The 72,089-nt window shown below is 40.3% G+C and overlaps 1 long non-coding RNA gene across 1 annotated transcript; it reads left to right on the top strand.

The window, feature by feature from the left end:
• The first annotated feature begins 26,889 nt into the window (after nt 1–26,889).
• Nucleotides 26,890–60,498, top strand: LOC133269806 (uncharacterized). Its single transcript, XR_009743551.1, has 2 exons — nt 26,890–27,070; nt 60,436–60,498. It is a non-coding gene; the product is annotated as an uncharacterized LOC133269806 (long non-coding RNA).
• Nucleotides 60,499–72,089: the final 11,591 nt, after the last annotated feature.

Genomic DNA, 72,089 nt, shown 5'->3' with positions numbered 1-72,089 from the left:
AAAAAGAAAGCAAGTTGTAGCGTAGGGAGCTCTTCCATAATGAAAAGAACAGAGCTAAGAGCAGACAAAGCAATTCCCAGTATGTGAGTTTTGCACAACTACTGTAATTCAGTGATATTTCTCTAATTTCTTCCAGTTCTTGGTCAAATGGGTCTCATACTGAACATAAAGTATAAGATGCCCTTAACTTATACTTTTAAAACCCTTGTTATCAAATATCAAAACTACTCTTTCATATCAATAGGGGTTAATGTTAATTGCTTGAATGAATATCAGTCTTTCATGCTCCAGGAAAAGTTTCCCCGGTGCTAAGCATTCACTTGCATGATTAAAGGTAGCCCAGGTACTGACCTTCTGATGTTAAAGATAAAACAGAAGGAGCTAAGTAAGTTGCACCAGGGAGTAAAAGGTAAGATGGAAGTAAAGGTATAGTGGGAATGACATCCTCAAAGAATTTACTGGAAAAAAAAGTGCTTACTGGGAAAAGCTGACCATCATTAGTAATCAACAAAGAATCTAACAGAGAAAACAGTACAAAGGTGGCTGCTAAAAAAGTAGCATTTAAAGATAGGGGACAATAATGTTGAAAGAACTGTACTAGGCACAAATTGTGTTCTGCTGGAGAGCACAGTCGGAGTCTCTGTCCTCCCTGATTAGCTACAGTCTACAGAGAAATTATGACAGGGCAAGGCATATTCATCCTAGAGGCGAGACTGCCTGTTTTTCACATCTCTCTGCATAGCACCTAAAGATAAATTGGGAAAAAAAAACCAAAACAAAACAGATAAGAGGAGGAATTCTCACGCTCAAAAATTGTTATTTTATTTCATTGAAGTCATATGTGTCCAAAGAATCCCAAGGCTGCTTAGTTCTGCTATAACAAGGCATAGAAGAAGGAGCAATCTGGTAGCAATACTGGAAATGTTCATAAATTATTTTGAACGCGCCCTGTCAAAATGTTGTTGGGTTGAGAGAGGACTGGTTTCTTAGCCCTGTGTAATGATGAGCCTGGCCTAGAGCAATATGAAAAGTAAGAAAGGAGAGGAGGGAGTCAGATGAATTATAAAACAGAATTCAAAGTGCACTGGTGAAGGAGACGGTTGGATTTTTTTAAGTGCTTGTCTTCTTCCTGCTGCTGGCAGTCCATGATGATATGGTAAAGCTACCATTACCAAGCAAAAATTGAAGCAAAAGAATATTAATAAGATGATGAATTCTTCCTCCTCCCTCTTTATTGTCAGTGAAAGACCTCTTTGTTTACACATCTAAGAATGACTAGCAGTTACTGTATTCCCTGTCCCCTGACCTACAGTTGTTCCTTAGCCATGCTCTGCATATTTTAGTTCATTTAATCCTTCCTTTGAAGTCATTCCCTCCAGCTCTTTGTCATTTGTCTTGCTTTGGTCTGATCTCCTTCCAATTCATCCTGGCATGAAAGTAGCCATATGGGAGTATTTGGGGTGTGCTTTCAGGAATATGCTATCAGGAAGGACCACCCAAACCTTCCCATCTTCCAGGTCACCTTGGTAAACTCACAGGAACACTGGCAAACATGGTGCCTCCCTGCTCCCTAACTATTTTACAGACGGCACACCGTGGAGCATCTAATGAAAGAGTTGCTAATTGTGCTGGCTGTTAGTTTTGTTCTATTTTTTGTTGTTACTGAATAACACAGTCCTAGTTCTGATCCTTCTTCCTGTGTTTACTCCTTAGATCTCTTTCAGAATTGCTCTTTCTGTTTTCTTTCTGCCACAGAACATCTATGCTGCAGTATGTGATCTATGAGATATGCTCTTCTTAATTTTTCTAATATTTGTCTCCCTCAGTGTTTCCAGGCAGTATCACCAGGGTCTTTAGTGCAATGCCTTAGGTATTTGTGTTTCTCCTTGGTGGGCTCCTCCTGGGAACTAAGAAATTTATTATTGTCTGGATTTTAGGATGCTAAGCCACATAATGATCCCCACATTACAAACAGCAGATTTTGGTTCAGTTTGACTGTTTTTTTTAATTTCCCAAGTCTGTCTCCAAAGCCTTAGTCAAAAAGACAGGCTGTGTGGTTTCTCAACAGGTTTCCCTGCTATGCTCCTCATTTGGAACTGAAGTTAATTAACAGTTCTTCCCAGCACTTGTTGACCTTCAGTGGTGCTTGAACAGTGGGTTCTGCAGCCTTGAAAGTGAGACTGTAAATAATGGAGATATTTCAGGTCAGTTTCTAAAAGAAGAGAAGAGATTACTGTCCCATCAGCATGACGGGACATGTAAAGCTAACACCCCCCCCCCCCCCCCCCATTATTTTCCCAAATGTGAAGACAGTGTCAAAGGGAAGGGTAATGGAAATAACACGTCGGGTGTCTCAGTGTGATATTGCAGGTAGATAAAGCATGGTACTCTGAGTATGTCTAAACCAATAAATGTAAGAATATTTAAAAATGTTTCAAATACCTTATTAAAATTCAAGTCTTGTATTTATATCCTGTTCTATCAACCATGTAGTTCATACTTCTGCCAAAAAAGCTATCAAGATGCTATGCATTATTTATTATTAACATTTCATAATTTATGCAATGTATTCATCTGGATGTTTGCTTGATTCTCTGCTGTGCAAGCTGCTGATTTCCTGTGCAGTAACACTTAGATAAACCTGTATTTTGTTCTGAAGATTATTGTTACTTTGAAGGTCTCCCTACTTACTACTTCTGTAGTTTCTTGTTTCACCATAGTTTTTGAAAAACAGCAGTTAAATGGTTCTCCAAATGCTAAGACAGCCAGAAGAGTGGTAAAGCTCAGTCTAGAAAATAATTTGCTATAAAGGTGTGAAAAGTTGAAAAAAGTCAGGTAGGTGAGAGGTAGAGAGTTTTCGGAGAAGAGATGGAGAGCCGCTTGTATGGATGTATAGCAAATCAATCTTTTGCAAATGCCTGTAGATCAATGTGTAGAAAGAAAGCATATGTGTGTGTGTGTATAAGTGTACAGAAACACACAAACACATATATATACCTATTTGTGTGTGTATGTCTGCACCTTTATTCCTGTAAATAGTAAAGGAGAATCCAGAAAAAAAATGAGTGTTATTGAATGACAAAGAGATGGACAATTTGGAGGTCAAATTAATCCTCTGAAAAGAACGCTGTATGTATCAGCACTGAACATGACCACATTCCTTGAAGAAGAAAGGTGATAATTCAGAATGACATGGATTCATGTGTGGGGATACACGGTGCACACGAAAAGAAAGGGAAATTAAGGCATGTTGAAGGAAACCTGGAATAGAAATGAAATCAGACTATATGAACAGAAGATCAAGACTGAAAATTCCACATGCATTCAGCCTTGATACCATAACACAGATTCCACCAAGATCTAGGATTCCGAAAGTTTTCCTTTCTGATTGCCAGGAATTGTTAATACTGGGTCAGAGCAGTGATTCATCTTGTCTCTGAAAGGGTCTAGCATAAGACATATTGGAGGAGTAGCTGAAATGCCACAATAGAAATCATCACATATCCTGCTCACCATAATGTTTTGTCCTGTCCTAGGAGTTAGGCAGCTTCATATATGGTCTTTTCCAGAGTATTAAAAAAAAAAAAAAGAAAAAGAAGAAAAAGAAATAAAGGGGGTAACCTTCTACATATACAAATAAACAAGAAAAATAATCCTGTGGTTTGGACAGCACCTTGTTGTGTGGGACCCACGTGTCTGCTTTGGGGAAGGGTTGGGAAGGCATCCTCAGGCACAGTTTAATTTCCTGACTGAAAAACAGAACTAAGCACTTTCAAACCTACCATGTATTTTGACAAAAAACTGTTCATGAAGGATGGCCTCACACTAAAGGATGATGTAGGAGTATTTCAGATAGACAATCCATGTAGGTTTGGGCAAATTTGTGTCATTGCATGCTACTAAAACTGAAGACGTTTCTGCTGATTTGAGGATCTAATGCTCTATCTCTCTGATTCTGCCTCTACTTTAGCAAATATTGCAGCTCAACAGGACTGGATCCATAGTGGGATCCATTTGGCGCTGAGGATCTGATGTACACATTTTACCTGATTCCAGATTAAATTTAGACTATCTCTACTCTGATCCTAGGAAATGAAGGTGTATTAGGAATTGGGGAGCAGGAGGTGCATTTCCAAAGATCACCTTCCAGTTCAGTTTCACCTAAAGGAAATCTAATCCATGTACCCTGAGATTGATCCCCAGTGCAAACCAAGGCATGGTAGTTGGGAAAAACTGGGAGATTATGCTTCAGAAATACATTCCTGATCTGATCTAAAACCTCGATGGAAACACTTGTGGAGAGCTCATTTATAAAACCAATGTACTCAGAAATATAAAAAAATGTGTGCAAAGATAGACTTCTTTGTTGTTTGTTTGGGTTTTTTTAATCAAGGAAAAAGTTCATGGATTTGATAAAGATCTGGTAAATTAGCTCATTTACATAACTGGAACTTCAGCTGACAGATACCATCTATCTTCCAGAGCATTATTTGAGCACAAAACCATGCTATGTATTCATGGAAACAGATACAGCAAATTATTTTGGATTAATAACTTCTACATTTGCTTTTCTGTTTGGTTTTCCTTTTTTTTTTTTTAACAAAAAATGTAAGGGGCTGTCAGAATATTACTGTATCATTTAAATGCTAATTTAATAATTTAATAAATAGATTTAGATAATTTAAAATTGTATTAAAGAGGAACAGTATCAAAAATTAGTTGGGGTTATCATGTGAAAACTGGTTAAAAGTTGGAGATAAAAAAATTAAATATAATACAAGCACTGCCTATGTACCCCATCTTTCATACCCAGGCCTCTCTCAGGGTTTAAGGGGATTAAGACACCTGAACTTCAGTGTCTATGTGTGAACAAGCACATGAAAGTCTAAGCTTTCCTTCCTGACAAAGGAGAGACGATGAACCCTACCTAAGGGCCAGGAAGTCTGCAAGGCCATTACGGACAGTCATGTTGCCCACAGATGGCTCTGAGGGCCCTCTGAGATGCCCAACAGTCCCCCACATGTCTGTTTAGGATTGGCCAGTGTCAGAGAAGGCCAGGATGCATTCTGCACTCCTTGGAGCGCAAGCCAGAGGCTAGGCTGGGGGCTGCACAGCACCCAAACAACATGATGCTAAACCTAAGCCTATGTTTAGGCATCTGAATGACAGGCAGGTGTTCATATGACCTCTTCCTAAGGAGATACTTAGCATCCATTATCTAAAAATAGAGTTTAGATATTTATATGACAATGCCTACAAGTAAATGTCTTCACACCAAACTGAAACCCTCATGCCAAACTGAATTCCCCCCTTGGTGTCAAATGTGTAACTGCATATGAATTATCAAGACAAGGCAGAAAAAGAAAGGGTCACATCCAAAGTCATTCTGTTTCATTTTGTACATTTTTCCTTGTTCAGACACCTGCAATTAATTGCCTCCAATTAATTAGCTTCATCATTGTTCCTTTCCAGACTTGGAGCAAGTTAACTGAGCAACTGCTTGGTATCATCTCTTGTTCTGCACCTGGCATTCTGTGCAATGCTTCATCACCAGTGAGCAGACCTTGCGATACATCTGTCATGTCGGGATGTGGCAGAGGCTGGTTTTCTGAGGAGCAGTGCACAAAGCTAAGGAGGATGGACAAATAAGGGAATAGCTCCATTGGTGTTAGAAAATCAGCTGTTTCTGTAGTCCCTGATCACACTCTGCTGGAGCCATATTCTACATGTCTGGAGCCATATCCTATATAACTATAGAGATAGGTTTTCTTAAAATAGGAATAATGAGACTGATTAATGTAATGCCAGTCAGAGACCAGTCTATTTCTGTAATGCTGAGACAGAGTCTTTTTAAGTATAATGAACTCCTGCTTCTGGCTAAATACTGCTAAGCCTCAAGAAATATGTAAGGTTTTATGAACTTCAGTGTCATGCATCCTTTCCCCTTTCTTCCTATTGCTTTTTCCCCATCTGCCCCTCAATTTTTCTGTGCCTGTCTGTCCTGTCCTTTCCTTCCCTATCTAGCCTGAAAACACTGTTGTCATTCATCTCTGACCTGACCTGACCTGCCACCATTATTTGTGTTGTAATGCCAGTGTCTTTGTCCTCTTTGGCCAGTCATCTCTTGCATACTGAAACATACCAAGATTTTAAAACAGCTGTCACCAGGTGTTAACTGGAGATTTGCTGGGGCCTGTGATCTTGAAAGGGCACTGCAGTAAGAAGGATTAATGAAAACCTGTTACATATGGAAAGTACTTTTCCTATCAGAAGAAAAATTCAATCAAAAGCAGAAGGTTAGTGCAAGGGGAATAAATCATCTAATCATAGCTTAAGAAACTAAGAAAGATAAAGATCTATGCTGGCTTTCCACACAGGAATAAATTGTGTCAGGGGAGGTCTCCTCAGGTGAGATCAAGGCTGATGGGACATGAGGCAGCCATGGCCAAGAGGCTGGATTACCAAGTTTACTTGGTGGCAAGCTGATGTACAGTCCTACCTACTGTGCAAGTGTGTGGCTTTTGGATAATATATGGCTGCTGTCAAGGCAGCTGAATGCAGGCAGATGGAGTTTGGCTTTCTCTGCATTTCTCAGACAGATGTACCACAATACCAGAGATACCAAAAAATCAATCAGTATATCCTGAATTTGTGACTTTCTCACTAGTTTTTCCTTTTTCATATCAAGTTTTCCAGAGCATCCTGAGCCGTTTAGCTGAATATTGAAATATTCTCTCTTTGACCACATTGAAAAATACTTGCAGCTTTTTAAAACACTGTCTTTTGCTTCAAAGTGGATTGATGCTGTCTCAAAAGCACCCTTCCTTCCCTTTTTGCATTTGCTTAAGACGGGAGATGTGAGATTAAGGACATGGACAACAGATCTACTAAGCAAAGAGGGAGCTTCAAAGGATATACTATTCTCTGAGATTTGTTGTTCCTTCCTGGTGGTGCTAGACAGTGCACTTAACATCTGACTCTGTGCAAATACTGTGGGAAGCTGTGTGCACCATGGTCACCCATTCTGTGTTAATTGTTGAGTATGCACCTGCAGCTCAAATGTGTATCTTGGTGGGTTTTTAGTGTTTATCCTGTCTTAACACCTAAAAGCCATGACCAGCTGGGTCCCACTGTGCTCAGTTGTACGTAAAACTACACAGTCAATGGACTCCTTGCCCAGGGCTCATGAAAGTGATGTGTGCATCAGAGCCCTGAGCCCGTCAGATGTTACTGAGGCCTTTTCCTCACTCTCTTGGTGTTTGGCTGCCTGTGTTGGAGGCTATCAAGCGCTAATGAAATGCTGCTGGGTAAGCAGGGGTCGGATGTGGTTGGCGAAGAACTCAGTTGTAAGAAGGAGCTGTGAGAAGCCTCCTGTGAAGACCACCCCTTAGCTCAGGAGCTGAACTGCATCTCTGGCCCTGGAGCTGGGTCCCTGCATAGTCACTGTAACCGTGCTCTCACCTGCACATCACCCTGCTCTTGGCTCCTTGTCTTGGCTCTGCAGCAGTCTCATCCCCATGGCCATGCCTGGCTGTCCCGTGGCTTTGGAATGCCCTGGTCACCCTTCCTGGCCATCTCTGGCTGCAGCAGGATGGGGTTGTGAGGGGAGGTCCCTGCTGCATCCTGCCCCACTGCCCCAACACTCCCTGCCCTCCCCCCACAGTGTGCTCTTGCTGCTGTCTGACAGACATGTCTGGTGCTGTGAGAGTATATTATTTGTGCAGATACAGTCCTTCCATAGTTCTCAGATAGGTATATGTGTTTAAAAGCATATATCCCTTGATCACTTGGAGCTTACCATGCAAGGATGCTAAATGAGACTGTCCTGTGAAGCTTTTTAACTGTAGGACAGAGGAAATTCCTCTGCAGAAGAGGTTGCTCAAAGGGAACTAAATAGCAGCTTGGCTATGAAAGAAGCCCTGAGGCGACTGTGAAACCACTGAAGGATCTAGCTATAATGCAAACGCAGGCACAGATGCCCCTGTTGGAATGATGTGCTTCAATTCCAGGCTTTTTGAATGACAGTTTAATTGCTGGGTCTCCGTATTTGCACTTCATCCACTACAAAGAAGAAAATAAGTGGGAATAGAAACATGGGAATAGACATGCTGGTAGTAACTAAGTTGTACTGAATTGCTATGTGCAAGGCAATGGTTTTATAATGGGCACATCTGCCCACCTCACAAAACCACTACAAAAATTGGCAGGATTTGCAGCATCTGCTGGGGAAGTTTTAGCTTCAGAATAGCAAAACGTGTTTAATGTTGGAATTCTGTATTTTAGCTGCACAGGTCTTGATATTCTTAGTTTCTTCTTGTGCTCTGTGAATGAGTCCTAAATCCTCTGCAGGCACATTTTCTCTTGCCTTTTTTCTGGACCTTCACTGAGGTGTCCGTTTTTTCCCCTACTACTGAAAGCTGGATTGGAGCCTGCTATGGTGTCTCTGCGTAAATCAGGCTCTCCTTACACTTTAACCACTTAGCAGAGCTGGCAAGTTTAACAGATATTTCCACAAACCTTTCAATATTTTTCTAGATGCTCTGGTGGTTTTGGCACTGCATCTCTTGAAAGATGTCAAATATTAACTGCAAAGCTTCTTTACACAGATTATATCATATTCTCATGTACTATAGTGCTAAAGTGGGCTAAGCTTTCCACTCCTGCTGTTGATAATGTACATCTTGGGACCTTCTATTACCTTGTGAACATTTTGCACTCTTTCAAAAAAGTTTAAGTTATTCCTCAGTATAGGAGTCTTCTCTGTAAGATGAGCATGACCAACTCTCCTTACAGCATATGGCCAGTCAGCTGCCCCACAGCTACTTATTTCAGCCTTAACTCCCAACCAGTCTTAGTGTTCTTTAGCAATTCTAGCTACCTCTCCTAAGCAACTTCTTCAGCTCCCTCCCTGTGCATTTCTAGACTGGAAATAACTTCTGCTTCACCACCAGCAGGGTCTTCCATTGGAAAACCAAAAGTGCAGTCATTGTCCCAGTCTGGAGTGAACTCTGTACCTGCCTTTCAGCAATAACACATTAGCTATGTTCCAAGTTCTATGAGAAGTTTCTCAATGGCATCACCGCTGCTGTATAAGCAGGTTTTTGATGGCTACAAAAATGTAGACATGCTGTTCATACACCTGGCTGGACCATCAGGCTCTGTTTAGTTCATTTTACAGAGTGCTGCTCTGTGGTTCTGTAGTACCACCCTGTCCTTTACCAATAAAAGGCTTTTCTATTCCAGTCATCTGCTCTCTGTCTTGTGAACAAGATTGCTGCTGAAAATTCTGTCTTTTTTTCTACACTCATTTATATTCTTCAAATAAAGAGAAAGCAAACAAAACAAATGTACACTGAATCTCCAAAGCATTGCATATTGGTCTTGTGTTGTCAGGGAGCAGCTATGATTTAAGTTAAGTGACAGACAGGCAGAAGTCTTGCTTCAGCTTTGCTGTTCTTAAGAACTCCTGGAGGACATTCAGTGTTCAGTCATACCATTAGCTTCTCACTTCCCTACAGCTTCCCAGAGTTAGTCCTGTGCTGCTGGGTGGTAAAAAATGCTTCTTCCACACAGATTCTTGAATTCCCAGCTTCCAAGGTCACACTTGCATTAAAATGGTGTGAACCTTGCTGCTTTACAGATACCCTGGTGGATTGCACTGCAATGGTGGGCTTTGTTAAAGCACTCCAGTGTCATCCTCTTAAAGCTTGCCATGCCAGTGGGAATGACATGACACAAATAAAAGGAAAATGAAGTATACATCTCCAATGTCAAAATTAAGTTGCACAGTCGCAGAGCCCTACAAAAATGTAGGCAATGGGAACACAGGAACGCAAGATTAGGTTTATCCTTATATCAAATCCAGGAGAACCTGCAGTACTCCTTCTGTTGGCAAGGTATAAAGTAGATCTCCTGTGTGGGGGCAAGGACTAAAATATGGCTTACACAGCATGTCCTCAAAGTCCTGGCTGCTAGAACCTTGCTGACCCTGATGTGCCAGGCTCTCTTTCTGTTTCCATTCAGAATCAAAGACTTTCCCATCTAGCTCATGGATTTCCTAATTCCTCCCAGCGCATCACTGGCTTCCACCCACTACTTTGGAAATTATGATGTTCCTTGGCAGAGACAAGTGCAATTATTGCCTGCTTAGATGATAAACAGAATCAGGTAATGGCTGCTTTAGTGTTTGATTAGGCATCCAAATTTAGTTTCTCTATACACAGGAAATCCTTTTCCACAAAGCTTGGTTGTAATATTTTTTCTGTTATGGATGGCACATTTCTTGCAAATGTCACTTGCTACTCAAGACTTACACAACTACGTAATTATGTATGCCCTACATACTACTGGCACTTGTCTGGGACTGCATCAACAGTTAAACTTCCCCGCGGGGGTATTGAATTAAGGGGTGACATTTACGCAGACTCTGTCCTTGAGAGCACTAATCAGTACCTGTCTGCATGAAAACTAGCTAGAACTACTGATATTTATCATCCACAAACAAAATAATGCTATAGGTATGTCTAAGGTCATAGAAGCACAGCTCATACTTGACTTAAAATATGCAGTTCAACTTTCATGGTTTGATTTAAAATTTAAAATTAAATATTTAAAGAACTCTAGATACTTGAAATTTAAGTAATGCCATTATGTGTTGTGGGAGGTTATGTATTACTGAGTCTGACTGTCCTTCTGAGGCACTTCAGCAACAGTGCATAACTTAATTAGAGATGCATCATTAGTGCATAACTTAACTAGAAATGAAAATCCCTGATTGCCAAATGTTTGGACCAGCACACTTAGCTTTCATGAAATAAATAAAGGGAGATGATGTTGCTGAATTGATTAGCTGTAGAAAGTGCAAATCATAAACAGGATAGGGATTTCATTCCTCTTGTATCACAATGATGCGATCCCTAAGCCAGTGACCTTATGGTCTAAAATAAAGACAAAAACTGGATATCTGCTTCTGGGGCTTTTCATGTAAGCCAGCAACTATGTTGGTACATAGGCAATGTTCTCTTAATGACACATTCCAACCTGATTTGAAATGTCATTGGTGTTTTTATAGGTTAACTTCAGGTTAATTACTATTTGGGAAAGATCAGGTTAAACCTCTCTGTGGTTTAGTAGTTGGATAATTTATGATCTCACTCATACACCAGAGAGTCAAATGCACTTGGCTGGAAAACCCGCAGTTCACTGTGGTTGTGTTTCCTTGTGAAGAGGGGAAGGGAACTTGTAGTGTTTACTGTAAGTCTCTGCACTCTGCACTCTGTTCCTACATGTGCAAGAAGTTCAGTGCCATAAGAAGAGTTTCCAGCTGGTGCTGAAGACCTGATGTTGGTCGTTTTTCCTCATTTGAGGTAAGCTTTTCTTCAAACTAGCTCTGGTATGGTCCAAAGGACGAAATGGTCATAGCATCTGGAGGGCCATACATGTGTTCCTCAATCTCATCTTCCAGTTCTATATAATTTGAAAGGAATCTGGTTAATTAGAAAAGAATCCTCTGAGACCTCTCCATCATATGGATCAAAGCATGCCAAATGGCATCAATTGCGAGATCTGCCTACAAAAGCATGTTCATGATCTGAAATAAAGCACAAAAGTAGGCACATTCTCTATGAAAATAAACACAGCTGCAGTAAAAGGGTTCATTTTATGTCAAAGTCCCATACACTGGAATTTGGTTATAAACTCCTTAGTAAGCCTGAAATGCTGCAACTTGCCCCATAACCACTTCAGTATAAATGCCTAGTTTAATTATTTCATTGTTTTTAATGTTTTGCAGATTGATGAAAAAGAAACTCAGAATACCCTGATCTAATTTACTAATTGGCTTAAAAATCACCTCTAATAAACTATGCAATTTTACAGGGAAATGGTGATTTCAGTCCAAGCATATTATTATGTGTGTGTACCTCCTTTTTCTGATGTTTCTGGTGTTCACATTCAGATTCTGCTGAGGTTTTATAGCATGCTGTTATGTTTACTAAACTGCCTGCTCACTAAACATTAAGAATATTTGTGTGTATGCAACATTTAAGGAAATACGAATTCATTTCTGCTGAATTTTGTCAAATAAGCAGATCTAATTCAGCTTGCTCTTGGATGACAGAGTGGCAGTTTAATATCCTTTTTGACTTAATGTAACTAGCTTGCTATAAAAAAGAAACAGTTTAAACCTAACAGATTTTTTTCCCTGATCTTTCATTGCAGTTTCTATAAATCAATGTAAAAGCAAGTGATAAACTTATCATTAGCTGAAAATTACCTTGGCTGAAATCTGAGGCATGTAGCTCAGCTAGAGGTGCTGGAACTAGAGCAGTCAAATGTAGTTCCAATGAAAAATTATAAATTAGAGCTGGAAGAGTGGGGGCCGTTTGCCCGGTGAACGATCTTACTTTCATATATGTATATAAAAAGGTCACTGAATTCCTGAACTCATGGAGATTAAATCAAATAGGCTCTGCCTCACAGGGTCTCAAGAGCAAAACAAGCACTTTGAAACTACTCTCCTTAGGATGTAATATGTGGCTGAATTTCCTATCACAGGAAAATTTACCCTCTTACTTGCAGATATAAGAAGGAAGGAATAGCTAACCACTAGGAAACTAATGGTCTCAGAAGGGTCAATTAGTTAAAAATGTTGGTCAGCATGCAGGAGATCAAGCTCCCCTTCTCCTCATACAGACCAGCTGAGATGTGACAGTTTTCTTCTGGGGTTATGCTCTTCTGGCTTGGGTCTTCCATGCCTGCTTGGTCCAGATCAGTCCAGGAAATAATTTAAATTCTCATTTTCAAAAGGGGATTTCTGTCTGGTCCCCAGACTCCCTTGAATCTTAGAAACCATCCCTAAAGCTGGTACATTTCTATGAAAGGCAGTGTTGATGGGACAATATATTCCCGTGAGAACCTTTTTTGCCACACTAGTTGCTCTTGAGCTTTTATCTTTCACATCTCAGATAAATTATTGCAATCTGTCCAATGAGCTGAGCAGACTTTCCCACATAAGGTGAGATTCCTCAGTAGCAACGGTTTCAGGGTCATTTTTCACTTAAATGAACATTCAGTTCCTGATATACTGATAGAAACCAGCTTTAATGAAAAAAATTGCCATTGTGCAGTCAATAACCAAGCTATCTGAGTACTTTATATCTGGAACATAAGGTTACCTGATGTTTTTATCAGAAGCGACATATGTGATGATGTGAGTCTTTCAAAGCAGTGGATTCTCTCAGTTTGAAGCTCTGTGTCAAAAAACACTGAAAAACCCCTCTATATGAAAGTTTTTTCTTTGTACCTTGCACTTCACCGTGACCCCATGAATATCTGGAGTTGTCTCAGTTTACATATGGCTTGTCTGCAACATCACTTGAATGTGTTACATTCTTAACACTGATGCACTGTAAATTTGTCAAAATACTGTGGCTAGACAAGCTTAAAATCAAAATAGGAAAGCAAAGAGAAAAGCCCTTGATTACAGGGATGGAGCTGCTGCTATGAAAGCATGAAATTAAGCATGGTAAACTTGTGTCAAAACCTAATCTGTTCCTCCAGCTGTAACTGAGCACTTTGTGGAAAGCTTCCTTGGTAGCTGTGCCTGAGGATTAGCTCCAAGGGCTCTCCCAAGGTGGTGTCTCTGGGAGCGGCTGCCCCTGCTCTGCATCATCTCATTCCCATGATACCTGTGCAGTCTAAGCATGCACCTGCATGAGAATGAATCTTCAAAGCTTTGCTAGGAAGGTCTGCTTTCCCCTCCTTCTGGCTAATCAATTTAGAGAAGCTTATTGTAGCGCACTTTGCTGTTTGTGCAAATGCAAATGAAGCTTTTGTGGAGCTTGTCTGTGACTGGGATAGACAAAGCCCCTTTTGATGTGTTGATTTTCCATACCCTGCTCATCCTCCTTTTTCAGATGCTGTTTGAATTGCAATCTTTCTGGCTCCTCCCTGCCTGGACACAGAGCTTGTGCTCTGAATCTTTTCATGGTGCCATAGCAATTTACAAAGGATTATGTATAGGAAGTTCCTGGTAGTCTTACTGCATGTGATAGATTGATGACTTTACACAGCACTTGCATGAGGCGCATCAAGAATACTCCTATCAGTGTGGTGTTTTTCTTGCTGCCCACAGTTGCAGCCTTTTTGAACTCCTTCCAATCAGCATGCAGTCTTCTGTCCACCCTTCCAAGCAATGTCTGCATGTAAGAACAATTATATATCTGTCTCACTCTCCTTATAACCAACATATCCATGTACATCTGTATATAGAGGTTCAAATAAGGTACTAAGTGGGAAAAGCAGAGACTCATGGATGAGCTGGCCAAGTAAGTTCCTTCAATTAGGCATGACATTTTGACATAGGATCTGCTCAGTGGGGAATGTACAATGGGAGCCTTTCCCCTAAATATTAGGAAGAATATTTAGACCCTGTTAAATAAAGGTTTTGAAAGGTGAGTGGGCATAATAATGAAAAATACATATTGCCCATAACTAGAAAGTTGTGTAATGGTGGTAGCTGTGTAGAATTGGATGGGTTTTTTTTGATAAGTAGGTAGATAAATAAATAAATAGATAGATAGATAGGTAATAGATAGATAATAAATAGATGATAGATACAAAGACAGACACACAGACACATAGCTAGATAGTGGTGAATGGAAGCTAAAGCAAATTTTCAGGCATCTTAAGTCTCTGCTGCTATTTAACAGCACAATCAATAGTTCTGAAAAGGGAAAGGCATTTGCAATGCTAATAACAATTCACAAGTGGGGGTGTACTGAGTGGGTGGAAGAGTTAGTTGTTTGCTTGCCGAGGGGCGTTTCAGAGCTGCTGAAGTTCTGATACTCGTAATTCTTTTTATAAAACAATTATCTGCTGAACCCTTGGTTGACTAGAATACAGGAATAAATTCTAAATCAAAGAAATCAAGGAGGGTGGTACTTCCTCAGGTAGTGATTTTCTGGCAGGTCTTGCTTGGTTTTTCAGTGCTCCCACTGAGAGGAGAGATACGATGGAGAGATGCTAACCATGGAGCTTGTGGTACTCACACACTTTGCTAGCCTTTAGAGGTCTACAAGGGCCATCTTTTTACCTAAGGTTTTGTCAAATATGTCCTACCTTTGCCTATTTTCTGGTATCTGCTTTTTTGGTTTCTGAATAATAATGGTTATTTTAACCTGTGGCATGACCTAAATCTGCCAAACTTATTTAAATTATTATGAAAATATAATAAAATAAATGCAATAATTTATCTAAAACTATTTTAATAATCTCCAGCTTTGCCCTGAAAAATATTATCACCTCTTGAGTCGCAGTAAAATGTATTTATTACCTGCAGCAGTATGTGAACATGATAACTATTTGAAGCACAGGAGATGCCTATTACTATGATCTCATAACTGTGTTGCCTTGCGCCGACATGCTGCATAGAGCTGGGTCCTTTTCTGTGCCTTTCTGAGTAAAGCTGGAGTAACTTGAGAGATTGCAGTGGGATTAGAATATATCCAGTACAACCCAGCCATAGACCAATATCAGAAAACCTGTTGGTTGATTATGCAACAAGGAACAAGGATTTAGGATTACTGCGTGATAGTACATAGAGGTGCAAAGGTATGAACAGAGTCTTCCTTTGCTTACCTATCAGAGGATTTCAAGAGTCTTGCTGTTAATATTATTTATCTGTATTGCAGTTTTGTTCATTATCTCCCAGGAGACCTAGTTGTTCTGACCATGAAATGAGGGTGTCGGGAAGAGGGACCAGGCAAATGGGAACCACGAGGACAATCTATCACAGGGACAATTCAATACCTGTTCTCCAAAGATCCACCTACCCTGCAGGCTCCAGGTGGAATGGCTAGGTTGTGCTTGTGGTTTAAAAAAAAAAAAGTCTTTCTCTTGAATACTAACATGGAACTGAGGAGTTTTGGAAACACTGGTTGTGCATACAGATCCACAGCTGATAAATCTCTGGTTATGAGCTCTTGTGAAACAGTTGGAGATTTCCTAGTTTGGTTTGTAACAAGATAAATGAACTCCTAGCACTTAATAAGCTATTAGTGGGTCATTATATCCTGTGTAAATATTGAAAAAACAAATAAATACAATGGATGCCACCTTTAAAAAAATAAACATTGATAAATTGCAACAGGTACTGAAGCAGCAGCAAGATTTCTCTTTGAGGAAATCCTCCAAATGGGGTCTAATAATGTGTGTCTTACTATCTGCAATCCATGGCAATGTGGTACTCCTTTAAAAGACTCATCAGTGGGGGCTCATCTGTTTTCTCAAGGCAGATCCAACTGAGGCAGAGGCAACTCCAGGTGGAGGCAGCACGCCCAGGTTGGGAAAAGCAGTCTGTGCCATGTGGGTCTGAGCAGGCTTGCTCAGATCACAGGGCCAGGTAGCTGTGTTCATGTGATATAGAGGTCAAGTTAATGAGCTGATGCGGCTGGTAGCTTGGAAATAGTGCAGGTACGGTATTCCTGCTCCTGTACATGAACTGTCTGGAGTGGAGTGCTTTAATGCCAGAGGAACTTTCTGAATGGAACTCCCCAGGTACAAAATGGTATTTTCCAATGTAATTTATTTCCTCTGAAAACTTCCAACCGAGTATTCCAATATCCTGTTAGTTCAAGCATGTGAAAGTGTTTCTATGAGTAGCCAGCCACCTCAGCTTGAGGCTTGGCATGCTTTCCTTATTTGCACTTAATCATAGCTTCATTATTTCTAACAGATTCTTTAGAAGATATTGTTCATATAAATTGAAAGATCTGTGGAACTCATTACAAGATTACAAGGTTAATTTGCACATTGGTATAGAGATTATTGGTTCTAAAAACTCTGATTCTTTCTTAGGTCTTTCATGGACATCGATGCATTATTGAGGGTGTGAATAATGCTGTTCCTGCCTAACCCTACAGGCCATTTCCCTCAGCTTTCCTTAGCTGTATGTCTACTTTTAAATACAATAAGTTTTGACAACCCTTTTGACAGCCAGATGTTAATATTTAGATTAAACAACATTAAGGCTGTAATATAAAACCCAGGCAATGTCAAAACAGGATTGACACCATCTCATATAGTCACATGGCTTTGTGTCTTCGCACATGCTTGGTGTGCATTTTCAGATTAGCAGTTTCATGGACTTCAGTACTTTGTCTTTCACCTTTAACAGACCTGGCCATCTCTTTCCCCCATAGAGCTGCTCACCAGGGTAGTGGTCTCTTGGGATATGCAAAAAAAGTGTTCCAATCACATGTACACAAGGTGGAATAACATGTCAAAGTGATTTTGAGGAGTACAGCACATCTTCGATTCTTGCCACATTTTGGCATGAGTTGGAAGGAATTTGGGAAGGCAAATTCAAATTTATATATAAGAAATAAATTAGAAATGTAAGAAGCTGGTTGAGTCAGATTTGAACCTTGGAGAATAAAAGCATACAACAATACTTTTAATGTTCAGATACTAGAAAGAGAAGCAAAATTGTTCCCGTTTATTTCCTTTAAATAAATATGTCTGCTTTTCAAGAGCTAAGCCATTACATAAAAAAAATAACAATCTCTAAGTTCAGATTCAACTTGACAAAAACTGGAGGTATCTTAAGAATAGAAATAAGAAAATAAATATGTTTTTATCAGTAGAGCAACAGAGTTTCTTTTGTGACGTTAGAGATGAAGAAACTAGAAACGTGTTTTTCCATGGGATATAGCCCTAGAGGGCAGGGGGACCCAAGACTCTTGGTTGATATTCAAGGATCACCTGCTACAAGCTCAGGAGTGTTGCATCCCAACTAGAAGGAAGTGCAGCAGGAGGGCCAGGAGACCTCCTTGGATGGATAAGGAGCTGCTGAAGAAAATTCAAATGAAAAAAGAGGCTCATAAAATGTGGAAGCAAGGACAGGTGGCCTGGGAAGAATACAGGAATGCTGTCTGAGAAGCTAGGGATCAGGTTAGGAAAGCTAAGGCCCAGTTAGAATTAAACTTGGCTAGGGATGTTAAGGATAACAGGAAGGGATTCTACAGGTTCGTAGCAAATAAAAAACTGACTAGGGACAATGTAGGCCCCCTCAGGAAGCTCTCGGGAGAACTGGCTACACAGGATTTGGAGAAGGCTGAGGTTCTGAATGACTTCTTTGCCTCGGTCTTCACTGGCAAACGCTCTGACCGCACCACCCAAGTCTTGGAAGGCAGATGCAGGGACTGTGAGAATGAAGACCTTGCGCCCGCTGTAGGAGAGGATCTGGTTCGAGACCACTTAAGAACCTGAACATGCACAAGTCCATGGGACCTGATGAGATCCATCTGTGGGTCCTGAAGGAGCTGCAAATGAAGTTGCTAAGCCACTGGCCATCATATTTGAAAAATCATGGCAGTCAGGTGAAGTTCCCGATGACTGGAAAAAGGGAAATATAACTCCCATTTTCAAGAAGGGGAAAATGGATGACCCGGGGAATTACAGACCAGTCAGTCTCACCTCTGTGCCTGGTGAAATCTTGGAGCAGATTCTCCTGGAAGGCATGCTAAGGCACATGAAAAACAACGAGGTGCTTGGTGACAGCCAGCACGGCTTCACTAAGGGGAAATCGTGCCTGACCAATCTGGTGGCCTTCTATGATGGGGCTACGGAACTGATGGACAGGGGTAGAGCAGTTGATGTCATCTACCTGGACTTGTGCAAAGCGTTTGACACTGTCCCACACAACATCCTTGTCTCTAAATTGGAGAGACATCAATTTGATGGATGGACCACTCGGTGGATAAAGACCTGGCTGGATGGCCACACACAAAGAGCTGTGGTCAATGGCTCAATGTCCACCTGGAGACCAGTAACGAGTGGCGTCCCTCAGGGATTGGTGTTCGGAGCGGTCTTGTTCAAAATCTTTGTTGCTGACATGGACAGTGGGATTGAGTGCGCCCTCAGCAAGTTTGCTGGTGACACCAAGCTGTGTGGTTCATTTGATACCCTGGAGGGGGAATGCCATCCAGAGGGACCTGGACAAGCTTGTGAGGTGGGCTGATGATGTTTAACCATGCCAAGTGCAAGGTCCTACACCTGGGTTGGAGCAATCCCAGGCACAGCTACAGGTTGGGCAGAGAAGAGATTCAGAGCAGCCCTGCAGAGAAGGACTTGGGGGTGCTGGTTGATGAGAAAATGAACATGAGCCGGCTTCAGTGTGCGCTTGCAGCCCAGAAAGCCAACCATGTCCTGGGCTGCATCAAAAGGAGCGTGACCTGCAGGTCGAAGGAGGTGATCCTGCCCCTCTACTCTGCTCTCATGAGACCTCACTTGGAGTATTGTGTGCAGTTCTGGTGTCCTCAACATAAAAAGAACATGGAACTGTTGGAACAAGTCCAGAGAAGGGTCACGAGGATGATCAGGGAACTGGAGCACCTCCCGTATGAAGACAGGCTGAGAAAGTTGGAGCTGTTCAGCCTGGAGAAGAGAAGGCTGCGTGGAGACCTCCTAGCAGCCTTCCAGTATCTGAAGGGGGCCTATAAGGATGCTGCGGAGGGACTCTTCATTAGGGACTGTACTGACAGGACAAGGGGTAATGGGTTCAAACTTAAACAGGGAAAGTTTAGATTGGATATAAGGAGGAAATTCTTTGCTGTTAGGGTGGTGAGGCACTGGAATGGGTTGCCCAGGGAGGTTGTGAATGCTCCATCCCTGGCAGTGTTCAAGGCCAGGCTAGACGAATCCTTGGGTGATATGATTTAGTGTGAGGCGTCCCTGCCCATGGCAAGGGGGTTGGAACTAGATGATCTTAAGGTCCTTTCCAACCCTAACGATTTTATGATTCTATGATTCTATTATGTTACCAAAAAAAAAAGATGCAAACTCAAAGTCCTATGACATCGTAATTTTATTTCTCAGTCTCTGGTTAGGAAGCATAGTTCTAATTTGAAAATGTGAAGGACCAAATATTCTTCACGTGCTTTTTTTCTTTTTTTTTTTTCTAATATACTGGAAAAATGCTTAGTACTGTCAAAGCTGTGTGAGCATGAGGGATGTTACTATTTTTTGTTTTGGAGTGGGGATTTTACACTACGTTAGCTAGTGGCTAGCATAACTGGGTCATAATCAGAGTGTTTCAGATGTTGTCCTGTATAATGCATAACACTAGGAACTGGTCCTGAAAACCATCATTTGAGTCTGTATTCTTTCACCCTGTAAAAAACATATCTTTGCAGGAGAGGCTGTGAAACACTCTTCCCAAACAGCAAAACTTCAGAACTTCAGCCTGTGACTGGGTGCTCCAGAGATGCTACATCTAACCCAAGGGCTTGCAGGATGCCACATAGTTGCTAGAGAATGAGCAGGTCACTCGGGCTTTTTGAGATGCCGCACAGTCGCTGTCTTCTGTTTGAATTGCCCAGATCAGCTTTCCAAATACTTGCCTCCCTGTGTTATTCCCTTTATTCCTACCTCTGCATTGGCCTCTGTTCTGCAAAGATGTTCATGTGGTTGCAGTGCAGCATGTGGGTGGACTCTCTAATGGCCCTGAGGGTCCCAGTGTGCTGTGCAGAGCTTGTGGGCAACCTGGGGCACTCTGATTTACCTCTGCCATCTGATGTTTGTGTGTACAACTCCAGCACAGGTGAATGGAATATTGAACCTAATTGTGTCTCAGCACTTCTCTGACTCACAAATCGAATACTTCATTCTTGAGCATCATGAGAGGCTTTTTCAGCAACTGACATATTTGACAGTCCTACAGCACTTCAAAGAAATTCAGAGTTGTGAGCAGTAGCAGGGATTTTCGTGAAGTTGTATTTTCAGTGCAGTCTGAAAGAATGTCTTGACATATAGTACAGTGATCATAACCTTACTCTGAGCACAACAGACTTCTTAATTTATAAATGGAAATAAAAAAATCAGCACAGAATATTAAGCAGTGTCATTATATAAGAAACACAGAAGCACAGAAATGCTGGGTAAGCATTTGTTAGAACTAGCTGTGACTGTGTTTCTCATTCCCTAGTATGATAGATGCCCTAGTTTTCCCTCCATCGTTTATTTCATGGATTTTTGGCTGCTATCATTGCAGTCAAAGATATAGGCTTATAGTGACAGTATGCTGGCAGACTGGTTTAAACTAAATATTTTCTGTAATATTTGGACCAAAGGAAGAATATTCTGTTCTGGAACATTCATTATCTGAAATCACTTCCAGAGAACAATGACAATATGTTAAATCTGTCTGATGAGTGCCCATGTGTCTCCTTTTTGACTTATCCAGGCATGTGGCCAATGATGAGTATTTTTAAAGGAAAAAATTATGTTTTGAAAATCTAATGGGATATACCAAGGTCAGTGATTTGGCAAAAGTTATTCAACCGTCTTTTGATTACCTACCTTACTCTTCGTACTTTATTCATTCCTTCCTTTTAATTCACCTATTTTTGCCACAAGGTATCATCAATCCTTTCTAGCTGCTTAATTCAATGAGGAACAGGAAACAGAAGCAAGTAGAACATAAGCTGGGGATTTTCTGAACGTACTGGCTTGCATGGTATTGTGTACAGATGTCTTCTCACCTTCTTGTTTCTTTTGATTTCTTGAAGCAATTTCTTGCATATGTCTCCCACCCACTGTGTCACCTAAAATACGGGAATTAACTCCATGTGTTACTTTTTTTGCTTTCTCTAGATTGATGTTCATGGCTTTGTTATAGCTTGTGCAAACTCACTGTAAATTTACTCAGCTAATACTGCTGCAAATGCTTGTCTAGACACTTGGCAAATGTTTGTGCTGTATATTCAGACTCATCCAAGTATGAGTGGTGAGTATATGTGTGTGGAACAAATCTTTCAGGCTACCATTTATATGGTGGTAGTTAATTTAAATCAACCCTAATCTGAATCATCATAAACACACTAACTCTACCCTGTACATGCCCTCAGTGGAGAGTCTGAGCCACTGCTGGACCTCTGCTTTCTTCAGCGTGCTCTGTGGGGTGGTTCATCCTCAGGCCCTGGGGGCTTTCATCACCACAGGTAAGCGTGTGTATATGGTGTTTCTAAAACAAGACACTGAGTTGATTTTTGTTGATTAAAACAGGCTAACATGAAATAAGCCTACTGAAAATACAAAGGCTGCAGTAGACAATTTCTAAAGAGAAGCATTTTTTCTAAGCGAATCTTCCTGAGTGTTGTAACACTTTCTTACGCTGTGCATATTTGTCAGCAGTACTTCTTGCTGTAGAAGAAGGTACGTAAGTGATATTTCTGTTTACCATATTGCCTTAAATTTAGTTTTTCTGCACTGCTATGACTGTGGAAAATTACTTTCAGGAATACTGATTTTTTAACTTCAGATTCCATATCTAATGAATTTCATGTCTGTCTTTGTTTTGGGTTTGTTGGTTTGGGTTTTTTTAATATTAGAAGGTGTACTGAGTCTTTTTATCTATTTTCTTGGTTTATCCTAGACACACAGAAACACATTTCTAAAACTTAAATAGAAGTATAGTAGCACTGTTTAATGCTTTGTATGGATTTGTCCACCACATTTTATGTTAAACTAGGGGATTAACTTGTGTTTCGTATTCTTTCATTTGTCTACAGGACAGAAGACACCAAAAGAAAGGTTTTTATTATTTTAAGGAATTATTGTGAGGTTTTTGCCTTTCCTTTTACAAAGGATATGAAACAATGGAAAACCACAAAGATTAAAAAATGTTAATATGAGTATGTAGTTCCTCTAAAATTCAGGTATCATTTTCTTGTATCTAAATCCATATTCTATGAATCTTTGATGCGACATAAAATTGTAACTGCTGAGGTGGGGAGTAGGACAGAAAGCCACAGAGAGCAGCAGCTGTTATCTTTCCTACTTTCTACCATAATATGATTGAGGGAAACATCTTTTAAAATTCTTTTATTCTTATTTGTACTTTTCCTAACTACATTTTTATTTATTAAATCCATAGGTCAACTTAAAACAAAGAAAGAAATGAAACAGTCCCTGTAAGTGAGCAGTGTGACACGTTGCACATGTGTAGGCATCAGAGAGCATTTTCTTCTCCACAGCTGCCTGACTCTGATCCTTCTGTGTCTCCTCAGCCTCTTCCCATCACCTTACCATCAGTTAAGTGTCCCTGTGGACACCTCTGCTTTTTTGTGATGGTTATGTCAGACTGTAGGTAGTGGAGGCCTTATTTTCCAGTCCTGTCACCTTTAAAAATATCTGGGTTACAGATTGTGCTGTGAAAAGCTGGTACTTACACCATGACCCTGTAGGATCCCAGATAACTACTGGATACAACTTTTTCTTCCATTTACCCCATTCTTAGAAGCCTTGCATGTATTTTGTTAAGCTGTTCACCTCTCCAGATGAAAGTGAACCCTGCTTTGCTTACATTTTCACTTTAACTACAATTTTCTCAGTATGTATATTTTTTAAAACCATGGGTTGTCTTTTTTTATAGGTTCAGGTCTATATAGGCTCACTGACTGTGCCTCTGATGTGTACTGCACTAATGGAGAATTTAGTAAGAAATACAGACTCTCTGTGTGTGTTTGGGGAGGCGGTCAAGTTAGAAGGGTAAAAAGTATCCTCTACTGCTTAACACTAGTGAAGGTACACTGTAAATCTGCGTTGTGGTTGTTTTACCATTTTCCCTGGCCACTGAGGCAGATAGGCAGGCAATGGCTTCAGCTCATAGAATTGACTTAGCACTTAGGCCAGAGGGATTCATTTTCAATTTGCAAAAGTGAATCTGGTCCACCATCATAGAGTATGGTATAGAGCACCTTCAGATGGTGAAAACTGATTGTTGTAGTCTGTTTTTGGTTTCTCAGCATGCCCATGCCTAGGAGGGCAGTGCAAACACCAGGTCAAGGTCAGCTAATGTCTCGAGCATGTTATTAACCTTGGCTAGGTGCCATCTCAGCTCAATTCAAGCTTTCCAAATGGCCTCTGAAAATACTGGAGTCCTGTTGGTGAAGCACTGTATGTGAATGAGTAAAGCTCACCAATCTTGGACCAGTTCAGGTTTCTCTCCACAGCTAACAGGGCAACTGCACATTGAGTTATCCACCCCCATGGTGCTTTCAAATTCATCCTTTATTCACAATGTAACACTGGACCTGAAGGATGCTGATATAAAAGCTACTGCTCTTGATGCCAAAATGCCTCTGAGTTGTTGCGCTGATAGTTTGTTGGGACAGGGAATGTGTTTGATTTTTTTTTTTCTTTATTATGTGCAAATGTAGTTGGTGAGCTGGGCTTTGGATTCCATAAGGAACAAGGAAACCACAGAGAGGTTGTAAGGAAGTACACTGGTGCTTTGAGGTGGGCCCGTAATCAATTAACTGCAGCATAGTTCTTCATAAGCAAAGGACCCTAACTTACAGGCTTTGCTGGAGAAGGAGGTTTGTGCAGTCTCTGAGTACCTGTCTCTAAATATGACATTTTAGCTTGAAATATGTTGCTGAAAAAACAACCAAAATTTATTGAGAAAATATAGCAAGCAAAAACTTCTGCCTTTGAATCAAATGAAGAAGGCCAATTTAAAGCAGCTGAGTTAGTGTATTTATGTTCTCCAGGTTTCCCCAGGTTTTATAAAAAACTCTGCCTAAATTCAAAACCAGCAATCACATAGTTTATCAGAATGGAGGAAAACATTCTTTTCCATGATGTGGGTTATAACTTTGTATCTGGATTGAATAATAATTAATCAAGTAAAGTGTATTAGCTAAAAACTAACTCAAAGCTTTAATTAAATCCGCAGCAGTTGCTATTTTTCAATGTACATGGGAAGAAGCAAGGTATGATATATTCCCTCTGTTGAAGAATTTTCAAGTTCCAGCTGGACAGCACTTTAATTAACTTTATATTCTCCCTTTTCCCAGGTGAGGTCATTCCATTATGATTCTGAATCAATCTTAAACATAACATTTTGTGAAAGATAGCTTTCTCACTGTGTGACTGCTATGTGTTTTCGGTTTTCTTTTTCCGGAGGCTGAAAACCTTCAAACTTGGTATTCTAAAAGTTGTGGTGTCAAGGGGGATGTGGAGAAGGCAGAGTGAAGACTAGAAATGTGGGAAGCGTGTCCTATTTGAAGGCTGGTGCACAGCACATGCTTTTAATGGAGCTAATTCTGTTTCTGCTATTTGCCAGCTGTAGTGTGACACGGGGGATCTGCTTAGTAAAATGATAACGCTTGCACAACAAACTGTCCCTGGCTGGTTGACAAATGGAGAGCAGCAGTATCATTACTGAGCAAAAGCCCAGACTCTGCTCCTTGTCATCCTCTCACACTGAGCTAAGAGTCAAAAGACAGCATCTATTTCACAGGTTAAAGTGAAAAGAATTTGTGGAAGTACCTGAGAGCCCAGGTCAAGGTTTTCCTCAAGTTTGACTTCATGGGTGTTGATAAATCTTTATGGGAGCTTTGTAAAACTCAGGCAATAAGCTGGAGGAAGGGACTTGTCACTAGTGGCAGCCAACACCAATCTTACTTTCCCTGACAGTCACTGGAAACATATTTTATAGCACATTTCAGTGGGTAAAATATGTCAGGTGTTATACATGTCGTAACAATAATTTATCTTCTCAAACAGTTTGGGTTTCAAGAGAATGGTACCAGCCAAATGGTGTTGGCCTTTTTAAACTGATGATTTGGGAAGGCTCCATTAGAAAGACAAATGCAAATGCATGGGTATCTACACATTATATAGCCATGACTTTCTATTTACCTTGAAACAGCAGAATTAATGCACATTGTGTATCAGATAGCAGACTAATAACATCTAAACCAGGGAGTTGTCTGTGAGTATGGTACATTAGAGAAGTGACGCCACAGCATGTCACGTGTAATCTTAGGGAATGTGATGTTTCAATTATTAAATCAAGGCTGAAACCCAAAGATTGTATTTTTTCCCACTGGATTTTGGTTTAGTAAGTTTCCCTTTACCCCCCTCCACCTTGTCAGTATTGTATATAAAATAGTTTGGGTCTCAGTGGCTTTTGTGAAAGCTTCTGCTGGCTCTTGAAATGATCTAATTTATTGAGATTATTCCAGTTAAAGTTACTGAGATATCAGGGGCAATACTACTGCCAATTTATTTTTTCTTATTTCTTTTTGTTGGCGTTGCTTGTAGTGTTACCTCTAGGATAAAAGAACAAGAGGAAGCCTCGAGTGGAGGTGTAGCTGTTTAGCTCTCTATCTTCCTTGTTGAAACAGAGTATGGCAGTGCTGCAGTGCGGAGATACTCAAACCTACATTAAATTAATTGTGTTGGGTACTGAAAGCATGCTGGCTACAGCAGAGTGGAGTCCAGTATGTTCTGATTTTCCCTGCCAAACAGCTTAGCAACTTGGGCACCAATGAACCAACAGCAATAAACAGCAGTGTCTGGATAGGATTTTATGGGGGAGTTTGTTTTTTCATGTTCCCTGCACTGCTACCTCCCTTGCTGCTGTAGTCTTTTATCTCTCTTTCCTAACTTCAAGGGAAAAAAAAATGAAGCAAACAAGGATGACGGGATACAGAAGCTGTGGGCAATAGATCATCCAACTGCAGACACCTGACTGCAGCTATTTCTCACAAGGAGTGTCTGTGCAATAATTCCCATGTTAGGCAAAGCCTAACAGAAAATAGTTAGGAGTTGAGTTGAATAAGAAGATAGAATGGATTGAGATGATCATGTGCAGAGCTCAAGCATACTGGCCAGCAACTCAGTTGGCTCCTTTTGTACCCTTCTGCTCCATTTCCCATGCCCGTTCTCCTATTTACCTTGATCATTTCCCTTTCTCTAATATTGTCTCCTCTCAAATCAAAACCCACCCTGATTACTTTTTCCCCATGTCTCACTTTTGCCACCTCTGTATCCAAACGTGATGTTTCTGATAGGGTACCTAGCCAATAAATTTCATGGAATCATAGAATCATTTAGATTGGAAAAGACCTGTAAGACCATCGAGTCCAACTGTTAACACTGCCAAGTCCCACTAAACCATGTCCCTAAACACCACATCTACATGTCTTTTAAATACCTCCAGGGATGGTGACTCAGCCACTTCCCTGGACAGACTGTTCAGCGCTTGATAATCCTTTTGGTGAATAATATCCAATCTAAACCTCCCATTTGGCATCTTCACATCACTCTCTCTTAACCATCTGTGAAATTCAGTCATTCTTCATGATATTACCCATAACACTTGCTAACTTCTTGCTCTGTTTTCTGCCACATCTGGTAATTTCTCATGGTCAGATCACTGAGCTGAATCTCAGGCCATGGCACAATCAATTGCCAATGTATCTTCACAAACTGGAAGGGAGAAAAACTAGACTGTACAGTCACACAAATGGTGGCATTCAGATGGCCACTGAGGAAATTATGTGAGAAAGAGAAGACAGAAAGACTTAGACGCCCTTGTTGAACAGGAAGATGTGACAGGTTTATTCACAGATAGAAAGAACAACCCACAGGAGCATGCCAACAAGGACAGGGAGGAAACCAGTCACTAGAGGGAGAACTGTGGAGAGGATTAGCTGCTTTGAAGAGCAGTGAGAAAGAGCACAATTGGGAAATGGGATGTCAAGAGACTAAACAAAAAATCACTAGCCTGACAAAGGAAGCAGATACAACTCCTACAGTCAGGAGTCACTACTGACTGCTGCACCAGAAGAGGTTTAGACTTGACATTAGGAAGCATTTCTTAACTGAGAGGGTTGTCAAACACTAACAGGCTTCCTAGAGAGGTGGTTGATGCTCCATGCCTGTGAGTGTTTAAGAAACATTTGCATGATGCCTTTAACAACATTCTTTAGCTTTGTCAGCCTTGACTTGTTCAGACAGCTGTACTAGGTGATCCTTGTAGGTCCCTTCCAACTGAAATAGTCTATTCTAGTATATTTTGACTATGTTTAGGCTGGATGTGAAGGATGTTTCTAATAAAGAGAAGGGCGAGTGTCCGAAATGTGCTCCCAGAAAGTGCTTTGACCATGATCCCCGATACGTCTAATGAGGGTTACAAGGCAGCTTGATTAAGTGCAATGCTGGTGCCAAAATAGAGTATGAGGATTCAACAATAAAGCCTTTGTAAAGTGGCTATGTTTTCTTCATAAATTCTAATAATAGCAAAAAATAGATAAAACAAAATGCATAGTTTCATTTCAAACTGCTGGGGTTTTTGCTGTGATTTTTTTACTACTTCTTCTTCCTCTTCGTCTTCTTCTTCTTCTTCTTCTTATTATTATTATTATTATTATTATTATTATTTTGAGGGTTTGAAGTGAGAGAAAACAACTTTGACTTTTCTTCCACTGCCACTTCCTTTATTTCTTGTAATAGCCTGATGTGCCTGCCTGAGAAACTGAGACTTTGCCATAATTTTTAATTCCTACAGAAATGAGACTTGACTGGAGTCTTCTATAACTAAACGTGTCTTACGCATCCAGCCATTTTAATGTTCTCATGCGTTTGCTTTCTCCAGAAACTGCATCCAATATCAGAGAAATGTATTTAATGAACTATGTTGGTTTAGGCAGTAGAAGAATAATAGATATTTAAAAGAAAAAAAAAAGATATGAGACTGTGGACGGACTTTGCAGTATAGCATGCAATACCCAGAAACTTTAAGACTATCTACTTTAAAACTTAGACTTGGGTGAAATAGAAGACATCTGTATTCAGTCCCAGCCCAAGCCGTGGAGTATAGAGGAGCATGAAATTCTGAAGAACATAAAGCATTTAAAAAACTTTATTAGTATTTTAAAAAACTCCTAAGCACATGTGAACTTTTAATTTTTTCTCTGTTCTTAGCAGAAAAATGTGAGATGGGAAAAGTATAAAAAAAGGAAACACAGAAGTTTAAGACTCAAGTGTTAAACAGTTTGATTAAAAATTTGAAGATAAGATTTAGAACTTTGACATTTAAATATCCAGCTCCTTCTGGTATCCTTTTCAGGAGGAAGTGCTGGATGTGGACATAAAATGAGTGTAAAATATGATATTAATTTGCACTGAAGTAGCAAATATTGCACAGTAGTTTCAGGTCATTAATCTATCTTCCGGCTGAGGGAACTGCATTAATAGTTTATGGGATTTACAGGGCAAGCATCAATTTAATGGTTCACCCTAAGTTTGGGAAAAATAGGAAAGGGCAGGATACTGGAGGATACATTATATCTTGGTGCTTTAAAATCAATGGCAAAACTTTCTTGGCCTAAAATGGCCTCTAGATAGTTGCTAATTCCAGTGCCACTGCTGCACCTTAATTTCCTGTCTGCAAAACGGAAGGAACCATATTTGCTTGTCAAGTGTTAAAAGTGACAGGAAACTTCGTTGCTCTGCCTTGAATAGGAAAATAATCTCATTAATGTTAAGGTTTTCTTGCGTTTTTGGAGATAGATGGTGTGGGGGTTGCTTTTTCTTAAGTGTGGCATCAGTCTGTAAAGGGAAAAATACTTGCAACAAATTAACAGAAGATACCTGCAGGGCCACACAGTTTTGCTTACAGTATTCTCAAACCATTCTAGGATTTTCTAAGCAACTGTCATCATTGGAGTCCTGCCTGTGATTTGTCACTAGTCACTGTGTTCTTTAAACTGTAATATTTCAGTGTGCTCTGAAGCTAGCTGAGAAACCCTTTTTGTTCCTTGTTGTTGGAGGTAGGGGATACCTTTGTAAATGGTGAGAGGTGTGCATTGTGTCATTTGCAGCTCATTCATGAGAAGGCACAGAACAAGAACTGGGAAATAATGTTATAACTTAGATTTGATATAAGGAGGAAATTCTTTCCTGTGAGGGTGGTGAGGCACTGGAACGGGTTGCCCAGGGAGGTTGTGAATGCTCCATCTCTGGCAGAGTTCAAGGCCAGGTTCGATGAAGCCTTGGGTGGGATGGTTTAGTGTGAAGTGTCCCTCCCCATGGCAGGGGGGTTGGAACTAGATGATCTTAAGGTCCTTTCCAACCCTAACTATTCTGTGATTCTATGATTCTAACTTAATAGCTGAAATGCTATCTTCACAGAGGAGAGTTGTGCTAGTACAGCATCTATAAATCAGTGTTGGTACAGTGTATCATCAGATATACAACCTTTTTTAAGTTAATAACACCCATAATTTGGGTATTGATCTTCTTATTTGTTGTACAGACTTGTAATCCATGGTTTTTTGAATGATCCCCACAGGTGGGACACTTCTAATGTGAAGTCATGCTGTGAGACACCTCTGAGTGTGCTGGGAAGATAAATATTCACTGCTTTTGGAACCCTGGGCTATGAATGTTTCAAATTTTATAAACTAAACAGAACTGGGCCTGGTCAGGGAAAAAAAAGAAAAAAACAAAAAAAACCAAAAAACCCCAACAAACCACAACAAAAAAAAAAAACAAAACCTCAAAATTTTGAGAAATCCAGGTCATAAGTGAAGTAGAATGGGTGAGAAAATGAGAGGTTTTCTGCTAGGCTGATTTTGAACCAACATGTAAATTTGATTAGAAGTACATAAGCACAATATAAAATCTAATCACTTATGACAAAACCAAGTCAGGCTAGACTTCCCCTCCTTTGGAAGTATGACAACTGCTTTGTGGTCCGCTTTTACCACTGAAGTATGAAACACAGTGAGCTATAGATTTGGGCTACCTTGCAGTTTGCCTTTCAGGTATGAGGACCAATCATGGGTGCTGCCAGGCTTTCCCATGCTGTCCCATCCCTTCCAATGGTGGCAACCCAACCACCAGCCATGGTAAACATGATCAGAGAAGTGACTGCATCATGGGAGAAGAATCTGGGTTGAATCGTACATAATGCCACTAGCAGCTTCTTTCAACATCATGTCTGACAAGCAAGGAATGAAGAGCAGTAGAAACTGATTTCATTCCTTTTCCAATTAATTTGTTCCCCAGGGCTTACCAATCTTAAAGCCTCTTCCTGTTTGTTTTGTTAAATAGTTTGAATTCAGTGGAGAAATCAGGAATGGCTGCCTCAGGGCAGCTGGCAGGAAGTAATTCTCGGGATTTGTCACATGGTAGCATGATACAAAAAAGTCAACCCCTATGCAGTCTTCTGCTAATGCCTTTTTTCTCCTCTCTACATGAGAGCTTGGTGTTGCTGGGCAAAAACAAGTAAAGAAATTTGTAATTAAACATGAAAATTTGATAATCCTCAATGATCTATTTTGTTATAAGATTATGGGATTGTGTAAAGCAGTGTGTATTTTATAATGACTAGAGCATAAGTGTGCCTAGGTATATACTGCTGAGACAGCCAAGGCAGGAGCTGAGTCTGGGACTTCTCCCTCTGTCTTTTCCTTCCCATTTCTTTTAAAGAAACAGGGTTTAACTGAAATTTCTGGGAGCACATCCTACTGCAGTTGAAGTCCCATCATACTTTAACCATTAAAAAGACTTTCCCCCTTGGCAAGGGGCACCCTAACTGAGGTGGGACACTTGGGATTATCAGTGTCAGACACAGGGGGTAGCTATTCTATTTCTGCTACTACAGCAATTTTCTATTTTTTTCCCAGTGTGCCAGTTGAGCTACTTATGACCATGATGTGGAAAACAAATCGATGAAATGTTGCCAATTATAAAAAATATTCTTTTAACAATTTTTGTTATTATCATTAACATAAAACAAGAGGGGAGAGGGAGAATTGTTTAAAACTACTTTCCCTGCCGGACAGAAAATGATACTGGACCATCTTTTCGATGTGATAGGCTCATTGCATATTATCTCTGTAAGATACGTTCCTCATGCTTGTGGTTCTTTAACAGGGCTTAAGGAAACCTTCTTCCAAAAGAAAAAAAAAATATATATATACACTGTGTACTTGAACAAAGTACAAAGGAAGTGGAGAAACTATTAAAGCCAAAATATCTTTTTTTCCCCAGGATCTGGCCTGCAGCTTGTACCCCTTCCAACCTTATGTGATGACTCATACGCGTTTACATTCCCCATGCTTCACATGGCATCTGCTGCTACACATTTGTGGCAGGATCTTGTCTTTGAACAGCTGGTGACAACCCACTTCCTCTTGCTTTCTTCAGCAGAGATTTTTCAATTGTTTCTTGTTGTTTTGGTGTGAGACCCAGTGTTGGAGAAACAAGTCCATTTACCCTGATTAGAGCCAGCCATTTAAGTACTTGCCAGTTAACAACCCATTTGTTATTTTTCTAAGGACCCATGAAATACTTCCCCTTTTTCTCCTTTCACTTTCTTCAGATGTGATTCCACATAACCAGAATAAAATCAAGCATTTCTTATATAAAATGTTATAAACATTTCCCTTGTTCTCACTCTTCTTCTTGTCCTACAGAGCTAGAGATGAAGGGATCCTTTGCTTGCTTTCTTCAAGCTAATCACAATTAGTTTGATGTCATGATAACCATGCTGCCTTTTTACATCTAGAGAAACTGCTATTAATGATGAGTGTCATAGACATGACCTTCAGAAAAGCAAACAGGAGAACATCACGCTCTCATTAGCAACAATGATACAAAAAGTAATTAATTTTGGTTACTTGTTGCCAGTTCTGCTAACAGACATCAAGAAAAATAGTTTAACATGCATGTCTTTTTAGCAAACTCAGGGAGAGTCTGGTTTATACTAGTCAAGTACATCCAGTGAAACAAATCTTTTTTCGGGGATTTTATCTCAGCTGTGTTTATGAAATCATACACTGTGTTTTTACGCTTTTGGGAAAAGTACGTACTAAAAATGGAGCTTAATGCTTAGCTGTGGCTTTTTTGTTGTTTGATTTTTTTGTCCTCTCATTCAACACATCTATATTTCCTTGACAGAGACCACTTCTGTTACGTAAATATTTTAAGGAAGTACTAAACCTTCAAGTGAGACCATCTCATTTCCATTTTTGAAAATGCAATTTCTTACTTCAGACAACTCCAGTAGTAGTTACCTGTGAAATTGCATATAATCCTATCAGACCTAAAGGCAATAAAGGTAGGGGCTCTTCTGCTTTAAAATGCTTGCTGTATTTACTACTGATTTGATGGCTATGCCATTCTGTAGAAATTTTCCAAGTTGTTTTTTTTTTCTCCTTTTCATAATTCAAGTTGATGTTAAAAGCTGCGTTGTTTAGACTGTATTTTACTGTTTATTTCTATAAGCAGTATCTGCTCATAACTTCGCCTATAGTTTGCCTGTCCCTTAAAACATAGGTATACTTACAGTACATGACTATTTAGATGTTCTGCACTGCTCTGCACAGATATCTTTAACAACCATTGCATACTCCAAGTTGAGTTTTCTGTTGTAAATACCACAAAGCATATATGTACAGAGGAAGGAGTTTTCTTGGAGGGTCACACTTGTTTCCTGCCATTGCTGGTTGATTGACTCTCTCAAATAATTTCCTGGGTCCTGAATTTAAATAATAAATAAGCATTTGTATTTACTGAATAATTACCAAATTTGTTTTTTTCTATTTGTTTGTTTCTTGTGGCAAGGGAGGTTTTCAAATCACTTCTCTGCTCAGGAAATTGAAAACAGCATCTATTTTTGGTTTGCATTTGACTTCCTAAGATGGAGCTGTTGAAACCTGTTACAACCCTAATTTACTTAAAGATGTATTATGTGCACTTCACTAAAATTCTGAGGGGGAAAAGCTTTGCTTTCACAGTTGTTTGGCCTGCAGCTAAGATTCCCCATGAAACTGCATGAAGAAGCCAGATGAGAATTATCCACATATTTTTCTGCATACAGCATTATTGAGCTGATTGGTTTATAAACCTGTGCCCTTCTTAAAATATATGTAAAAGGCAAATGGGCTGAAAGTGCACCCTTTCTTTGTAGCTGTGCAAATCAATGACTGATTTGGATGAATCTGTTCCCCAGACCTGATGTCAAAACAAAACATTACTACTGCCTTGTAGCCAGAGATGAAAGGTTTCTCATTTCCTGAAATGCAGTATAAGTGTAAAGAGAGATGCTAAAAGCCTCGATGCTCATTTTTTTGGGGAACAAACTGTAGAGGTTAGTTACACATAACTCTTTGATAATTCTTACTGATTAGCTGTAATTTCCACTTGAGCACACCTTTGGTCTGTGGTGTTCTGCAGCTGAATGCATAACATCTCTTGGTCCCTGGGGAAGTATTGGTAACAATTTAGTGTGGCAACCTGTGTGATGTCTACTGAATGAACAGCAGTGTCATTTTTCATGTATTTGAAAAGACTGCCTGTTCAACATAGCTGACGACAAATTTTAGGTTGAGATAGATTTTTCCTCCCTTCACAGATGGGCTGTTCCCCTCCCCACAGTGTCATTCACCATAGGCTAACTCTTCTGTGCCCTTTCTATTCTCTGGGAGAAGACAGATCTGCAGATAACTGGATATTCAACACCTGTGTTTCAATTATCATATTATTTGAAGAATCTGGTGATTCACTTAACGTTCCCTCAAAAAGATCTCTTGATTAATTGCTATTGCAGAGTAAATGTGTTTGCTTCCCCTTTTCTCTCTGTCTGAATTTGATTTCACAGAGCATTTCAGATAAAAGGTAAAGATTTCAAAGTCCTAATCATGCTGCTGTTCTTGGCAGCATAGGGTGTACTTTACCTTATGCTATATGAAATGCCAAGAGAAAACCACGTTATTTTCATTGTGATGTAATTTCTATTTTTATTTTTTATTTGTGAGGTTTTCCAGAATAGGCATATCTGAAAGCCATGATAGTTGTATTCAGCAAAGATTTATCTATAGCATTTAATTCCAAGATATACATGTATTGGAGGGGTTTGTAGTGCAAAAAACAGCTTCAGGCATATACGACAACATCTCAGTTCTTTCTCTGTCTGCTGTCAACTACCCTTGAGTCATTCCACTTGCTCAAGCTTCAGGTCAATAAAACAGATTTCAAAGCAGAATCTGGTATCTACTGAGACACTAACTCTATTGTGTGCCTGTAGAAAGTCCATATTTTTTTATTCTTTCCTCCTAATGTTGTAGCTTGTCTAATTTTCTTCTATGGAGGAATACTAATGCATGTTCAATGTGGCTGCATTTAAAGAATTTCTGCATGTCCTCAGTTTCCATCAGCATGTGTTTTATTTCTGGATGTGTAATGCTAGGAAAGAATTGTTAGTTTCTTTTGTACAGTCTGCAAAAAACACCAGGTCCAGAAGGGGCAAAGTTTATCAGAGAAGTTTGGTAAGATTGATAGATTCCTATTATAGAAGATAGTAAATATTTCAGCATGTGTTCCAGAGCTTACAGTGTACTTTTATTTATTTTACTGTTAAGTTTTGATAACACTATGGTGTGCTATGTGTCTTTGACAGTGTCATTTATTATGAAATTGAGAGTTTCCATCCCTTTTCATGTTTTGTTTTGATGTAAAATTAGGCAAAGTGCTGAAATGTCGCTGTTCCGTTAAATTGGAACACTGATGGACATTTTCAATCAAAAGAAAATATTTTTATATTCTTGGAATGGAAGAGCCTTTGCAAATTCCTGTAACCTAAAGAGAGTTATAGTCCTCATCCTTACTCGATTTCATGGTTCCCAACTAATACTACAGTTCCCAAATTGAGCTACGGGATTCTCATAGTGTACCACATGGAAGAAATACATCCTAAGAGATATAGTGTATTACAGTTGGAGTCCTTTAGAAATCCCTGCCCTGCAAAAAGTATGGGCTGGAATTAAAAAGTAAACAAGGCAGTGGAATGGGTTGCCCAAGGATGTTGTGAATGCTCCATCCCTGGCAGTGTTCAAGGCCAGGTTGGATGGAGTCTTGGGCAGCATGGTTTAGTGAAAGGTGTCCCTCCCCATAGCAGGGGGGTTGGAACTAGATGATCTTAAGGTCCTTTCCAACCCTAACTATTCTATGATTCTGCATTTATACAGGGAAATATAGTGCAAATTACATTTTAATTTTCTGTGTTATCAAGCACACTTCAGTTAAGTTTTCCTACTAGCCACTACTCTATTTCCAGGTATTAGGAATGCTATATTCTATATATCAATTACTCCATTATAGGTAAAAACTGAAGGGGATCACAGTTTTTCCCTTATTTTGGAGAATACCACAATAGGAAGCTTAAAGTGGGTGTACTGTCTTTCATTCCACAAGTATGTTTTCTGAGCATGAACAGCAATAGTTTAGTACAGATTTTAGGGAGAAACACACTGCATCACAGTGGTCCACTACAGAAAAACATGATGACTAAATACTAATGAAATCATTCCATGACAGATTGTCTAGAGTGCAGAGCTGGGTTTGCAGGCAGGCAGGGTAGTTGTCCAGGTTTTCCACAGGCTAGATCAAGTAGTGCTACAACTTATTTTATGCAGGATGAGAGATAAGGCTTGAGGCTTACCCTTTCTTGAGGAACCTCCTGGGTCTAATGCTATCTCTGAGCACAGCCAGTAGTTCCAGAAGAGTACATACAAAATTCATTGAATCAGAGAAACATTTAGGTTGGAAAAGACCTTTAAGATCATGGAGTCTAAATGTATTTGGACTCTGCAAACTGTATAACTGTGTTGGACGCTATACCTTTGTTGGTTTGGGTTTGTTTTTTTTTTGGAACTGGTTTCAGTTTAACTCCGCCTCCAATGGTGGTTGTCCAATTTAAGGCGGCAAGGAAAAGAGTGGGAGGAAAGGCAGGAGAATGGGACTAAATGAAGAGAGAGTTACATGTTCTTTATTGTTTCTCAGTGGATATTCTAGGTAAAATATGGCATGTCTGATACACCCAAAACATTCAGCTGGCACATGAAGAACATATAACACCAGGTCTTTTGTTTTATTCAATTTTTTTTTTTTTTTTCTCCCAAATATCTTTTTACTCGTCAGAAACATGAAAAAGAAACTAAGTAGGACTCAGTTCCCCAAAAGTATTTTGAATTCTTCAGAGGAAAGCATACATTTGGACGCAACAAACCACAAATGCCATTTCATTTTCTTTTTCAAGCATACTCTGGTGAAAGGCCTGCTGACCTTTTGTGAAAGATGTCTTCCTGGAAATATGGTGAATTTTCTTTCAGTTCTTCCCATGGTGGTAGCGGTGGTGATTTGTGTTGTACATTGGTTGCTGGACTTTTCTTGTCTCAACCCGTGGGAGTTGCACTCTTTTGATTCTCCTCCCCGTTCCTCCGGGAGAGGGGAAGGGAAGAGCCCCGGGGTGGGTGGAGGGCCCTCGATTGCTCTCAGCCCGGCACCATTCACTGGGAGTGAGTGAACAAGCTGTCTGGGTAGGGTTTAAACCATGACACCATTCTGTGGAGATCAGTTTGTCTTCTGTTTATAGAGTAAATAATCCACCATCATACCTCCTTGAGTGGAAGAACCCAATAGCTCCTTGGCCCTTTTAACTTTTTCTTCTCCATTAGCTGTTCATCATTTGCCTTGATGGATAAATCTATCCGTCAAAGCCAAGGATTAGAAGTACTTGGTATTGTAGTAACATTGCAAACTGTTTTATAGATGTATGGAAAGTGATAGGAAAAATCATCTGCTAAATTGTGTTTTATCAAGAACAACTCATCAGGTAGAATTAGTATATTTTGGGAATTAAAATATATACAAAAAGTTGGAATGTAGACTTCATGTTTATTCTTAAACATGCAGAGCTTTGTCTATTTATTCATAGGTAAGTATATACACAATTTTGTTTTAAGCATTAAAAGGTAACGATCTGATCTTTCACTCCCTATACTGCTGTTTATTCCACATCAGCAGCCTCATAACAAATTCATTGGCCCCTAAACTATGGTTTGTGATGAGCAAGAGACAAATGCTTAGCTTTCCCTCTGTTTGATCCTTGTAATCAACCTTATTTCCTCTACAGAATTCCAATTATCCTATTAAACAATCAGTCAGGATGCTTATATTGATACAGGTGTCTTAATTGGTTAATTTATACTCATGCCAGCCCCAACTAAGAATTCATTTCCCTGAGGCCTCCTTAGATAACCACAGTTCTTCCTAAGCCATAATGGTAATTCCCAGCAGGCATGTTACTTGAGCACAATGTTAAGACCTACACGCAAGCACCCCCCACAACACACTAATCTCTGTTTAGCCATAAATATACATGCTGTTGATCTTTTCTACCTTGTAATTTCTAACCTATTTAGTTTTAATTATAAGACTATGATTATACAACACTGACCGTATGCTTCTAAAACCAATTTTCAAGAAAAAAGTCCTAATAATATTGCTGTTTTTAGTAACACTCCAAAGCAATTAAACACTTATTAGATGCCAGCAAATTCAGCTGCAGTCTATCACATACACATTTATTTGCATATGCTGTTTGGTGAGTGACATCGTTTCATTATTGACTTATGAGGATGGAAATAATAGATGGATTATTTACTGAACTGTCTTTAACTCTGCATCAACCAAAATAGCTAATTAAATGTGCAACAACTTTCACTGGCACAGGCTGGGAGATTTTAAAATCAAGGTGAAAAGAAGGACAAGTGTTAGTCTGAAGCACTAGTTTGTGCTTTATAAGACTCGTTCTCACCATGGCAAGAAATACTGGATATCTAGTCTTGTAAATCATCAGAGAAACTAGATAGAAATACAGGTAGATTAAATAAAAAAAATTCCCTAGGAAATCATTTTTTCCAGACCAGACAAATCCTCTAGTGCACTGCCATGATTGTTATTTTTTTCCAGACTTACATCAGATGAATGTCATGAGCAGGATCTTCTGCTACAGTCCTTAGAAGGGCCCTACTCAATAAACTGTAATAGTTGTTCCCTAACTTCATTTCCAGTTTAACTTACTTCACCTATTTAATTTCTTTCCATCTGCTGATGTAAATTAGGAACTCACCTTCTCCCCTCCTTATTCTATTGTACTAGATGGCAGGTTGCAGGCAGAAATGTTTGTAGAAGTAGGCAATGTTATCTTTAGGTCATAGACATAGTATTGTACTTGCCAAAGGCAGCAGTCCGTAGACAGCAAGCCACTGAACCTGCATCTTTTGAACTGCAGACTGACATCCAGGATTTGTGATGATTCTGCTTTTCTGTTCATTGGAATGTATCTGTTTATCCTTTTAGAAGATACATTCAGTTCATATAAAATAACTTAGACCAACAGTTTCTGCCGATGATCACATACAATACCTATTTTGCATTCTCTCTGTTGCTGGTCACATGGTGGAATGAACCTGGAGGGACACCAGGTACCCACCAAAGCCACTCTATCACTTCCCTTTTCAGCTAGACAAGGGAGAGGAAAATAAGGCTCATGGGTCTTGATAAGGACAGGGAGAGATCATTCACCAACTACTGTCACAGACAAAAGAGAATTGACTGGGGAAATTAGTTTAATTTATTGCCAATCAAATCAAAGAAGTGTAGTGAGAAATAAAAACTTATCTGAAAACATCTTCTCTCCACCCTTCCATTCTTTCCGGGCTCAACTTTGTTCCTGAATTCTGTACCTCCTCACCCCCAGTGATGCAGGGGCACAGGGAATGGGAGTTGGGGTCAGTTCATCACACATTGTCTCTGCCGCTCCGTCCTCCTTAGGGAAGGACTTCTCACACTCTTTCCCTGCTACAGCTTGGGGTCCCTTCCATGGGAAACAGTCCTCCACTAACTTCTCCAACATGAGTCTTTCCTACAGGATGCAGTTTTTCATGAACTGCTCCACCGTGGGTCCCTTCCATGGGGTGCAGTCCTTCAGGAACAGACTGCTCCAGTGTCGGTCCCTTCCGTGGGGTCACAAGTCCTCCAGTGAACCTGCTCCAGCATGGCCTCTTTCCATGGTGCCACAGGTCCTGCCATGAGCCTGCTCCAGAGCAGGTTTGCCATGGGGTCACAGCCTCCTTCAAGCATACCCCTGCTCCTGCATGGGGTCCTCCATGGGCTGCAGGTGGAAATCTGCTCCACCGTGGACCTCCACTGCGCACGGGGACAGCCTGCTTCAGCATGGGCTGCACCATGGGCTGCACCACAGGATGCTCCAGTGCCTAGATCATCTCCTCCCCTACTTCTGCACCGGCCTGGGTGTCTGCAGAGTTGTTTCTCACACATTCTCACTCCTCTCTTTGGCTGCAATTGCTCCTGTGCGGTAACATTTTCCCCTTAAATATGTTGTCAGAAAGGCACTACCACCATTGCTGATGGGCTTGGTGGCTGGCATTGGCTCTATTTGACATAAGGGAAGCTTCTAGCACTTTCTCACAGAAGCGACCCCTGTAGCCCCTCTGCTACCAAAACCTTGTCATGCAAAACCAATACTGCTCAAGTGTATAACCTGATACTGCCTTGAAATGTATCAAAAACTTCATATGCATATATTTTTTAAATTATAAAAGAAGTAGTGTAGTGTGACTGGAAAACCCCTATTCACTCCAACAAGACAGTATCTGCAGATGATACATTCCAGCAAAACATCTTTTTATACATACAAACTAACAAGGAAAATTTGGCAATGGCTTAGTCACCATTCAGCTGAATCACTGATGTCTTTTAGAAAACAACATGGTTGCTGGGAGGGTTGTTCATCTTCTCTATAGTAAATTAGATTAAATGCAGTGAAACAGGTACTCTGCAGAGATATATTTTGGGATAGGAAATAATTTTTTTCTTCTCCTTGTGGGTATTGGCTAATATTTTATATTGCTCAAGCAGCATCTTTGATAGACAAGTGTGCCAATTGCTGCTCTGCAGCAGTATGAATAATGCCATTTCCAAATGTGCCATCTTCAGGGACACTGTTTCTGGAAATGATCACAAAAACAGTGAGGCTTCTTTTCCCGGGCATAAGTGAACTGTATAGAACAAATTTCTGTTGACAAAATACATGAACTCCACAAGAGAATATGACACCTGCCTAAGGTGGTGACTTAGTCTCCAGGCTAAGCTATCCTTTTGACTAGGCTCCCCAAAGACAGCAGCTGAAGCACCCAGGCTCTTGAACGCAAAGCAGTTCCTAGAGGATGCAAATATATTTTGCAATTTTGCTTCCAAAGAAACTCAGCCAAGATCTGTTCCCTTTTTCCAACATATCCATGGAGATGTTAATTCTGTATTTCTGCAGATGTATGCAGTTGTATCTGTCATTTTGATTCCTTACACACAGTGTGTACCTTTAATGTCTTTCACGAAAAATGTGTTAAGAAAGAAGGAAAACAAATAGAACCAGCCTGGGTTGCTTGATGACCTATCCAAGCTTGCATCTCAAAGTCAAAATGCAGCAGTTCTGAAAGTCAGAGCCACGTAAATTCCAGCAGGTTCAGCATATTCACCAGGAATGTCGGATTTTTGTGAATTATTGTCTGTTCTCATTGATTATCTTTGAGAATGTAGAAAAAAAAAATGTCCAAAAGTTTCTCCTATCTCTGGAACTTCTACAAAGTTTCTTCCCTGGTTTCTCTGTTATCTTTAAAAATATGAATTCAGACTGAAGGTTTTTCCCCTCAGGTAGGAGACTTCTTAGATCTCTCTGCTTTGTCTGACCACTGCTTTCATAAAAGATGGAGAAATTCAATTTTGGCTCAACTGTAAAGATGCTTTTTTTTATTTTATATCCATCTTAATTTTCTGCTTTCTTATGTTTCCACTGTCAGGAGCAACCCCTCAAAATATCATGAACTGTCTTTGTGGCATCATAGGCTTGAATTACTGACCTTGCAATGACAGTGCTCTTGAGATTTCTTGATGAGTTTTGTTCCACCAGGGAACTGATTGCAGTGAAAAATTCCAAACATTTTAGTCTTCATTGACAGCATCTTCAAGCCTTCTTGAAGTTTACTCATCAACTGCAAAGGTTCCCTTATAGCATCTACAGCCAGGAAGAAACACCCAGGATGTTCTGTGAATTTGATTTTATTCAGCTTGCAAAAGCCACTGAAACAATTTTATACTTCTACGTAAGTGTTATCACTGCATATTTTCTGCCAGAACAGGACTAAATCCAATATGGCCATGCACTTTTGAAATAAAAAGGGGATGCCCTTTAATACTAGAGCAAGGATACCCACAAGTCAGAAAAAGTTTTCCATATTTAAACTACTTTTTTCCAGACTGAAGGTTTTTGTAAAGAAGTCTGTGCTGGAAAATGGTGGGGAATCTGCTGGAAAGAAGAAGGACATTGAGAGATCTTGGATAACCTTAAACTAATCCTATCCTTTGTTTTTGTTGGGTTTAGACTGGATCTGCACCAAGGTATATCCATTATAAGCTGACAGGGCAGGGGAAAAAGCATGCTTCTGGGGCAGCTGGACAAGGAGTACCAATGAGGGAGAGCTTGGCAGCAATGTGATTGAGAGACTGGGTTGCACTGCCAGGGGTGTAATACGGCTGTTTCCTGAACAATACGTAGCACTTAATTATCAGGGCCTGAATACTTTCAAGCACTTCCATTGAGTGGAGAAGACTCATACTTTTATTCAGCTGTGTTTTAATGGTTCTATTAGCATTTGCCAAATTTCGTACATCGTTCATTTCAAATACTTGCATCCCACCCTAATGACTCTTTTACATCTACTGTAACACATGTTGGGTGTGTATCATTGCAAGTTATTCCATTGGATTACAGGTGATCACACTCCTGTGCGTTTTCCACGTGGGTCTCCCAGTAACTGCTCTGGTGCTGCTCAGTGGGGTGGGCCGGGCACCCTTCAGAGGGATCTGCACAGCCCCTCTGGCCCGGGCTGGGGTGTCCTGCCCTGTTTCCTGCTGGCCTGTGTCTCAGGGTGGTCTTTCCTGTGGGCCTGAGTCGAGGTCAGACCCTCAAGTCCCAGTGGAGTGCAGCGTGGTGAAGCCTTTCCTGTCACGTTAGCTGCAGTGGCCAGTCACGAGGGCTGGGCAGGAATGCCAGCTGTCCCATAGCTTGGGGTGTGGCTCCAAGGACTTCACTGTGGCTGTGGGCACTTCTCACGGTGCTCCATGTCCCTTTGCTGCAAGGAAAGTGGCCGCATTACCTTGGGAAGAGGTTACGCTGGCAGCCATCAATTAGGGACAAAAGGCAAGGAAATAAGTCCTAGTAGGCTGCCTGAAACCTGTGTGTCACCCCTTCTGCTGCCAAAACCGCCTGTGAAAGCTCACAGTTTATTAAAAGTACCTGTCAGAACTAGAATGACAAGTTGTGCTTTTCATAGCCCTCCTCTAACGCAGCTGTCAGAAAAAACCTCCCAACCCATGTGGTTTATGTTTCAAAGAATCATAGAATAGTTAAGGGTTGGAAAGGACCTTAAGATCATCAAGTTCCAACCACCCCTGCCATGGGAAGGGACACCTCACACTAAATCATATCACCCAAGGCTTTGTCCAACCTGGCCTTGAACACTGCCAGGGATGGAGCATTCACAACCTCCCTGGGCAACCCATTCCAGTGCCTCACCACCCTCACAGGAAAGAATTTCTTCCTTATATCCAATCTAAACTTCCCCTGTTTAAGTTTTAACCCATTACCCCTTGTCCTGTCACTATAGTCCCTAATGAAGAGTCCATCCCTGGCATCCCCTATCCCTTCAGATACTGGAAGGCTGCTATGAGGTCTCCACGCAGCCTTCTCTTCTCCAGGCTGAACAGCCCCAACTTCCTCAGCCTGTCTTCATACGGGAGGTGCTCCAGTCCCCTGATCATCCTCGTGGCCCTTCTCTGGACTTGTTCCAACAGTTCCATGTTCTTTTTATGTTGAGGACACCAGAACTGCACACAATACTCCAAGTGATGTCTCACAAGAGCAGAGTAGAGGGGCAGGATCACCTCCTTCGACCTGCTGGTCACGCTCCTTTTGATGCAGCCCAGGACACGGTTGGCTTTCTGGGCTGCAAGCGCACACTGAAGCCGGCTCATGTTCATTTTCTCATCAACCAACACCCCCAAGTCCTTCTCGGCAGGGCTGCTCTGAATCTCTTCTCTGCCCAACCTGTAGCTGTGCCTGGGATTGCTCCGACCCAGGTGTAGGACCTTGCACTTGGCATGGTTAAACTTCATGAGGCTGGCATCAGCCCACCTCACAAGCGTGTCAAGGTCCCTCTGGATGGCATTCCTTCCCTCCAGGGTATCAGCCAAACCACACAGCTTGGTGTCATTGGCAAACTTGCTGAGGGTGCACTCAATCCCACTGTCCATGTCAGCGACAAAGATGTTGAACAAGACCGGTCCCAACACCGATCCCTGAGGGACACCACTCGTTACTGGTCTCCAGGCGGACATTGAGCCATTGACCACAACTCTTTGCGTGCGGCCATCCAGCCAGTTCTTTATCCACCGAGTGGTCCACCTATCAAATTGATGTCTCTCCAATTTAGAGACAAGGATGTTGTGTGGGACAGTGTCGAACGCTTTGCACAAGTCCAGGTAGATGACATCAACTGCTCTACCCCTGTCCATCAGTTCCATAGCCCCATCATAGAAGGCCACCAAATGGGTCAGGCAGGATTTCCCCTTAGTGAAGCCATACTGGCTGTCACCAAGCACCTCGTTGTTTTTCATGTGCCTTAACATGCCTTCCAGGAGAATCTGCTCCAAGATTTTGCAGGCACAGAGGTGAGACTGACTGGTCTGTAATTCCCTGGGTCATCCGTTTTTCCCTTCTTGAAAATGGAGGTTATATTTCCCTTTTTCCAGTCATCGGGAACTTCACCTGACTGCCATGATTTCTCAAATATGAAGACCAGTGGCTTAGGAACTTCATTTGCCAGCTCCTTCAGGACCCATGGATGGATTTCATCATGTACCATGGACTTGTGTACGTTCAGGTTTTTTAGTCTCAAACCAGATCCTCTCCTTCAACAGGCCTAGGGTCATCATTCTCGCAGTCCCCGCGTCTGCCTTCCAAAATGTTTCATTGCAGCAAGACTTGCTGAGAGTACTTTTTTGCTGATTTGTGAAAATTCTCATAAGATGAGCTCTCTAAAGACATGTTAATTTACATACTTTCGTCAACTGCTGCTTGCCCTGGATGGGCAGAGAACTGCTTTAAAATGTAGGTGGTGAAAATTTCTTGTGAACTGGGATAGCAGGGAAATACATGTGTGTTGACAAAATAACAAAGTGCAGATGTTCTAGGAAGAAAAACAGGATGCTCATTTATATGCCTAAGTAAGTATGGAAGTGGATGTAGAAACTTATCTCTGTGAACTCAAACTTGAATTTTCCCATTGGTCTGCAGAAGACAGCAAATGCCACCACCTTAAATAATTTCAAACACACACCCCCACCCCCCCCTTTTTTCTTTGTTTTTTCTCTTAATGAGGATAAAATAAGTATGAGCAAAGAAAAAGCAATCAGGGAAGGCAGTCAGTGGGAGGGGGAGAGGGGCACCGTGAGGGGTGAGAAGAGATCTTGAAGGGAGAGCAGGGGCAGCCAGGAGGGAAGAGTGTGAGGGGAGAGGTGGGGTGATCATGATGGGTGAGGGGAGATTGTGAGGGGAGAGGAAGGGCAGTCATGAGGGAAAATCATGAGGGGAGAGGTGGGGTTGGTCATGAGGGGGGATCGTGAAAGGATAGCAGGGGCAGCCTTGAGGGGTAAGGAGGATTTGTGAGGGGATTTGAGGGGTGGCCATAGGGGGTGAGGGGAGATCATGAGGGGAGAGCAGGGGTAGTCATGAGGAAAGTTCATGAGGGGACAGAAGAGGCAGCCATGAAGGGCAAGGGAGATCATGAGGGGACAGAAGAGGCAGCCGTGAGGGGTGAGGGGACAGCATGAGGGGGGAGCAGGGGCAGCCATGAGAGAAGAGAATGAGGGGGGAGGTGGGGTGGTTATGAGGGAGGATCATGAGGGGAGAAGTAGGGAAGCCATAAGGGGAAATTGTGAGTTGACAGGAGGGGTGGCCAATAGAGTTGAGGGGGGACCACAGGGGAAGAGCAGGGGTGGCCATAAGGAAAGATCATGAGAAGAGAGTTGGGGTGCTCAAGAGGGGAGAAAGGAAACCGTGAGGGGACAGGAGAGGCAGCCATGAGGGATAACGGGAGATTGTGAGGGGACAGGAAGGACAGCCACGAAGGGTGAGTGGAGGTTATGAGGGAACAAGGGAGGCATCCATGAGGGAAGATCGTGAGGCGACACGTGAGGCAGCCATGAGGGGAAATTGTGACAGGACAGGAGGGGTATCATGTGAGTTTAGAGGAAATTGTGAGGGGAGAGCCAGGGCGGCCATGAGGGAAGATCGTGAGGGTAGAGGTGGGACAGTCAGGAGGAGAGATAATGAGGGGACAGGAGGGGTGGCCACGCAGGATGAGGGGAGGTTGTGAAGTGAGAGCAGGGGCAGCCATGGGCCATGACAGGTGGCCATGAGGGGAGATCTTGAGAGGAGATGAAGGGTGTCCATGTGGGGGTAGGAGCAGCAGGTATACAGTGTGGGCCACTATGAGGGGGCAGATGAGGGCTGGCTGTGAGTGGAGATCATGAAAGGCAGCCATGAGGGGAGATCAGTTTGCCCTCAGTGATGTTTAGTGGTGGGCTTGACAGCCCTGGGATAACGGTTGGGCTCAATGACCTTAAAGGTCTTTTCCAACCTAGTTGATTCTGATTATATGATTCTATATTGTGCATTATTTGAAATATATCATCATCACATGAGCCATAAATTGTTAGTTTTGGATGCATGTTTTAGCAACAGTGGGATTATTATATCAGAATATGATGTGGAATAATCGTAAATATTCATGCAGAGACTGCACTTCCTGTGTTCATGAATCTCGAGTACTCCATAAGCTTTAAAATTCCTCAGGGATGGGAACTACACAGAAAACTCCCTGGACAATTTATTATTCATTCGTTTTGCATGAGGAAACAGTAGTCTGCAGACTCAGTTTCATTCAATGTTTAAAATGGAAAGATGAGAAAGCCTTTCCTTCTGCTGGAAGTGAATAGCATATGAAAACCTTTCTGGAAGACTGCACATCCTTCTCATGCGTTCCGAGCAGTGTGGGTTAAAAGGGTTTGTACCAGCACTGGGGGACAGCAGAATTATCAACTCACTGCTCTCCACAGTTGTCCAAATATGGCCTCAATAGAAATGTCACAAATAAAATTAAAATAGGTTTGGGAAGGTCTGAATAGACCGACATTCACCTTCTGAGGCCATGAAAAGGAATGGTACTGCTGTCACCAAGCCCAAGCAGGACGGAAGATGTAGTGCTTGTCCAGCTGACTGACATGAGGCAAGAGTCTCCTCCCTGAGATGTCCTCCAGCACAATCACTGAGTTGTAGGAGACCCTCACTTACCAGCTCAGGGTCAGCCCCACCAAGGCAGCTCGTTAGGGGTCTGACTATGTCCTCGGTTCAGCAGTAGCAGCCATTTTTTCTCCTTCTTAGTAGCTGCTGCAGTGCTGTGTTTTTTGACTTTCAGCCTGGGAACAGCGCTGGTAAAACCGATGTTTTCAGTTGTTCCTCAGTAATGTTTACTCTGACCAAGGACTTTCTGAGTCTCATACTCTGCCAGGGAGGAGGGGAAGCCGGGAGGAAGCAGAGAAAGGACACCTGACCCAGGTTGGCCAAAGAGGTATTCTATACCACAGCACATCATGCCCAGTATAAAAACTGGGGGCAGTTACCCGGAAGGGCTAGATCGCTGCTTGGGTCAGGCTGGGTATTGGTCGGCGGGTTGAGCGGTTGTATTCTCTTCCTTTGTTATTTCCCTTCTCATTATTATTATTGGTGGTAGCAGCAGTGGTTTTGCGTTATACCTTAGTTACTGGACTGTTCTAATCTCAACCCATGGGAGTTACATTCTTTCCATTCTCCTCGCCATCTCTCTGGGAGCAGGCGGAGAAGAAAGGTGGGGGAGTGAGTGAGCGACTGCATGGTTCTGAGTTACTGGCTGGGTTTAAACCATGACAGACTACTGTGTGGTTCAAAGGGGACTTAACAACTAAACCAGCACAGCAGTCCTGGGCTTCAGCAAGTTTGAGGTTTTGCTTGTGTCTAACAAGAATCTGGTATCCAGTGGTTTTGTAAATGGCTATAAAATGCTGCAAATAACCAGCACTGTGCTCAGAAGGTATTTCAGAAGATGCACATAAGGAGAGCATGGTGTTTTTGAAGCTGAATTAGTAGTGGTCTCTGGAACAAAACAAGGTATGATTCATAGAACTTTTTTCCTGTGCAAAATGTTATGGAAAGACATAAAGAAAGGTTTCTGGTGGGTATAATTCCCACTTCAACTGGGGCTTTAGACAGTACAAAAGGCAAAGATTTAACTGTCCAGATTCTGCCCAAATGGTTTCATTATTTCTGAGTCTGTCTGAATAGCCATATGACAGATTTATCTGCTAGCTAGCCTTCTATGAAGAAAGTTTTGATGGTAGACTAAGTTTTCTACATGTCTGTTACACACTCTGCACAAAAATAGAGGGGATCCAACTCACAATTTCATCTGCCTTTTGCAAATCAGGGCATCAGTATGGGTAAAGTAGAGTATCATTCTAGAGGTGTGATATTTTAGTCAAGAGTCAGCTTGTTAAATAGAACTGGTATGACTGGTCAATTCCAGATGCTAATAAGAAAAGGTTAGAACTTGTGAATTGCTGCAGTATATCTTCAAAGATGGAGATGCTGAGCTTGCTTGCACTTTCTGCCCAAGGTGGACCATCTTGTGATTGCAGCAGGGCCACACACGTGTTCCTTGGTACAGAAATCAGTGCCCAGAGGGGGAAGCTCTTTCCCCAGTGGCAAGGCATGCAAGACCTAGAAGTGAGAAATGTTCTGTCTTGCCATGAGAAACTCCTCTTTTCTGTCCCTCCAAGGTAACCAGCATTATCAGCTGGTTTGAGAGCCTATTTGTGCCAGAGCAGTACAAAAGGAACAAAGCATGACTGAGAAATTCATGCAGTACAGTGCTTTTCAGAGCTTACTTTTAGACTGGAAATAATGTTGGATTTGATCCTCCTTGACAGCTGTTTTCAAAGGCAGACAGAATGGACATTGCTATTTTACCTGTCAATTCAACCTTGTTTAAAAAATCAAGGAAACATTTAAATGTACCGAGACTGTATATTGTAGCTTTATTTCCAGTCCTTTTCTGACTCAGCTAACCAATCTTCCAGTAACTAACTGATTTTCACAGAATATGACATTTTCTTTGCTGTATGCAAGGAGAGTGAGGTATTGGGTTAGAGCAAATTTCCCGTGATTCACTTGATCTGTGTAGTGGGCCCCTGCAGAAGATGGGGTAACTGCATGATAAATAACCTGAGCCCATCTCATGGCTATCCTTATCTCGTTCCTGTGGAGATACATAGGAATATACCACTCAGCCAACTTGGTGACTCCTGGTCCAACTTAACTGATAGAGATGTCTGCGTGCGGGTCCCACACAGTACGTGGACAACTGCATCTACATTCTTTGTCTTATCTTGAGATGAAGCAGCATATCTTCATAAGTATTCCTTTACCTGACAGCAGAATTCAGAATTGTTTACTTCTAAGAAAATCCTGTGAAAGCCCTACACCACAATGACAATTAACCTGGCCACAGACAGGATATGTACATTGTGCCATGGTTCATGTGAAGGGCTCTTCCAGTGCTGGCATAGTTGGGGTTTCCAGCATCAGTAGGTGGATAACATTGCCATTACCTTTTTTATTAAATCTGTTAGCACCAGAAGTGCTGTCACCTTCTCTATTATTGCTATCACCTTTTATAGTACTTCTATTCTTTATACCAGAAGGTACTTATGCCTTTCTTATTCAGATCCCATCAGAATTGGCACCTCCTTGGTGCAAAACAAGCTCTTGGGAGGCCCTTCTATTTTCAGCATCATCTTGATTTCATAAAAAATTCACTGGTGAGCTACATGTTGTGGTGGCTGAGCATTCTTTGCTACTGATTTTCTGAACTTTGAGAGGTTGCTGATAAATCCTTTGTCAGCTTCTTTCACTGGCTCAGAATGATTGTTCTTATGGTTTCTATGCTGAGTTGACTTACCTTTGCCTGTTTCCCTTCACTGTTTTGGGAGTGCATCCAAATTGTTTTCTTATGCAGAAAGGCAGACATTTTCCAATTCCCCGAAGTAAGTGTGATATGCTAATCTGAGCCCAGCCTGTTAGCAGTGACAAAACTTTTAGTCCCTGGGTGGTGAGGAGGAGTAGGTTGCACATGCTCTGAAATCTTACCCATTTGTTTCTTCTGCTTAAATTTGACTAGCATGGAGACCAGTTCTGGCTAAGGTACATGAGACATAGTTCCAACAGATGATTAAGAACAAGTCACAAATGGCTAAGGCACCAGGAGCCTCAGCTGCCCTCCTTTTCCTGGTCTGTATCCATGTTCCCAGAGCTCTATGAGGTATGCAGGTGGCTGTCTGCCAGGTTAGGAGGCATGAATCCAGTAGGGATTCCTTCAGAATTCCTTCAGGGCTGCTTTTGTTGTTTTGCTGACCAGGTCAAATTAGCTGGAAAAGGGCTTGGTTTGAATGTGCAGCAGTAGCAAAACAGGTAGTCAAAGACAGGGAGAGAGGACACTCCTTGGAGAATCAGGTCAGGTATGGTAGTTGTAACCTCTTGTTAATGAAGCTACCAGTGCTGTAAATGGCAAAAGGAAAAACTCTCAGGCAGAGCAGAAGGAAACTGGAGGAAAAACACATTTTAAAACTTTTCCTGCTATCTCAGTAAATGTCTTTGATCCTTTCCCAGAAACAATGGGAAAAAGAAATGACACCAGAGAGGCAGAAAATCCATTTCATCCTTTTTTAATGTGCTGTCCAGTACAGATGTTGCAAAGGTGCAGGACAGAAGCAGAAAGACATACGCATAGTGACTGAGAGAAAAAGGGATATCTTCAGATCTCATTCCACATCTTTTAATCTCAGGAATTCAAGTTTTAAGTTGAAATCTGTGATTTCACCGAAATCTGGGGATAAGTTTAAGAAAAGGCAAAGAGAGAGAAGAGAAATAGGCAGGGACTAATCAAGGACTAATTTCTTTCAAAGATTGTTATACCCAAATATGACAGAGAAGATCCTTAACAAAAGAGATGTTCCATCAAAGGAAAACCAATGTGAGATCATAAAACAAAAGATGAAAAAAATGTCTTAATAGAAGATTAATAGAAACATAAGTATTCTCAAATTTGCTATAGAAGCAAGAGGAAGAGCCTCATCAGATGAAACACTCAAAGGAAAATATTGTACTTGGTAATCTTGAAAGAATGGTAACTGCAGTTATATCAATGCAAGAGAGCTAACTCCAAGTTAAAACTTTTCTATCCATTTTTTCTCCCACCCTGCTCTAGGGTTGCCATCTCATGTTTGCTAGCTGCCATTGATAAAATAACTGTTTGGAGACTTTGCCAGTACTGGTGATATATTGAGACTTCAGTTCATAAAGGGTGAGGTCCATGCCACTGAAGAATGCCCCCTGAACTCTGAGATAAGAAAACCCCTACAAGCTCACATGAATCAGAAGCAGCACCACAGAGTTTTAAGGAAGAATAGGCATGGTGGAGGCAGCCATGTGAGTCACACAGCTTAGGGTGGGTTTACATCCAGCCAGAGTTTATCAAGCAGCTTCCGCAAAAGCAGCCCAGGAGCTGAGTTCCCCAATACCGCTGGTGTTTCAAGAATATAACAAATACAATTACACTGAGAGTCACTGAGCTGGAGTATAGCTGTATAGTATAGGTGAGCCAGAGTCACAATTGACATCTTGTGCTTCCCACACCAGTGTTCTCCGGCTTGAGGAAAAAATTGGACCATGAATAACGAGGGATCTGAAGAGTTGGCGATTCACTGAAAAGTCTGTGGTCTAAGATACTGACAGTCTGCCATTGATTTTATCATAGTTGTCACTGAAGGGCAAGGTATGAACAAGCCCACAAAGTGTTGTTGTTTTTTAAAGGTCAGCATAACTATAGTTCAAAGTCACTGTGGGTGGAATCTTCTGGATTTTCAAAGCAATTTTACCAGAAAGGGATAAATAAAAACTCTAGATTACCTGCTGTTAATATAAAATACCTATGAATTAGTGTTCTGAGTACAGGTTAAATTAGTCTATCAGTGGTCCAAGCTTAACTACAAATTCTTATTTACATTTCCAATTTTTAATTAGCTTGAACTTCTAAACATTTTTTATCAATGTCATGGTGTCAGATAAATTTGTGCTTGTGCTTGTAAATCGCATGTGCTTGTAGTTCGCCATCCGTATTGAGGAAAGTGGGAGAAGTCCAAGAGCTATCAGGTGTTTCTGAAAATAATGTTTTCCTTTTATTGCCGGTCTGTGCCAATGATAGATTTCACCTTGCTGCCCTACTGATCTTTTAAAAAGTAACAAAATGTCATTCAACTGGTTAAAAAATGCTATTCATTGTATACATTAACACAGAAAGTACAATTTGGGTTTTCATTTGATACAAACCAAATTTAACAAAAAATCAAATTATCCTCAATACAAGTGAGATATAGTATGCTCATGGTTCTACAACTCACAGAAGAAATGGAAGATTATAAACTGAGAAAAGTCAAAGCCCATGGGAGATCTGTAGATCCCTGAGCTTGAGATTGTTAGATGGAATAACTTACCCTTTAGGTGAGTCTTTCCAACTCTGACAGTGGCTGTCTTGTTATTCCTCTGCCCCCTACTATATATAGCTCACAGGTGTTACCCTTACTGCCTTTTTTGCAAGCTCATTTATGTAATATTTAGATCTTTTCCCTTTATATGTCTTGTTCTGTTGAATTACTCAGTCAAGAACATTTATTAATCAACCGTATTTTCTACATTTTGCTCCACAGATTTAAACATTAATTTTCACTTAAAACACCACCTCTTTGAAGAGTAACACAAATAGTTCAAATATGCTCCAATTTAGGTACGTAACCCAGATGACCTATTAGATATTTCTACACTCTTTCTATCTTGATGCAGACTTGAAGCAGAGTCATTAACATAATCTTCTAAATATGGGGAAAATAGGAGTAGATACTGAGTCTAAACTGAAATAAACCACCAATTCTCCCATACTGAGAAATTCCTCACTTTCTGTAGAAAGTTTTGGAGCTCCTTTGGCACAGGATAATTGAGCTTAAAACCCAAGCCTCTCCCACTGTCATTGCATTGTGCAGAATATCTGCTCATTGCAGTAGTAGAACTGCATTCTGTAAAGGTGAGAAAAAACATTGTTCATCTTCATACTTCCATGCATTGAATAAATCCCTGGCATTGAGGTTAAGATACAGAAAAATAATGTATAAACTTACATTGTGCAGCTGAGAGGACCACTCTAGTGCAGTCTCCATATTTCTTTACGATTCTTTAAGACCTTTGTAACTTCCTTAGGTCTTCACTGCCTTGCATATATAGCATTTTGTCAGTAGAATAACTGATGACGAGCCCTTCTAGGGTTGTCCTGACTTAAGTTATCAAAAATATGCCTGTGTCTCTTGGTAAGTCGAAACTCAGCATTCCCTGAAACACATTTTTCTATAGCCCTTTAATTTATGGCAAACCTAATTTCAAAGTCACACTAAAACTCAAAGTGGAGGACCATTTAGTCAGATAGCTGACTGAAACAGTATCATTGCTTTATAGAATAAGCTGCATGGACTTACTGCCTTTTCTTGCCTTCCTATCTTTTTTTTATCCTCATGAACTTGTAACACCATGCAGAAGAAGAAAAGTGGAGCTCTTAGAAAAAAAAAAAGAATTTTTCTGTTTTTTTTTTTCTTTCAAAAAACACAAGACTTTTTAGGAAAACATACAGTAGTTGAATATGCTATAAAATTTCCTAGAATACTGTATTTATGTGGTTCCCAAACATGATTTCTTCTTGGTGCCTTCTTGTCCTGCAACACTTCCTTGCGACTGTATGCCAGAGAACATACGTGTCGAAGGATTTGGTCTTAGCCTGGTTTCCTGAAGGAAAAGTTTTATGCCATGGTGGTTCATATGCACATGTGTCCTGCCCATCCTTAGTAACTTTGAAGCCTCCAATCACTCAGTGACACCTGGCTGAGCAGCAGAGTATTCACAGAGATCAGTTCTGGCAAACATCCTGAAGGGACACATGGGGGAGACCTGTTTTGAGGGGGAGAACTTCAGAGGTCTACCAAAGCTGGAAAATGTGGGGAAAGAGTGGTCAGGCACTTCAATGCATGTCTCCTCCTTTTTTTCTCGTCCTCTGCCTATCCCCTCCTCCACTTGTTGATCTTGTGTCTAATAAGTGATAGTAAGTCTAATAAACTCACACTTCAGCCATGACATAACATGACTGAAATCTTTTTCCACCACAAGATATAAAGTAATTGAAACCCAGGCTTTCTGGCATCCAACTGGAGACATGAGGTCTTTCGAGTGTCTCAGAAATTTAATGCTTCTGATGTTCCACTAACCAAACCTTTATTTTATATGCATTAAATCAAATTTTAAAGAACAAACAAACTTTTCAGAGATGTTCAACAGTAAAGACTGTAATTTGTAGATGGTAACATCCTTATTCCTTTGAGAAAACTCTTAATGGCATCAGGCAATCCAACTCCTGCAGTTTTTTCCAAACCACATGGGAAAAAGTTTGCTTTGTCTTGCCTTACAGGTATTTGTTTTGTAGGGTTATGATTGTTTGTTTGTTTTTTTTTTTTGTCTTGGCTTTTCTGTGTTTATGGCATTTTCTTCTTTAATCCTCCTTAGATTTAGGATTAAAACTCAATACTAGGTGAAGAAGTGTGCTGAATTAATCCATTTCTGGTTGGATCCCTGATGTGGGTTCTATTTTGTTATTGAATGCTTAGGAGTTACTGAAACTTCAGGGGAGACTTTTAATGAGAAGCTGGAAGTCCACTCATTAATTAATATATTGTAGTATCTTTCACTTGGTTTAAGTTGTATACCACTGCCTGGGGGGACATATCTCTTAGGCTGTCTGGCAGCAGCCTCATTATTCACAAAAATGTGTAACTTCTTCAAATAAAAAATTTTCATTGATCTTAAAAGAGAAATTTTAACTTTGAGCTCTTTAGTTTTGTTATTATCTTTTTGTGTTATTGTTGTAACACCAGCACCCCGAGGTCTACTCTAAAAGGTCATACCACTTTGTGCTATGTATCATTAGGACTTGCAGTTCAAATATGTTTGGATCAGGAACTACACAGAAATGAAACTCTAAACCAGCAAATATTGAAGTTTAAGTGGATGAAGTTCCTCCCTAGCAGTCACTTCAGAGACAAAGCGCACGATGTCATTTTAATTCTGGAGGGAGCAGCTTTCAGATACCTTTCACAAAACCCGCAATTCAAATTTATAACCTACAGTCATTGGAGTTCAGATCCGTAGAGAATTCTACATGTTCACTTGTCCTGGGTTCAGCAGTAGCAGTAATTTTTGTGCTTCTTAGTAGCTGCTGCAGTGCTGTGCTTTTTGACTTTCAGCCTGGGAACAGCGCTGATAACACCGATGTTTTCAGTTGTTCCTCAGTAATGTTTCCTCTGACCAAGGACTTTCTGAGTCTCATGCTCTGCCAGGGAAGCCGGGAGGAAGCAGAGAAAGGACACCTGACCCATGCTGGCCAAAGAGGTATTCCATACCACAGCACGTCATGCCCAGTATAAAAACTGGGGGCAGTTACCCGGAAGGGCTAGATCGCTGCTTGGGTCAGGCTGGGTATTGGTCGGCGGGTTGAGCGGTTGTATTCTCTTCCCTTGTTATTTCCCTTCTCATTATTATTATTGGTGGTAGTAGTAGTGGTTTGTGTTATACCTTAGTTACTGGACTGTTCTAATCTCAACCCATGGGAGTTACATTCTTTCTGTTCTCCTCCCCATCCCTCCGGGAGCAGGCGAAGGAAGAAAGGTGGGGGAGTGAGCGAGCGGTTGCATGGTTCTGGGTTGCCAGCTGGGCTTAAACCATGACACCAGTTTATACCCAGAACTTCCCCTTGAAATCAAGAAGGTAATAGACACTCAAATAAGACCCAGTGGTTAGTTTTATAAGGGCAGTCAGATTCAAAATCTGTTGTCAGTGTGTGATCTAAAAAAATTCACGAAAACCTACCAGCTGTGATTTTCTGGCCATCGGAATGGCTGTGGGGGTGCTAACTCCAAAGACCAGCTCCAACTCTGAAAGATACCCTCTGTCTAATTGAGTCTCCTTGTACTTTCAGGAATGTAAGAGCTCACTCTACATTTTGAAAAATTATGCTGACTTTTTAAAACACAAATTAGTCTAACATGTAAAATTGTGTGTTTATATTTTCAGGAGTGCATTCTCTGCAGAATAAAATAATTGTTGAAAATTTTCAAAAACTATTTAACAGTTTTGAGTCATGTTATGTAACATTCAGGTGAAAGATTTTGACAACGTGAGTTGATAAGTATGACGTAAGAGGGAGAGGAGAGGAGAGGGGAGGGGAGGAGAGGAGAGGAGAGGGCAGGACAAAGAGGACAGGTATTCAAATATGTTGCTGAGTGCCCTGAAAGGACACAGTTTTCATAGGGCTGTAATCTGTACTCACATCAACTGGTAGAATAGCAATAGGTATATTACATGACCACGTTTCTTCAAAGGGGTTTCATTTCTCAGGGCTGTGAAAATTGCTGTAGGTTATTCAGCAATATGGGGCTATTCCATCTGTTTTACCAGTTCTTTTTCCCCCCTTTTCTTATTTCCCCAGTAATTTTCACCTCTGGTACTTTACTTCAGGAGGTCTTTGTCTTCACTGTCATTGACTTTTGGAATCGTTTGTTCCCTGTAGTGTAAACTGTACTTACGGAAATGTGTCATCATTTTACACATACCTCCTGCAATATGAAGAAATCATATCAAATACACCATGTTTCTTTATATTGGATATTCTCACTAGGACATTTAAGAAACAAAGTGAAAATCAAGTTGAAAGATCTTTAGTTACTTGATCCAGAAGCTTCCAATAAAAGTGCCCCTCAGCAGAATTTGTGCGCTTCTGCTGCATGAACTTGTGTTAGCAGTTGTTGGCATTAAAGGCTGGCTTTGACATATTCCTCTATAAACAGTTATTTCTCACTAGGGTTTTTGAAATTCCCTCATGTTATAACTTGAATTTTACATTTCTAGTACCTTAAAACAGCTCAGGAATGATCTACAGAATCAGTGGGTATTATAGAGATGTTTAGGAGAGAAAAATAGTGTCAATATTTGGAAAATGATGAAAAATTCTCCAATTTCCTGCATAGCTGTAAGATTTATTGTTCCCACCATTCTCTGTGTGAAGAAAATATACATATATATATAATTCTTCCAATAACTTTCAAGCTGGTTTGCAGAATTTGACATGGAGGTAGAGGAATTAGATACACCATTTTTTAACAGGTTTGAAGTTGATAAGTGACTGGGTAAAATGGGGACCACTAAGAGACAGACTGACAAGTTCATCTCCAGTTGTGAAATAGGTGTTCTGAGTTTCAACAGAAGGAAAAGCATTGGTCAGAGCTTTGTTAGCAAATTCAACCATAATTCATCTGTAATAAATCACACTTTGCTGCTTCTACTGTTCCCAGAACTGTTCTGTATATGTTTATTTTAGGGCTCTGTGCCTGCCATAAATTTGGGGCTGTTTCTCAAGCAGTGACAGTGATATATTGGTATGACTATGCTGGCTCCCACAATTGGGACCGTAGACATGCTGAACAAACAGAACTTCATGTTTCCTTTCTTAAAAAAATATCACCTATCATGAGATTCATCTATGGTCAGAGTCCATAAACATGGTTTACTGTTGACCACAGGGGCTATGAAAGAGTACATTCAAGAACATTTGCTGCAGGGTGAATTTCAATTAGGAGCGTGGTCCAGCTGAATTTCTTTTCTTTTCTTTTTTCCTTTTCTTTTTTTACTTTTTTTTTCCCTGATGATCTAAGTTAAGCAGTATCAGGGTTTTCTGAGCAACATTGGACTGTATTAGATCTTCTAGGCAGGCCATCAGTGCAAAAACAAATGACCCTAAAAGCAGCTTTTTCCTTTCCAGACTTTTCTCTATTTCAGCTGAAGTGAGAGAACTGTTTCATAGAATAAAATTAAGGAAAAAATATTTCGTTTGTCCTGAAATTGTAGTATCAAAAAAGTGTCCATCACTGTCGGGAACAAGGTAGGAGAGAGTAGGGACATGGTCAGAAATGTAGTTCAGATGTGGGGAGCAATCAGAGACTGATGTTTCCTATGTTGGCCAGCAGGATTTTTCTGTGCAAGTCTTAGTGCTCAGAAAGTGAAAAGAAAGGGCACAGCACAGGATAGGGAGACAAGGGGAGGAGCAGGGTGAGACACAGGAGATGAACCATCAGCACACCAGTGGGATAGGATGACCACGAAAGCACAAGCCATAGCAGGCTGGCTATTGCAGAAGGAGGAACGGATCAGGTGCTAGTGCAGGTGTACAAGGAAGAAGAGAAAATGAGTACCCTGGAAAGCAGTGAGAGGGTGAATGGCAGAGACACAAGGATATTGAACACACAGAGGAATGGAACACGCAGAGGAATGGAGGACAACAGTGTACATTGGCTTTTGCCAGCAAATACTTTCAAAGCCTGCTAGCTGACCACATTTCTTGTCCCTGGCAGCAGCTGGTCCATACAGAATAGAGACTAGTTACTTCTTAGCCAGGGAGATTACATACCAGGATGGATTTGAAAGATGTTGCTTCAGTTCTATGCCCACTGATACTAATTTTTGAAGACAACCTGAATTTTGGTGTTCCAGTGCATTTGAGTAGCTGACTTTGTAAACTTAACCTTGTGTTCGTCTCATACTGTGTGAGTGTGTGTGTTAATAGAGATATATGATTAAGGGGAAAATGCCAGAAAGCTAAGCCTATGTATAAACTATGCAGCTGGCACAAATCCTGAACTAAGAGAGATACAAGGTTGTTGCTTCTTGCTCCTTCTCTACCCATCACCAGATAAAATGGGATGTTTTCCTAAACTGATACACATTGTTGGCAAGGCTAATTGAGAATAGAAACTCAAGGATAGCTTTTTTGTTGTGCCTGCTGTTTAGATGGACCAACAACTCACTGTTATAAACACAACTGTAGTCCTTTCATCCACTAAAAATGACTTTTTAAATTATGAAATGTGGGTTTGGAAAAAAAGGTGGAGCAGAAATGATTGTGAATGCTGCTTATATTTTTATGATGATGTTCTGAAGTAAGGCTAGAACACCAGAGCTCTGAACGTTACAGTGAGAAAACACAGACTGAAATAACTTTAAATCTCCTTCTCCAGACCGCTTTACATTCTACCTTGTCTATGATAACAGCAGACTCTCTGATCTTCCTTCAAGCTATACACACACAAATTGCTAAAGCCATTTTTTTCCCTTTTGACCTGATTGTGACACTTCCAGCTTTGAAACATTATTTATGCTGCTGTCTTCTCTCTTTTCTCTTCTTTGCTACCTCCTTCAAAGACCCACACAATTCTCTTATTCCTTATTTAATCCCTCTGACATGCTTCCAAATGCCCTCACTCCTTTGCAGGTGCTTCCCAGTCTTTTCTGACAGCTTAGACAAGAGTTGGCTTCTATAGTTCCCATTATTTGCAAGATTTTACAGTGTTTGGGGTCAGATCTGGACAAGCAGAGAAAATGTCTTGCATTGTGTAATTTTTTTTAGGAAGATTTTTTTAAAACTTCCCGTGAAACTTTTTGCTTTGCAAAAAGGAAAATATGGAAACAAAATTGAAACATATATGAGTTCTTATGCTGATTGTGGAAAGGCTGGGTAGAAGCCTGTTGGAGAGCAATGGTGTCCTGAGATGCACACAAACTTCGCCTTTGCCTGGAATGTGTCTTTTGAGGTTTATCATTGGCATGAACTGCACTTGAAATAAAAAAGTGCCAAAATTATCATCTCACACTTACTTAGATCTCATGATCACCATCTAGAGAAAAAGCTTTTCCTACCACATGTGAAAACAAAGCATGGTTGATAAAGATTATATTTGACAGAAAGAATACAGTCACTAGTTAGACACCTGGTAAAACTGCAATAGCTGTCTGTTCCAGAAACCCTTTCCTTTCAAACCGTGAGGTGTTTTGGATGAATGGTGTGATACCACCTCTTCTAATATAATGAAGAATAAGTAAAAATATTGAAATGAGAATTAATTTTTTTTTATATGTCTTCAAAGTTTGTCTACGCATCACCATGACCTTTTCTCTTTCTAATCACCAAACATGAAAGGCTTTGCTTTAAGGGACCAACGTCACAGGCACCCTACTGGTGAGGTAGAAAGTGTGCACCTAAGTCAGTGGACTGGATCCCAATTTTTTGCTGCAGGTCATATCATACCTGATTGATTCCCTTTGACTGCATGGTTCTTCATGGGAGACAGATGTTTCCATAATTACGACAAACCAAGTTACCCAGCACACATGCTCCCAAAGTGTGCCTGCTTCTACAAAGTGAAAAAGCTTTGACCAATAGGAATACCACTAGACTTTAAGGTGCACTTTATTTCATTGATGAACTTTTAGGTGTCTCCTGCAGTAATGGTTTTATAAACTGTAATCATTGACATCACTTACTCAGGATTTATAAGAGAGACTAATGTTGCCTATTTTTTCAGACTGCTACAGGGACAAATAGTTGGTGTTGAAGAAGCAAATCAGGATCTTCATGGAGAAGAAAATGAAAATAATTTAAAAAAAAGAATGGTGCGTGGGTTTTATAACCAGCAAGGCATTTTTCTAAAGTGCCTGTAAAAGTACATGGTGTGATGTGACTGTTTTATAAAAGAGGGAAGGGCGATGTGTGGGATCCATTACATAATATTATTGCAGAGTTAATCAGCAAAAGGGCACAAGGGAAAAAGGATATCATGGAAACCAATTCACATTGTATACCACTTTACAAAATCAAAAAATTACAGTGTTTGCTCAAAACCTCCTCTGTAGCAGGATTAACTACCAAGGAAATTAAAAATTATGTAAGAGGAAAAGCTGATAATCCAGGATGATCCAGAGGATTTTGAAGATATCTCTGTACTGTTAACAATCTTGTCATTAAATCTAGCAATTTAATGATCTACATTGTCCATTGGTACAATTAAGTACAGTTCCATGTACACACTTAATACATTTTTTACTTTGACATAGATCTAAGAATGATATTGAATCATAGAATAGAATCATAGAATAGAATCATAGAATAGTTAGGGTTGGAAAGGACCTTAAGATCATCCAGTTCCAGCCCCCCTGCCATGGGGACCATGAGCCGTATATTTAAGTGTTGTGCCGTGTACTCCTGTTGAAGGCAGTATATCTGTGTTGATTAAAAAGCCAGGGATGTGGTTCATAAACCATTACTTTTAGGGATGTCTGAAGCAAGTGTTGGAAATCCTGCTTTGTACTCTCAGTGATGTATAGCTCTAACTTGTTTCTGCAGCTCCATCTTTGTGTTGGTGTTTGGTGTCAGCCATTTTGACACATTCTACTATTTTTATTGCCTGAAAGACAATGTAATAGTAAATAAGAATAAAATAAGCCAGTTGTCTTCACGAGAAAAATACTTTAGGAAAGGTGCTGTAATTTTCTTGATAGCTAAGTTGTGCCTATTGAATTTGCATGAATATCCTTGAGATGTTCTATGAATGTATGAACATAGAGAAGAAAATTTTGGTCCATCTTCATGTCACAGGTCACTCTAGGAGCAGCACGTAAATAAGAGCTGATTCTTGACTAGTTTTTTATCATGTGTTTTGTTACAGTTAGTCTGATGTGCTAGGAACATGTTACAAAAGTCAATGAGTGATTGCTGCCCTTCCCTCTGTGTTTTGTTTGCTTTTTATTGTTTCCTACTCCTGGAGCTTTCATGAAGCAAATTTGATGCTATCCTTTTTATCTCTCCTTGAAGTTTGTTGCTTCAATCAATCTCTTTTTTCCATGAATAATATCCACCTTTTTTCTTAAAATATTAATTTGTGTTCACTTTGGGCTTGTCTTGCCTCAGCCAGTTCTCTTTGCAACTCAGCATATGTCTCTTCCTCTAAATGTGAAATGGATACAATCAGTTCTATGTTTTATAATATCCTAATTACTGTACTCACAGGTTACTGAGTTACAACAGTATGCTAGAGGGTCAATGAATCTTTTAAGTAAAATGAGGAGATTCATCTTTATGAGATCTAATTAGAAGGTGAAGTTGATAAGGATGAGGGGGGAAGGGGGGTGGGGCGGAAAGGGAGAGAAAGCCAGTAATAAAGTCTGATGCCTTCAAAAGCTGTCAAAGGAAGTCATCTACTTTCTTTCTTAGCCCTAGCTGGACTTCCCCAAGAGGTGTGGGGATCTTTGTGAAAGCACCTCGGGAGCTGGAAGTTCCCAAATGGCAGTTCCTTGGGGAAGCCAGGGATCTACAGATGTACATTGTTATGACAACTCCCAGCAGGAGGGACAGAAAAAGACAGAGAAACAGTAAGAAGCTTGAATGTTCGATTGCATGGTGTTGGTGAGCTAAACAGACACTGGGAAACAATGGAAGTATGTTTGCTGATACCTTCTCTGGTAATGTTTCCTGGGCACCATGTGCCAGAGGAGGGGAATCTACCTATTGACATGCCTGTGCTGGAGAGCTGGAAGTAGAGACAACTTGTAGGGCAAAGAAACCCACATAGCTTCTGTTGGAGGCTATAGACAATAGACTTTTACTGATACCATATACAATGTGACCTCTACATTTTTATGGATGCTTTCTGTTGGGATTTTGAAACATTCTGAAGCACTGGGAAAAATAATTGCTCCAAGATTGAGTAGTTCTGAATCATTTAATTATGGTGGTGTTTTTAAGAATTGTACATGGACTAAAAATAGATGTTTTCCTCCTCCATGTAGCCTTAGGCAGAAAAATTCATGTTAAGTTTTGATAGTGTTTGTTGACACCTCTGAATTGTATATGAAAAAGAAATTGCAGTGTACTGATTTCTTTCAATATTACTGATTCAGTACTAAAAATAGAAAGAAATTATTACTATTATTCTGTGTTCATATTCTTCACTGGAGTTTATGTAAGCAGATCCCCGTGTTATATGTGTAGAAACCTTCTGAATTCTGTGTGAACTGAGATGTATTTTTTTTTCCACAAATGCTGTTTGCTTAAAAAGGCAAGACTGTCATTTTGATTTTCATATATAAATCTCATTTCCCACTTTAGATGTGTGCATTTTATTCTCAGATTTTTTCATCCTTTTGTCAGCAGTGCACAGTTCCTAGATATTCTCTGGACCCTAAGCACAGATAGGATTCATACCTACTCTGTAGTATTTGGGTATTTGCTAGGCACAAATAAAATCTGTTATATTTATGAAATTATTTGTATAAGAAATTAATTTTCCTCATTTTTTTTCTGGCTTTCTGTGGTTTTGTTAGTTAGTTTGTTTTGTTTTAGGAAGAATGGAATTAATAAATCATCTATGATTAATTTTCATCACTTCTTGGCCCTATAATTACAAAGAGCAAAGTGTCTGTATTCATTGGAGGAAATTAATCTTTTAGAAAAATTCTCATCTGTTATATCTTTGTGGACCATGCATCATAAAGGAATTTACCAGGTGAGTTCATGGCACTGTCTGTCAGGATAGGTCAACAAAATTATTTCTGCTTAGCCCAGTATATGAGCCTGGTACCTCAATGCTTTTAAAGTGTGGGCACCTTGCTGGGGTGGGTCAGCCATGGAGAAAACAGCAACCATGATGCTCTGAGAATGCCACCTAGACCCACAGCCTTCAAATAACCATTGAAAAACTTTGTGTGCTTTAAGAAAGATATAGAAGCCCATAGGTACCAGCACTATCCTAAATTTTGGGCATTGCTACATGTGGTTCATCTCAGCTGGCCTCTCTGCAGCAGCACTATGTTGACTTCTGTTGGCAAGCATGGTGAGCAGAGGAGAATGTCTAGTTGAATTTCCTTCTTACTTCAGTGTGCCTCAGGGTGTTCTGTGAAAAACCATTCTCTACCAGAAACAAGCAGCAGTTCTGAACTTCAGGTGAAGAGAAGTCAATATATCAAGGTCAGTATTAAAAGATTTTTACTTGTAATGTGAACATATTATTCAGAACCATGTAGAGAAATGTTTGGGCAGCCAAATTTGCCCAGCACATCTGGGGTGGAAAGGTTGCCTTAGGTGAATGATACTGACCTAAAATGGCTGATGATAGGGCTATGCAAGCAGATTATCAATCACTGTGGGTTGTTTTTTTTTTGTGTTGTTTTGGCTTGGTATGGGGTTGTTTGTTTTTTTTTGTTTGTTTTTGTTTGTTTGTTTGGTTTTTTTTGTTGTTGTTGTTGCTTTTTTTTGTGTGTTTTTTTTTTATTTTTGTTTGTTGGTTTTGGTTTTGGTTTTTGTTTTTTTGTGGAGGAGAAACTTCAGCAAATATTACATCCCTAAATCCTCTGCATGACTGAAGTCTTTCTAAAGGAGCTGAAGCACTTCAGGGTTTGTTGTAAGATGACATAGCTCAGTGGAGCAGCAAACACAGCTGGTGGGAATGACTGTTTATATAAAATTAAGATAAATCTAGATCTATAAGATTTGTCCTTTAGCAAGATCCTTGAGATACCCACATTTGTGAGAAAGGATGGGGAAATGGGAGAATAATAATGAAGAGGACTGAGGAAATTATTCCATACTTCTAAGAAATGGGGGTGATTTCTGTGGATGTCACACGTGTCAGTGTCCTTGAAGCAGCCTGCCATCACTGATCAGATCAATTCCTAGTCAAGAGATGCAAAAGACTTCTGTAAATCTAAAAGACAGAAATTGAAATTTTTCCTGTTGTAACAGAGGGGAAAGAATTTGGGTAAAGTTTGAACAAAAGTGATGGACTCACGTGTGGAAGTGGCCTGTGGAAGAAAAGTACTCAGCTGAAGAACACAGAATACAGCACAACAGTCCTTCATAAAGCAGTTTTCTGTAGATTGGATTAGATATACTTTTATCTTGCTGAAATAAAAGTTATACTGCTATAAGACTTGCACAGCTGAGATGTCTGTAGTGTTTCACATTTATCTTTCCTGTGCTTTTGCTAGAGTTTTACCAGTCTTCTGCACAGCAACATTTTTATTAGGCTGGCTTACGCAGTTCACAAGCCTGTATTTATTGTCCATTTTATGATAAAGCAAGGGGCCTACTGTCATTGTTCTCTTTTCCAGATGTTGGTGTATCACCACTGAAACTGTTATTTGGATTAGGTTTGTAAAAAGGTTAAGAGTTGAACTTCCACTTATAGGGGAATAATGTGTAATAGTTTGTATATTGTCTATGAATTTTCTAAATTCATTGAAGCAGTGAATTTGGCCTCTGAAATTAAAAAGGTACTCTTTTGAAGTTATTTGGGAATTTGGTCATTCATTTCTGAGGACCTGCAGTTTCAGCTTAAATACAGACTTGATTGCCTGCCCAAAAGCTTGTCCCTTTAAGCTGTCTGTGTTCATGTTGTATGTACTGGTATTTTCAGGGCATACATTTCCGCATACATTAATAACTCCATTTTCTTAATAAAGCAGCGCCAGCTCAATCTTTAAGACTTTATGGACAGACAAGATGGAAGACTGGTTAGCAAACAGTGAATGCCAATCCTCACCTGTACTGAACCCCTTGAAAAGTCCTGTTAGCCAAATACTTAATGCTTAGCCTTAATGAAATGGTGCTGTCTTGTCATTACAGTGTCTGAACAGCTCTCAAGGCTCAATGGCTGTATGGGGGAGGGTTGTTACCACATCTTTTTCATTAGGGAAGAAAGATGACTAATGAGGTTGTCCTTTAGAGAGTAAGATTTGTCCAGAGGAAATTCATAGGCAGGCTGGGAATTGAGTTTACCTTGAGGGCCAGTCCAGTGTTTTAGCAGAAAGACCAGGGATATTGCAATTACACAGTCAGAAGAATAAAATGAAATCAAAAAGGTTTCTAGTTCATAAAAGACATATCACACATAGATGACTAACCTAAACCTTCCAGACTCATTCTAGGCAAAACATCTCATTCTGATCCACAGTTCTGCTTTTCCAAGTTGCAAATAAGTTATCTGCCCCTAAGTCAAATGGCCGTAAGAATGTGTGGGCTGATGGTCTGAAATAAAAATCAATTCCACTGGTTAATTATCAGTTAATCAGTTACAGTTCTTTCAAAAGTGCACTAATGAAGCTGCTGTGATTATAAATATATGGATATTGGGTCCCTGGGATTTCCAAAGTGACAGATCTTTCCATCCCCTTAGTCATACTAGGAGCTTTTTTTAATTCTCTTGCTAATGTTACTCAAGACATTCGACTGAAATGTGCCCTCTATTTCAAGCTGGAGGCAAATTAGTGCCAAATTATGTGCTTTCTCTGTGCTTAGCTGATGCGTAATATTTTAAAATATCATTCTGAAAAGACTCTAACTGTCACAACAAATCTTTTTTTTTGGTAAACAGAATCTTCAAATTTCTTTTAGTGCTTTATTTTCAGGCAAGGCATGCTATTGAAATGCATGAGAGGAAACGAAATGCCTGTAATTTAGTAAAATGTTCACTTAAGGAACCAGTGCTTTTGCTATAAGCATTTTGTAACAATTAGGATGTTTCTGCATTTCAATCAAGGCAGTATATGCTTGTTCCATACACCTGGGTTTTTGTTAAGGTTAATATATCTCGTTCTTCCTTTCAAGACTGGCTTGAAAAATTTCTTCAGTAATTTCAATTTTCTTTTTCTTTTTATTTTTAATTTTTAATTTCTTTTTTCTTTTATTTTGGCACAACTTCTCTAAGCTCTAGCCAAGAGGAAAGTATTACTATTCTATAACATGCAGGATTAAGGCATCCCTTAGAGAGCAGGTAAGTTAGCACAAAGTTTTGCAGGTATAGGACAGGGAGAGAGGAAACGAGTGATAGGAGAAAAAAATGTGAAGAAAAAGAAGAAATGTTTTTTCTAGGGGATCAGATGTTTGCTTTTTGTTTGGGCTAGAAAGTAAAATCAGCATGAAAATTTCCAAAGACATGTAAATGATGTGAGTTTGGAAGGCTTCATCTTTACACCTGCAATGGAAATGATCATTTGAATTCCTTCATTAGATCCAGTGACACCTCCTGCAGTGCCCTGGATCCTCTGCCTGTGCTCCAGTCACTGCTGTGAATCACAAAACTCCTCAGACTGTGGCACACACACAGTGTCTCCTCTCCTGGGTAAACAAAATCAGAATCACAGTATTGCAGAATGGTTTGGGTTAGAAGGGACCTTAAAGACTATCTAGTTCCAAACAGGACCCATGGGAGTCCTGAGAGACTACTGTTCCCGTAAATTGAGCTGAAGCTTTAATAGCAGATTGGTTAATGTCAGCTTGGTCTGAGTCTGTATTTTGGATTTTTTTTTTTAAGTGGAAAATTCTCCCTTATCTCTACCTTCCCTAAAAGTGAAACAACAAGCAAAATAATAATTACTGAGGTATCTTCAGATTATGCTATGAATAAGCATAGTTCCAAATGGTAATTGGCTGTAGTAGCACTGCCAGAACACAAACGAGGCTTAAACACGAAGTGACTTGGTGAAGATCATGTAGAAGCCAGTAGTGCAAATATTGAGCCACAGATCTTGAAGATCTTGTCCATACAAACCCTTATATTGATCTAAAAGTTGGAATTCATCTGGTACCATCTCCAGGGAGATGCAGGGAAAATGATTTTTTTAGTTGTGCAGTCTCTACTTACATCTTCAGAGAAAGAAAAAAATCCTGAATGGAATAAGAAAAAACTTTTTTTCCTTTCTCTTTGTCTTTCTTTTCCATTGTTTTTTTCTTTTTCCTTTAGTTTTCCATTTCCTTTGTTCTTTTCAGATGTCAGACTATGGAGTATTTACAGTCTATTTATTAGCAAGGGTTATTCCCCATCTCTGCTAATACAGTGAAGACAAATATGCATGATTTCTGCCAAGAGATTTCATATTGGGCAGAGGATAATGTTAAATTTCATAGATGCCAGTGATAATTTCCAATGGGAGTTTACTACATTAGCTTCATTTTGTGTTTCTGAGACTCTCATTACAGTTGTGCCAGGCTGTATATGGCAGTTCTGGAAAAGCAAGAGGCTCAGTGGGGATTTCAGAATCCCCAGATTAATGGGTTTTGTTAACAAAAAATAAAAGCAGAAGGCAATCAGGTTAGTGAGCTGCAAGTAGTCTAACAGGGGATACCCATGGTGGGGATGACTTGAGTTGGCTTACTCCCCATGACAATAGAAAACCTCTGGAAATCCTGCTGCTGCCTGTGTTGCCCATGAGCACAGGCATGGAGGGCTCTGGGGCAGAGCTGAAGGCAGGCAGAGAAGGAGGAGGAGAGGAAGACACTTCTATCAGGGTCTGCAGAGGGGTAGCTAGGATCACCAGCTAAGGGCAAATCTTGAAAGAGATGTAAGTAAATCTTGAACTTAAATTATAGGTGTCTTGTGAAGCGGTACTGCTAAAGTAAATGTTCAGTTTCTCAAGTTTAAGCAGAGGGGCAGCTGGGCTTTCTTTGAAAGCCAGAGAAATTCTGGCCGCCTGTACTTTCTGAATTAAGTGCTTGGTTCCTCCCTAAGCTGAATCTATAACTCTTCAAGCTTTAAGCTGCACTGAGTGGAAAATAGGAACAGATGAATGAGGCAGAAGTAATAACTTCTCGCTTCTGAAGAAAGTGTGTAATACAAGTACTAACCAAGGAGGGGAGAGTCCTAAGCTCTCGTGCTTTTTCCCAGGCTTTTAGCTCTTTTGTTTTCTGGGTTGCAACTCATGATGACTCTGGCATAAAACACATAGCCAGTTTAAGGGCCAGATGCAGGTTTCTATCTGACAGGAATGTGCCCAAACTACCCCTAACCTAAGACTCTTAACTGTCCAGGTGAACAAACCGGTGAAGCATGACTGAGCAGAGAGCTTTCGTTAACCAGATCTGTTGTCCACAGTTTTCAAGAGTTTTAAGTATATTCTGGAATGAACCACTAAAAATCAATTTTGTACATTCCTTACATTTAAATTGTGCTTGTGATAACCATGACAACCAATACAGCTAAAAAAATTCAAGTAGAGAAAATGCACACTTGTTTTAAATTAATGGATGGAAACTAGAACAGGAAAATGTGGTAGAAAGAGCCTAAGGCAAGTAATTGTTACCGCTCAGGACCACTTTGGTGTTTAGTAGAATCTTTTTACTTCATTGACTTTCATTTATATTTCTATACATTCCAGCTAATTTTCCGCTAGTATGCCAGAATATTAGAGTTGCTTTTGTAGTCTGCTTTCTTTAATTGAAAAAAATCCAGGTATAGTCTAATAAAAAGGTTCCAATTTCTAACCTGATTCATGCACCAGAGCTCAGACTCTGAAGGCTACAGAATGAGATATATATGGTTTCACATGGCTTTCAAGGAATGAAGGGACAGAGAGATGCCTACATATCCTTCAAGAGGTAGTCGCACCATAAACAAAGTTCAAGTGGTTGTAAGGATATTTCTGCTTTAATGGAGCAGTTTTAAAGATATCTAGAAACCTGCCAATGTAGGTACACATTGAGGAGTGTGTACCACAACAGCTAAGCAGGCTAGGTAAATAACTTGTGTAATTTCTGTGGTATTTAGTCACCTACCATATTGAGCCAAGTTAATAAATCTCCCTAGCTGTTCTCTGTGCCTTGATATATCAAACATGCCTGTGTTCTTATAGTTTCAGCCTTAAGTACTAATACCAACTACAAAAACAACCTCTGAGCATGCCATACCCTAGCCACCCTGCACAGTATTTACCACAGAATTGACGGATAAAATTAGGGGCAAAACTATGGTATTGTAGCTAAAGTGAAAATACCTTGTATAGCTGTAGATGTAAGACACCATTTAGGATTATATCAATAGCAATGACTCACTTGAAATCCATGCCAGTGAATATGGAGTGGTGAGGGAGAAGTCCGGTTGTTCTGATAAAATCTCACAAATACTGTTGGGCAAGAAAGAGCTTTTCTCTCCAGAAAGTCTTTTGACTGCAACTGGCTAAGAGAAAATCATAGCCACTGCTTGGAGGGCAGACTACAATTTGTGCGTGTCTGAGTCCCTTAAGAGAGACACTGGCAAAAGCTGGAGGGCAGGCAAAAAATGAGAAGCAGAGAGCTGAATTGAAATACTTTACCAGCAGGCTATTGCCTTTAAAATATTCATGGTTTTGTTTCACTAAAATTTTCTCACTTCTAATTAGAATTGGATAGGCAAGTTCTGTAAGAATGAGTTTGGTATAAAAAGCTGTTCCTCCATCAGCATGTTACTGCATGTGAGTTGCATAAATCTCCATTCTCTCACATGGTATGGGCTTATCAGGAGAGAAAATAAGATCACTTGGCTTCTGAAAAGAACAGAGTACCATGAATGGGAAATAGAGTTTTGGGCTGAACTGACATTTAACTAGAGTTTGAGGAATATCCAATAAACCAAATGATTATTTTTTTTTTTTTTTTAACTTGGGAAACACTCTGTCAACACAACCCTTTAAATAGCTGATTTTTTTTCTTCTGTTCAGCAACAACCAAAGAAGCTCTTTTCAATACAAGGTTAAATAAAAAGATTTTAATACCCCCTAGGACTGTGATTCTGATATTAAAAACTCCCAAATTACTGAAGAAAAAATACCCCTTCCCCAACCAGGCCATTCACTAAAAGACTCTCCTATGCTATGAGTCTTTCTGGTCTTCTGCAAGGGAGAGCTCTGAATGAGCAGCTCATCAGCCCTAGTTGTAAACACATCAGTGCAGGCTCAACAATGGCAATGATTTCTTCTCTTTTTTTGCAAATGAAACCTAGGAATTCTCTTCCTGGATAGCTGCATGAGGAAACCATTGTTAACTCCTGTGATTTTTAATTGAAAAATCTCACAAAACATTTAAGGACATACTTGTGTTAATCCAGACACTGGAGTGAGAATATAGGCCAGCTAAAGAGTCAGCCTTTCATTTTTGTGTAAAACTTTAGCTAGAACTATTCTAGATAAACTTACTATCTGATCATAACTTACTTAAAAAGTCTAGTTGGAAATTCAGGATATTTACATCCAGAGATGCAGAGGGTTTGTATAAATGGTTTCAATATTTTTTTTCAGGTAGTGAATAGACTCAAAAAATTACAAATATTTTTTGTAACTTAGAAGAGGCTAAATGCATGTAGCATATTCCCTAGAAATTGTTTGATGGTGTCCACCACTATATCTTTTTTTCCATTTGACAATAACGGTGAAAATTATTGAATTGAAATTCTTGAAAAAGAGTTTCACTGAAAGAGAGATTAAGGCAAAATCACCAAAGGGAAATTGAAACAGCCCCTCCTTTATATCTGTTTCTCTGCAGCACAGTTACATTTCAGTAATTTTGTTTAGCATGTTTTTATATATTGCTCATTTGGGGCCTGCTGAATAATTAGGTAGGAAATAGTGTGCTGTTGCTGGAAAAAGTTCCTTGCAACTGCAAACAGCAGGAAAACAGAGTTACTAAAAACTGGTAAAATATCTGTATTTTTACTGCAAAATAACTAGTAGCTATTATTGACACTGCTTAGAAGTCATTTAATTTACTTTGCTTTCAATTAGGGTTGTGCATACAGAAAAGTTTGCTTTGGATTTTGCTGCTAGCTGAAAAAAAGCAGAGTGAGAGATACAGCACTTCAATGCAGCATTTATGGAAAACCCACCATATATTACTACTAGAACTAGTAAATCTGCCTATGGCTAAGTTTGTTTAATGTTTGCCGTTTGCCCTATTTTCATTGGTTTATCGCTACACAGGATTGCTGAAGCTGAAAGCTGCCATGCCTGCCTCTGCCTTAAGTAGGGGGTTTTGAAATATTTCAGCAATAATTCCTCTGCTGTTTCCATGAATTAATTTAGAAAGAATAAGTAATGTTTAACGGCGTTCTGCGTTCTCTTGGGCTAACTGAGCTGTGCTGCCTCTGGAGAAATGCTACTCATTACCCTTTGCCAGGAGAGTGCACTGTCACACATCTGTCTCTCCGGAGGCCACATCAGGATCTGTAGGGCTGGGTGAGGATAGGGGTGCAGTTTGGCAAGATCAAATGGACAGAGGGTGTGGACCCAGCTGTCACTGGAAATTCAGATGCAGAAGTAGAGAAGGGCTGTCAGAAGAGGTGGGAGACCAGGGTGACCTTCCATTCCTAACCCATTTACAGTGGCAGGGCAGTGGGCACCTCCATCCATCTGGGAAGGTATCCAGGGAAGTCCCCAGCATGCC

Source organism: Pezoporus flaviventris, unplaced genomic scaffold, assembly GCF_033815535.1.
Source record: "Pezoporus flaviventris isolate CSIRO_AGI_PZ_B2104156 unplaced genomic scaffold, CSIRO_AGI_Pfla_v1 ptg000015l, whole genome shotgun sequence".
Taxonomy (NCBI): domain Eukaryota; kingdom Metazoa; phylum Chordata; class Aves; order Psittaciformes; family Psittacidae; genus Pezoporus; species Pezoporus flaviventris.
This window is presented reverse-complemented; position numbering and strand designations above follow the sequence as displayed.